Source organism: Dendrobium catenatum, unplaced genomic scaffold, assembly GCF_001605985.2.
Source record: "Dendrobium catenatum unplaced genomic scaffold, ASM160598v2 fragScaff_scaffold_1189, whole genome shotgun sequence".
Taxonomy (NCBI): domain Eukaryota; kingdom Viridiplantae; phylum Streptophyta; class Magnoliopsida; order Asparagales; family Orchidaceae; genus Dendrobium; species Dendrobium catenatum.
In genome coordinates this window covers 463,890-535,978 of record NW_021319651.1, presented here as the reverse complement: position 1 = coordinate 535,978, position 72,089 = coordinate 463,890, and the positions used below count along the sequence as shown (strand labels likewise).

The window sequence follows — 72,089 nt, the reverse complement described above, 5'->3', positions numbered from 1 at the left end:
TAACGGTCTTTCTGGCCCCGATCTCCTACTAACTACGATCTTTTAGACCCCTGACTCGTGCTGATTATGGGCCTTCCAACCAAATAAACATGTATATGTTGATTATTATAACTCCCATCATGTAGTTCTATATGACATATATTCGTAACATAAAGACAATGCCTTCTCCCTAAGAAGGGCCTCATTTGTAATCGACTGCAAATACTAGTGGTTTCATTCAAATTGGTTCAGGCCCCGTGGTTTTTCCTCCTTTTCAGGGGCTTCCACGCAAAAACTCTGGTGTCTCTTATGAACGCTACATCATCTATCTTATCTGCTTGTGTGTTGGATATTCGTACAATGTTAAGATGTTAAACTATATATTTCTCTACCATCGCAAATCCTCCAGGATGCAACAATACTAATTTTACGTGTTAGTGGAAGATGGTTTGCATTTTACCTTAAGTTATAGATTAAAGTTTCTTTTTTTTATATTTAGATTAATTAAGTCAAATTCATATATACATCATATAAGTAAAATTTGCATCTAAAATTTGTTGGTTGATAATCAAAGCTCTCAGCCTATTGATCAAAATGAGTTGTGATATATATATTAAAGTTTAAGTCAAATTTTTAATGAGATATAAATCTTAATGATGATTGATGTAGTAATTATCATTACTATGTAATAATTATTGCTGTCCTATCAACGCCGCTCAAAACAAAATTGCTCTGCGACTAATTGACAAATACAAGCACAGAGGAGGATATACATCCTCTGATTCGATTGAAAGTCATGTAACCTGTCGCATTTTTTATATTTGAGCTCATTTGCATGTGTTTGAAATTCTTTTGTTTTGTGAAAAAAGTTTGTAAGTATTTTGGAATATGTCTAGGGTTTTGGAATGGAATTCATTTTGGTAAAAAATCTAAAACTTTACTATTTGAGCGCCACAATATTGGATGTCTTAGCACCGCGGTGCTGCATTGATGTGCCAAATAGTGATATTACAACACTTCAATTTTTAAAATTTTGGGGTTTGAAGTAGCACTAGGCCGAATCCTTCTTTTAAATATAATATTAAATATGCTATTCCATTCATTTGAATGCCTTAGTTGCCAAGGTAATAGAGAGGAGAGGGTTTTTAGAGAGAGAAAGTTCTTTTTGAGCTGCTTCAGGTCTGTTTTGTCTAGGGGTGTCAAAATCGGGTTTCAGGTCAGGTTCGTGTCCAACAAGAAATTGACCTGGGTTAAAACGGGTCGACTCTAACCAGACAAGGATATGTAAACAGGTCGAAAATTTAAACCCGGACCCGACCCAGCAGGTTGTTGGGTTGACCCGACCCGACATGGGACGATAGATCTGCGGGATGCGGGTGGCTGAAAAGAGGCCAGCGGGCGTGAGCGGACGAGGCAAGCTGGCGCGAGCGGACGAGGCGAGCTGGCACCGAGGTGTGAGGGCCGGCGTGCATGGGCAGGTGCGCGGGCATCAGTATGCGCGAGTGGACAGCTTCGGCGGGCGCATGGGCAGCGGGTGGTACCACAGGCAGCTTCGGCAGGCGCGAGGGCAACCGCAGGCAAGGCGCGTGCAGTCGCGGACAAGTGTGCGGGCAGCCGAGGTAGGTGCGGGCAGTCCCGGCGGGCATGGGCAAGCATTTCTAATGGGTTCTCGGGTTGGCCCGCCAACCCTTCGGGTCTATCCGAACCCGACTCGTTTTTCAAACGGGTCGAATTCGGGAACTCGAACCCGATCTGTTTTAAAATAGGGTCGGGTCTAACCCGAAATTTCTGGGTTGGATTGTCGTGTCGTGTCAAATATTGACACCCCTAATTTTAGCTGTTGGGCTAGCTGGGAAAGTTGTTCGTCTTGAGGAAGGTTACGTTTTACCTATCTAAAATTTCAATAATATAATATTTTTGAGATTTTTTCGATAAAATTAATATTTTTGTTACGGAGAAATGATGATAAATTTTTATGTTTTGAAACTCTGAGTTTTTCTTAGTGGTGTTTCCGTTGTCTTACACTTAATGCATTTTGATAATTTTTAAAATTAGTCCAATTATGCTTTATTTATTGAAATGCATTGGATATGTATAATAATATTAAAAGAAACGTGGCATTCTAGAAATGAGAAGGGATTCTTTTGTGCCAGGGCTTGAGAGCTACGGATGTGAGATTTTATTATACCTAAGCCATCTGGTTACTGAGGTGAGATTCTTTTATGTCAGAGTCAGTGGGCTATCGAGGTTGGATCTTTTTATGCAGAAGCTAGTGGGCTGCCCTCCTTTGTGTTATGATGTTTTACTTTCAGTATATTATTACACCACAGCACTTTTAAATTTTTTTTTGCTTAAGTTATTGATTTATATTTTAGGCTACGATAGCTTATTGAGCCGTGTTAGCTCATTCCTGATTTTGCTTTATTTTCAGGCCAAGAAAAGGGTCTTAAGTGAGCTGAGAAACTTTGGATATCAAGCTCTGATATGTGCTATGGGTATACCTTTTGGTTTGGTTAGTTTTATTTTATAGGCCTAACTTTTATTTGGTTATATTATTTGTTGTCAAACGTTATTGTAGATGATTGTAAATTTATTTTTGGATAATATATAGAAATCATTGTTGAGAATTAATAGTTTTCGTTTTATATTATATTCAATAGTGTCTATGTGTATTACATAAATAGGAAATTTTTTTTCGGTGCTTCTCCAACTAGATCTTGGGGTCAATCTTGTCACAATTGGATATGAAATGACTTGTGTAGTATTGGGCCATATCAGGTCCGATTGTGACAGAGGATAGGTTGGCTAATTTTATAAAATTTGGTGAGAGGATTGGGGCCATACTTTATTTTAAGCCAAAAAAAAAAAATAATTATGCTTTGAATTATATATGTCAATAACTAGCTCTAAAGAAAAATTATAGTTATTTATCATCATTTGGCCTAATTATGTTTTAATACAACTATTAGGGCTGTAAACAAGCGGAACTCAAGTAAGCTCAGTTTTTGTTCATGAAATAATCTACGAAAAAAGATGTCCCAACTAAATGTAAAATGAAATGTTTATGCATTGTTCTTTTTAATATAAATTATGAATTGTAGCAAAATTATATATATATATATATTCCATGACTCGCTGGGTGGAGCCTTCTGTGCTAAAAAATCATCAAATATATGACCGATTGAATATATGACGATTGATCGAGTTTGAGTATATGTTTTTTTTTTTTTTTAATTTATTTCCTGCGATATTTTCGCCTTGTGAACTGCGTTTTAAATATAATATTTTCTGTGACAGATAATCCATCGATAAATTTATACTGACAAATTTATGTTAAAATTATTAACAGATTCATCCATCAATATTATCGACGGCTTAAGGATGCAATTAGCTTTAGATGATATTTTCACCGATAAATATTTTGTCGTAAAAAAATTATTAATAAGGTTTTATTTGAGACAATTTTCTTATTGCTTTCAAAGATATTTTTTCAGATAAAAATTTGAAGTTTAAAAAAAATTTTGTACTTAAAAAAGACTTTAAAAAACAGTAAAATAATCATCCCAAATGAAGATTAAAGTTTACCAAGATGCTTTGAGTTATTACGGACTGAAGTAAAAGGAAGAATTCAAAGGCAGATCATGACATTAGTTGACGTAGTCTCATTTTTAATCAGAAATGCAAGTAAATTTGACAAATGGAAAACAAGCGAAAAGTGGATGATGAGGTTTAGGCTTTGTTTGAGACGGCTTTCTTACTGCTTCTTAAAGCTGCTTTTTATTATAAAAATTTTAATTTTTATACTAAAAAGTAGCTTTAAGAAGCATGAAGAAAGCCGTCCCAAACGTTATTGCTTTCTAAAACGGAGTTTTAGTACAAAAATAAAAAAAATTGTACCCAAACGAAGCCTTAATCTCTCCTGTAAAGTAAGAAAGCAACTCGAAAAATTAGAATTTTTTTGTGCTAGGTACCACACAACAGAAAATGTTGAAGGATCAGACAATGAAACGTTGCTTTATCTATTGTAAAATAAATTATTTCATAGGCATAGATGATATGATAAATTTCATGCACAAATGATTTCATAAGCTTAATTACAGGTGAAGGTATTTATTTATCTTAGCTACAAAAAGAATCCTAAATCTCTTATTTTTTATAAATGGAATGATTAATTTCATTAAAATTTTCCAAAATATCAAAGTTATCAAGTATGAATGTTTCATATGCTTTCACCCACTCCATCACAAAAAATGTTTCGCCCTAGCTTCCGCTTCCGCTCTACTAGGGCTTTTTTGCCCTAGCATCGGCCGGTGATTCTGTGGCTGGTGATCTTCGCTTTCGTGGCGACGTTCCTTCAGGGAAGTTCCTGTTCATCTTATTTGTTTTCACTCTTGGTTTTCTTTGGTTTGTTTTGCCCGGCGCTTGCCGGCATGCCGCCGAAGTTTAGCGACCCTGTTTTTTTGGGGGTTTCTGCATCTTCTCGTTCTTTTTTGGATGTTCTTGCGGGTAGGCAAGATGATAACATTTTTCCGGAACATAGAGTTTCGTCTTTTCGTGGCATTCCCTCTCTTTGGATCTCGGAACAAGAAATCTCTGCGCTGGCCGCGCCTTTCCAGTTCTCTTTGGTCGGATTTTTTCCTTCTAAGCGCCCTTCTTTGGACTCTATTCGTCGGTTTTTCTTCAATCTCAAATTGAGTGATGATTTTCTGTTACGTTGCTTGATCCGTCTCATATCCTCATTAATCTCAAAAATGATCTTGATTATTGTCGGGTATTTTGCCATGGATCTTACTTAGTGTATAACTGATATATGAAACTCACTAAATGGCTTCCCTCTGTGGATATTGGGGTGGAGTCTCCGGTTGTACCCATCTGGGTGTCTTTCCCTCTGCTGCGCCCACATCTCTTCTCTCCCCTCATACTTCATGGCTTGGGTTTAATATTTGGAAAACCCCTCAAAATCAATACTGCTACTTCTATTGGGTCTAGGACTTCTCTTACTCGTGTGTTAGTGGAATTAGATGTTACTAAATCCTATCCCGATCGTGTTTGGGTAGGCCCTGAATCTTCTGGGTATATGCAAAATGTTGTTATGGAGGAATTTCCTTCCTTTTGTTCTTCTTGTAAAAAATTTGGGCATTTGTCGGGTAATTGCCGTCCTGTGGTTGATTTATCTGTGTCGTCTAAGGCTGCTAAGAAGGTTTTAAATGTTTCGAACCCTATTCTCCCTTCTTCTAATGTTGAGGTTGTTTCTGCTGATCCCATTCCTCCTTCATTGGATTCGGATACGCAGCCTGTGCTTCATTTGGTGGATTTGGAGATCCATCCAGCTAATTTAGTGGTTGAAAATGTGTATATTTAGGTGGATAATAATGTGGATTGTTCGGGTGGTAAGGTTGTTGCTGGTGATGGGGTTGTTTTGTCCCCTGATGCCTTACCCTTTCTTCCTCATGGTTCGATTTCAGGTACTTTAGATCCCTTGGTGAATTCCCATATAACCTGTTTTAGTGCTGATAATAATGGTGGTGTTGACCGTTTGGTGTCGGTGGTGTCTGCCCCGGCTGTTTTGGGTGAATTTTCTCTTAAGCCTCTTGTGGCTGCTACTCTCCCGTCTAATAATATGGGTGCGGGGGTTGATGTAGTGCCTGCCAACTCCAGTTCTCTTCCTGTCATGGATGACTGTTTAATTAACAACAATTTTGTGGATGTTCCTGTTACGTTAATTGATCCGCCAAGTTTAGTGTATCCTGTGGGAGACAATTCGGGATTGACTGCTCGTATGCAATTGGATTGGCTACATGACTATTCGATTGATTCAGACTCTATCAAATTGTCTGATAAGGAGGATCTAGGCAACTCTTTTGACCTGTTGCGTGATAAATCACTTGTTTCCACTGCCTCTCGTGGTCGGGCTCGTGGTAGAGGTAGACGTGGTCGGTAATGGCTTATTTTTGGTGGGTTGAATTTGATAACTGCTCTCTGGTCTGGTTGGGACCTTTTTCGATGCTCTCATTGTGCTATCGGTCTGGTGCTGTCTGTGGGCATCAGCTTGTGGGTTCTCTGTTTTATGTTTTCATGGTTTGTTGTTGGGCTATGATGTGGCTGGGGCTCGTGTTTCCATCTGTTGGCTTGTGGCAATCTTGGTTATGTTCTCATTAGGCTCGCAACTTCTCCAATTGGATGGTCCGAGTTTGTCTATTGGGATGCTGGTAGTCCCGGCCTTCTACTGAGCCCTCGGGGTTGTATCTCTCCTCTTGTTTTTGCTTTTGCTTTTGGGTTCTTGTAATCGCTTTTATTTATGGATGTATTGTTTTTTCTGGTTAAAAAAAAAGTATGAATGTTTCATGGGAGCAGACATTGATACTATCTTCATAGAGGAGTAATTGGAAATGTTTTGATCAACACAAAAATCTCTATTTGCCAGCATCCAAATACCATTCTAATCTATATTAATAACATATATTAAGGAATTTCCACTCTTTATTTCTATAGCCAGTTAACGTGATAACACAAGATATAACACACCACGACATTTTCTTAAAAACATAAAATAGCACAATAAAAGAAAAACACTCAGCCACACGTGTCTATAAATATCTTGCAAATAATACATGAGGAAATTGTAAACGCTATAATGATCATTGCAGGATTAGAAGTTTAGCTTATGCACAATTCGTACATAAGCATTTTTCTCCGTGGCAGGAACTATTCATTAGAGTAATACCATCCCTGTAATAATTACAATTAACTCTGCATATGTCTTCCATGCATCCAGGAAATGAAAATGAAAATCTAGAGCATCCACTTTCCAGCAAATTTCGTGCCATTTCTTCATCATCAAATAGAAGCAAAAGATATCAGCATAAACAAATATGCATGTCTACGGGAAATCGTAATTAACCTCAGATTTTTTGAAACTCTAATATTATGATTAGTATTTTTAATGAAATCCTAATCGTATAAACTAATTAGGAAGTAATTTTTGATGTAATGATAGTTATTAACAAACACTTATAAGTATAACCTGGTACTTTCTAGAAATCAAAACATTTTATGATGACATTTTTTTGTATCATTGAGATTAACATTTTTTATTGGAATTTATTAGTTTCCCAAAGATAAGGATAATCTATAAAATGCAGCGCATGTATGAAATATTACTGAGCTTTTTTTCTTTGTAATGAATCTAACAGAGAATATGCATTTCTATTCAAAATCCTTCTCTTGATGCATGATCTTATAAAATTGTTAGAGGGAAGGAAGGAGAGAAGGAGAGAGGGAGAGAGAGCAATCACCAGAGGTTGGGAGAAGCATGAATACAAGGACAAGCGTTGGAATCACTTTTCGAGAGAACTCCATTATTGCTAACTAAAGACTAAACATGAAGGCTTCCTCATAATTATCTTCCTCGTTAACTTTTATAGTCTATTTGAGTGCATTAACAAACATAAAACAAACCATCACTCAATTTGTCTCTTAGTTTGAAAGAATATGTTTGACTGAGTAAAGCATTTTCAAATTTAAACATTATAATGGGAAATATATTTATTAACTTTTATTTTTAAGATTTATTAATTAACTAGTAGATAAATTGACATACTAGCTATGTCATGCTTGACTAATTATTTGTTTAAAATTAACATATGAAAAAATATTCATAAAATAAATTATTATTAAAAAATATGGATAAAATTAGTTTGCAGAACGGACACCTAACGGTCCCAAAATTCCCACTTGTACCGATATGTGACAATTTTTTTAAGATTTTCATTAGCGCGCAAAACTTATGAAAAAATTGTGTAATCAAAATACTACGAGAAGAAGGTTTGTAATTTAGACTTATAATAACTCCAAGAAAAAAAATTACCTCGATCAAAATACAGGCTATTACAAACTACTCACTTTAAAAAAAATGTCGTTCCTGACATTTTCCTTAAAGATTCGAGCACAAAATCAATATAAAGCAAATTCATACAATCGATTCTCAAATCAAAATTAAATCAAAACTCATCAAAAATCACACATTTATGCAGTTCATTCTATCACATGTCATTCAATTATGTATGATATGATATGCATGCAATCATTTAAAATAAATTATTTTATTAAAAATAACTTTCAACTTGTATTGGTAAAAAAACTTTTATTGCATCACTTTTTATATGTTATAGATAATTATATTATGAATGTTTTGAGTATTTATTTGAAATTTTTCACTGGGTAATTTTGAAAATACAATAATTTTTGCATACTCAAAAATTTATTTACCTAGATCAAATTACGGGCTATTACAACCACCTCCAAGAAGGGGTTATAACACACAAAACCCCAACCCCCAACCGAAAGAACAATAGCACAATAAGGCCCAAACCAAAGCTCTCACAACAAAACCAACAATAAGGAAAAATCAACAAGCATCGAGAAAACACCCAAAAGGCAGAGAAACCCCACCCCACTAAAAAAAAACCTAGAAAAGGACTAAGCATTAAGAGAACGATTATGATGAGCTATAGATCTTAACGGAGTACCAACAGAGTACTTGAAGTTTTGCACATCCTTTTTACTTTTAGATTCCTTATTTTTTTTACCTGACACACTAGAAAATTCCTTATTGTCAACTTGCACAACATTCAAATTAACATCCTCCTGAAAGTCATGACAATTGCACACTTTAACTTCCCCAACATTCTTGTTAACAATAGATTGATCATTCAATAAGTCGTAATTGCATGTCAACAACATTGCTAACATAAAAAACATTCAAATTAAGCTTCTCCAAACTCAAAGAAATAAGTGCATCCTCAGATAAAGGAGAACAATAAATGTTAATAATATGCACCTTATTAGAAACATCCGAACAAGCAGACCCATCCACAGGTTCATAAAGATTACAACAATAAATTTCCTATTTTATAATATGATCCCCAACAACATCCAAACCAGCTACCAAGTTTAACGACACATCGGGTTCATCAATAACATGGACAAATACAAGAGAAACAACCATAACATTTCCATCATTCATAATATTCCCCCCCAATAGGAGAAGTAGTCGAGGAATAAGCGTCAACCAAGTGGGCTAGTCGAGAGGTTTCCTTAGCAACAATAATCACCAGTTTGGGGATGTTAATCGGTTCCTTAGCTAAATGAGGATGAAGACTAAAACATTCCTGCTTTAAGTGGCCCAACAATTTTTAATGTTCACAAAAGTAAGAAAATTCATCCATCACAACATCTTGAATATAGCCAAAATTTTTAGGTCCAATTCAAAAGCTTTCACGATATCATTTAGTGATATCCAATTCCATCAACACACGAGCAACCGAAGGACAAGATCCAGTCGAAGTAGCATTATCAGTTCGTAGGGGCGACCAAATAAAGAACCTAGCCCGTGTAAGATATGGGGAGAGAATAAATGAGGTCAAAGATTAGGAAATTATATCCAAGTAAGGATGATAGGGGAGTTCCTCAAAGATTGATAAAGTAGGAGATCATTTAATCAAATTCATAAAGCAATGGTTAACAAAATATGAGCGATGGGAAAAAATTCTATAATAATATGTGTAATTTTTAACTTTTATAAAACAATGTCTTGCATCTAAGAGAGTAAACGAAAAATTAGCGGTAAGCTTTAGGTTAAAGAAAAACTTTCGAATCGAGTCCAAAGAAGGCCTACGATTGGGAAATTTACCAACCAAAGAGAATTCAAAAGGGGCTGCAAGATCCCAAATCTCATCTTCAGAAATTTAGAGACGACAACCCTCAAAAAGTAGTAGATTTAAGGTTTGGGAAGGAAACCTAAGAGGAGCTCGATAGGGCATCAACAAACGATCTAGAAGTATTAACATTGAGGAAGCCATGATCCTTTAAGTGCACTTGATTAACCGCCATTCGAACAAATAAAAAAAAGGAACGATCAAGGAAAGGGAACATCACTATTTGAAAAAAATTAGGAAAAACCCAAAAAGAAGAGGAAGGCTATCATAAAAAGGAGGAGAGAACTTCCTAGAGGCCAAGGAGATCCACTCCGGAGAAGCACTAGTAGAGCAAGCGAGGAAGGCTTTGAGGAGGCGGCTAGGGCGAAGCCCTAGCAGATCGAGTGAGAGGATGACAATGTACGTGCTAAATAATATAATCATTATATGAGTAGCTACATCTTACTAGTTGCTTCTCTCTTGGTTTGATATATATATATATATATATATATATATATATATATATATTGCCTCGGTTGTCTACCGCTCCGTGGGTTGCTAGATTAGGCGGAATGCCCTGAAATTACTAGAAAGAAGATAAAGAAGGAAAATAGCACTAGACCTTTTTGTCTTTCTGATCGACCTGAAGTGTGGGCATCATCCATTCTCGAAGATTATCGCATTCGATTCAAGGAGATGAAAACTGTGCCTTGCTTAGAAGTCAAACTACAAACTACGGATATGCAGCCCGAAAACCCAGCTTTTCACAGCACACAATCTTAACGTCCATGAGAACCAACGACAAAAGTCAGAAATCATTCATCCTGGGATCCCGTCATGTTTTCAGCTCTGAAATTACCTTTTTACTATCCCGGTTCTATGTACCAGCCCCCTCGGTCAAATGATTGGAGAAGAGGTATATATGTATACTAGTATTTTAGTATAAATAAGTTTAAGATTATCATAATTACAGATGATCAGAATCACACTTATTAACCATATACTAATGTTAAAAGAGGAAGTAATGGAAAATTGACATGGAAAATTACAAAGATATTAATGAATCAAATTTTGTTTCATGCCAAGCAATACACATTATAAAAGTGATATTTATGCTGAGAAAATTAATGGAAATGTATTGAGAGTAAAAAAGGGCTATTCATCCTGTTGCGGGCTAGAATATGCGCGGCAAAAGAGTAAGAAATTTTCTTCTCAGCATTGTATGGATATCCAGCACAGAAACAGAAAAAAATGAAACACTAGAACTTTTTACGTTGAAAACCCTGGAAAAGGGAAGGTCCAGTTGAAATGATTCAACTAGTGTTTGATTAGATTATAAATGGCCGACGTCAATCGGCGGTCGTGCAGAAGTCCGACTTCGGTCAGCTGCCGGGTGGAAGTCTGGCGGTGGTCGAGGAGTCTGGTGGCAAGAGAGCTCAAGTTTTTGACGATATATCACATCCAATTTTTAATATTTTTAAAACTTATAATCAAGTACCACAAGTAATGAATAATTTATATCAAAAATATCTTAAAAATATTAAAAATATATGTGAGTGTGAATTGAGTAGTATGAATAGTATTTGTGGAGTGACCAAGAAGTCTCTAATTAGTAATAAGGCTAAATCAAGGGTCATCATTGAATCTATAATTTTTTTTGGGGTTTTTTGTTGTTCAAGATGAATCTCTCAGCACCATATTAGTCCAAATTAATGAGAAAAGTGAAAGAGATAATGTGCTTTATGATTTAAGCCGTTATTTAATTTCAATTGAAATGAATTATTCATCTATTAAGAGTATTTTTTTACTTAATTTTTGCAACAAAAAAGTTAAGACATCATATGCTTTCTCATAAGAAAAATTTAATCTCGAGTCCATTGCTTATATTATCTAATGGTTATTCTATGTTATTTTGTTGTTTGACATTTTGGTCTATTATTTTGCTCCTATATATTCAATATAACTTTGATAAATTTGTATACTATTAAGGGCTAAACTCTGGCCGGCTTCCTTGTCACACATCTTGTCCCTTTTGAGTCCCCTCTAAATGACGAAGTTTTATTTGGTTCGGTCGACCGAATGAGAGAAACATTCGGCAATGACCAAGAAGTCTCTATTTGAAAAATTCGGTACACCTCGGTACCGCTGGATTTTTGCCTGCGACCGAATGTTTCTCTCATTCGGTCGGAGGACATAATAATTGTTCCTAAATGACGATCTTTCTTATGAATAGATTATGAGTTTAGAATATCATAAAAATTCTACGTGAGATTTTGAAGGCGTTGCGTCTTCACAGAAAGGCAATGGACAACGAGAAGCTTATCCAAAAAAAATTGGTATTGAATAGGCATTCATAACTCCTAAAGAAGAGTTATTGTAGTATCTTTACAACTTCATTTTGTGGCATTGTTTAAAACATCACATGGAATAAATTATACAGCAAATGGTTTCTTACTTTCTTAAAGGTCACAAAGGACTCAAACTTCTTTAGAAGAAAGAATTAATTTTATTGTAGTCAAAACTGTTTGGTTTTTGTCTTATGTTGATTTAGGATAATGAAGTGGTTGACCCGAGGCAATCCTTTATTGACCACTCATTAGAAATCATTCATTGCCTAAATTAAGTTGACCGCCATTTCTCCTGCTTTAATCAATGATATTGTGTATCATCGGTTGTCGTTAGGGGTGTAACTGAGTCAAGCCGACTCGCGAGCTGATTCGAGCTCGTGAGTCGAGCCTATCGAGTATCGAGCTCGAGCAAAATTTCGAGCACGATGTATTATCGAGCTCGAGTTCGATACAAGCTTTGTTCGGCTCGAATGCTCATTGAGCCGGTTCGATTAAAAGGCGGAGTGGTGGATAATAGATTTGCGAAATTTGAATTTTGGTGCGCTTGCGGACTGTGGATTAAATTGGGGATGATGGACCAGGCGAAAATTGAACTGGGACTGGGACGGGGAGTAAATAAACATCCTATTTGAAATTTTGAAGGAGTGAAGAGCCGGTCTATTTATCTATCGCGGAGTATGGCGTATGTTTGAGGCTTCGAGCTAGGGCATGTCTTCTTGTTTACATCAATGGTCAATCTGTGAGAGGATTGAGCGTTCTTTTTGTTTTTTGTTTTTTGTTTTTTTTTTCATTAATCCTTATATTTAGGAGAACGATATGCAAGTGTTTTGTCAAGAAATATTATAAAAAAGCATTCAATTAAAAAATAATAAATAGTACATCAAAGTATTTTTTTGATGGTGAAAACTTCTTTAAAAAATATTCAATTCGAGCATTTTGTCGAGCCAGCACTCGAGTCGAGCTCGAGTTAATGAGTCGAATTCGAGCATGAAATTCAGGCTCACGAGTCGAGCTCGAGCTAGAGTTATTGACTTGAGTCGAGCTCGAGCTTGAGTTCGAGCCACTTGTATAATTAAGGCCATTTTTTAGGAAGGAGCGCATTTGTGTTGAAAATAAGGAAAAACAGCGTTTTAGGATATAAATTTAAAAAGCAGCGAATATGCCAAACGGTTTGGCGCATTCAAAGATTCATTTTGTGGCATTGTTTAAAACATCACATGGAATAAATTATACAGCAAATGGTTTCTTACTTTCTTAAAGGTCACAAAGGACTCAAACTTCTTTAGAAGAAGAATTAATTTTATTGTAGTCAAAACTGTTTGGTTTTTGTCTTATGTTGATTTAGGATAATGAAGTGGTTGACCCGAGGCAATCCTTTATTGACCACTCATTAGAAATCATTCATTGCCTAAATTAAGTTGACCGCCATTTCTCCTGCTTTAATCAATGATATTGTGTATCATCGGTTGTCGTTAGGGGTGTAACTGAGTCAAGCCGACTCGCGAGCTGATTCGAGCTCGCGAGTCGAGCCTATCGAGTATCGAGCTCGAGCAAAATTTCGAGCTCGATGTATTATCGAGCTCGAGTTCGATACAAGCTTTGTTCGGCTCGAATGCTCATCGAGCCGGTTCGATTAAAAGGCGGAGTGGTGGATAATAGATTTGCGAAATTTGAATTTTGGTGCGCTTGCGGACTGTGGATTAAATTGGGAACGATGTACCAGGCGAAAATTGAACTGGGACTGGGACGTGAGTAAATAAACATCCTATTTGAAATTTTGAAGGAGTGAAGAGCAGGTCTATTTATCTATCGCGGAGTATGGCGTATGTTTGAGGCTTCGAGATAGGGCATGTCTTCTTGTTTACATCAATGGTCAATCTGTGAGAGGATTGAGCGTTCTTTTTGTTTTTTTGTTTTTTTTTTTTCATTAATTCTTATATTTAGGAGAACGATATGCAAGTGTTTTGTCAAGAAATATTATACAAAAGCATTCAATTAAAAAATAATAAATAGTACATCAAAGTATTTTTTTTGATGGTGAAAGCTTCTTTAAAAAATATTCAATTCGAGCATTTTGTCGAGCCAGCACTCGAGTCGAGCTCGAGCTAATGAGTCGAATTGGAGCATGAAATTCAGGCTCACGAGTACTAGTCGAGCTCGAGCTCGAGTTCTTGACTTGAGTCGAGCTTGAGCTTGAGTTCGAGCCACTTGTATAATTAACGAGGCATGCTCGAAATACCTCTGGCTGGAGCTCGACTTGACTCTTTTACAGCCCTAGTTGTCATATGATTAAATGTCTTAAGAAGACATTCGTTGAAAATAAGTTGGCTGAAACCTTGTGGGCCTGCCAGACTATTTATAGGCCCACAACTCAGTCCATTCTTTTTGCCTTAATTTTCGTAGCTATGTAAAATGTTTCTCACTAAAGATTTCAATAAATATCTAATAATTTCTGATCAAAATGCCTAAAAAGAATGTGGTCTTAAAGAAAAGTATTTGCAGGCTCAGTAGAATCTCGAGTTATATAGATGGCATAAGCGCTCATGTCTAATTTAACAAAGAATACAAAGTGAATGAGATCACCCATTTCAACATTCATAGAAGATGGTTAATGATTTACAATCTAATTCTTTATATTGTCTTACTATATATTGTATATCACTTGTTAATCTTATGCCTAGTATTTCATTATTTTCTTCATCATTTATAGGTGGAATTTAATTGTGAAATTATTACTTGCATGATATTTCATATAATATGAATTTAACTACTTATCATTAATATTTTCTTAAATACCGCATATTGTTTCAGCAACGTCAGCATTCTTCTTTCATTTATTTCTTCATCTTTTAATTTTTAATGATCGCTTTGATTGTTTGAAATTTATCATGATAAACTTTTTTAGATTATTATTTTTTTACTTTAACATAATAATAATAATAATAAATAGTTACAGATAATAATTTAATGAGATATAACTCTCAATCATCATTAAACTGAAATTAGCATTACTATTTAATAATTGTTGTTGTCCTTACCACTCACTTTCAACGACGGAGTACGCAAGAACATTAAATGGCTTTCAAAAATAAAAAAATAAAAAATAAAAAATAAAAACAGCTCTACACGGCTTGTTGACAAATGCAAGCAAAGAGGAGAAAGATAGGTTGGCTAATTTTATAAAATTTGTTGAGGATTGGAGCCATATCTTTTAAGCCAAAAATCAGTCGAGTTTTGAATTATATATGTTAAAAGAATATTTTGAAAAAAATAAATTACAAGGATTTATAACTAGTTTTTTTTTTTTAAATGGGTGCAACACAAGTACTTTCTAGGAGGTATCCCATCCTAGTACTATTCTCATCCAAACAAACTTAATTGTGAAGTTTTGATGGGATCGAGTGCACTGGTGATGGTATGATAGCACCCAATTTATAACCAGCTAGTTAACTATTTTTTGACGCATTAGGTATTATTGGGGCTATAAACAATCCAAATTTGAGCTAATTTAGTGCTTGTTTGAGTTCGGCTCATTCGAAAATTTGTTCATCCGAGTTAGGCTCACGTTCAAAATTGGTCGTGAATACATAGCATGTTTGTGTTCCATTTGTTTTGAAACCATGTTTGGCTCATATTAATCACAATGATATTTCTTTTACAAAATATTCAGTCGTCCAAAAATCTATATTTACCAACATCTAGGAAGTAGTTATCCATATTAACCACATATTTGTTAATTTTTCTTCACCTTTTTTTTTGGACGCCAACAACTTGATATAATCAGACCAGAGAGAGAGAGAGAGAGAGAGAGAGAGAGAGAGAGAGAGAGAGAGAGGCTATATCACCAAAGGTTGGGAGAAGGACCTATAGAAGGACCAGCGTTGGAAATGTTTTGCGGGAGAACTCCATTTAGGGGTGAAACCGAGTTAAGCCGGCTCGCGAGCCGGCTCGAGCTCGACTCGATAACAGGCTCGACGAGCCTAGCTTATCGAGCTCAAACACAGTTTTGAGCTCGATAGCTTATCGAGCTCGAGCTCGAACAGGGCTCAGACTCGGCTCTTCGGCTCAACGAGCAGCTCGATTGGGTGACGTGAACGAGCTTGGGACGATGATGAACAAATGTGCTCGGGAGTCGGGATGACGACGGACATGTTATGGACAATGGATCTCGACGGCAGAGCCTTGGGACAATGCCGAACAAGCTCAGGCAAATGGATCTTCACGGCGCAACTCAGGACAATTACGAACGTATCTCCACTGCGAAGCTCGGGATGACGACGATTGGACGTGCTCAGGAATCTGATCACGACGGAAAAGCTTCGGGACGATGAAGAGTCAAGCTCGGGCAGACGGATCTTGTCGGCGGAGCTCGGGCGGATGTGTCTCGACGGCGGAGCTCAGGACGACGAAGAACGAACGCGACGGTGCGTTCGGGCTGACAGATCTCGTTGGCGAGCTCGGGCAGATGTGTCTCGACGGCGGAACTCGGGTAGACGGATCTCGTCGGCGACTGACCTCGGGACGAAAGCGGATCTGTCGACGACGGGGTTCGGCACAACAGCGAACACGATGACATTTTTAGCTCGAATTGAGCTCGACGAGCCGCTCGGCATGGGACGAGTCAAGTCCGAGCTCGGTTTTTGAGCTCGACTCGAGTTCGAGCTCGAGCTCGAGCTCGGTTTCTGGTAGTCGAGCTCGACTCGACTCGTTTGCACCCCTAACTCCATTGCAAACGGGAAGTCTTGCTGGCAACAGATGTCTTCCTCCTCAACCTTTATAGCCAATTTCAGTGCATTTACAAACTTTAAACAAACCATCACTGATTTGTCTATTATTTTAAGGGATTATATTTATATTTGACTGAGTAAAGTATTTCGAAATTTGAAATTTCTTAATTGATTAACAGATAAATAGAATTGCTGTATCATATTAAGCAATGCAAGTTTTTTTTTTTTCATTAATTGAAAACCAGCTTGTGATTTAAGACTGATTAAATTCATCTTATTAAATACATGAAATTCTTGACTTATTAATGATTGGGAGCATTGGCTACTAACTAAGAAGTATTAGTTCGCAGCTTGTGTATGTGATGTACGTGTGTGTGTGAGTTTACTTTAATGACTTGTTTGTAGTAGGAGAGCTTTGACTACTAACAAAAAAAATGAGTGAAAACTTAAATGATTTGTTTGTAGTATGCATGGGAAGCTATATACATCAACACTCTCTGGCTGTGATCGAGTACTTCGAATGTGTCAAATTGATGTGAACTCATATCGATTTTACTGAATAACATCACATTCATCCCCATTTGTTAAATGTACAAACAATGATTTTTAGTTGGGTTTTTAATTTATCCAACTATTTAAATAATTTTAGTCATTTTTTTGCCAATTCGAACAGTTTTGATCTGACATTATCAAAATTGTTTTGAAACAATAAAAAAAATCAAAGTAGTAGAAATTTATTAAGTTGAAATTTATTTAGAATTATCAATCGCACCCAAAATCATCTAGGCATATTATATTTATAATTTTTAACATTTGTGTTTTAATTTATTCTTGATTTTTTAAAGAATGTTTAATATGAAAAAATATGAAGAAAAGTAAACATTGAAACGTTTGTGATGAGGCTAAAATAGAATAACAACAAAAAAAAAGGCAAAAACGTTTGTAATGTGGGTGTTTGTGATGTTAACAAGGTTGATTGATTTGGTTTATCACGCCTGTGTCGGCTGGGCTTCGTTCCCGCTCGCGAAGGCTGGGCTCCCACGCTACACGCCGCTCCCGCTGGGGCATCTCGCCCGCGAAGGCTGGGCTCCGTTCCCGCTTGGGCATCTCGTCCGCGTCGGCTTGGGCAATCGAGGGTAAACCACTACACCTCCCACGCTTCACGCCGCTCTCGCTGGGGCATCTCGCCCGCGAAGGCTGGGCTCCGTTCCCGCTTGGGCATCTCGTCCGCGACGGCTTGGGCTTACCGCTCGCGACGGCTGGTCGCGCCGCCGACTCTCTTGCGACGGCTGAGCTTCGCCGCCACCTGGTCTACCGCCGCCTGGGTTCTTCAGGTTGCTGTCCAGGGAAGTTTGCCCTCTCATTTTTCTGCCTTTTCCTTTCATTATGGTGGTTAGTCGTGTTTGTGACCCCGGTTTCTTGGATGGGTCCTTTAAATCGCGCTCTTTTGTGGAAGCTTTATCTGGTTCTTCGATTTCAGTTGATTTTCCTGAGTTAAGAAAGGGTTTTTGTCGTGGTTTACCCTCGTTATGGATATCGGAGGAAGAAATTTTAGCTTTGTCTGTTCCTTTTCAATTTGCTCTGGTTGGTTTCTTTCCTACGCGGCGCCCTTCAATAGATGCTATCCGAAAATTTTTTTTCAGCTTGAAACTAAATGCTGAATTCTCTGTAACTGTTCTGGATCAATCTCATATTCTTATTAAGCTTTCTAATGATTTGGATTATAGTAGAGTGTTCAGCCATAGATCTTATATGGTTAATAACTGCTATTTGAAACTTACTAAATGGTCGCCGGATCTTGATGTTGGGGTTGAGTCTCCGGTTATTCCTATTTGGGTTGCCTTTCCCAGTCTGCGACCACACCTTTTTGCCCCTCGTATCCTTCATGCTTTGGCTTCGATGTTTGGCCGTCCTTTAAAAGTTGATAATTCTACATCTGTCGGATCTAGACCTTCTCTGGCGAGGGTCCTGGTGGAGATTGACATTACTAAGGACCTTCCTGATAAAATTTGGCTTGGTTCGGAGAACTCTGGGTATGTTCAACGAGTTTGCTTCGAGGAGGTGCCTGCTTATTGTGTTGTGTGTAAACGGCTTGGTCATTTCAAGGGGGATTGTGATAACTGTTCTGCTTCTTTTAATGTGAATAAATCTTGTGAGAATGTGGTAAAGCATGTTGATGAGGCGCAGGTTGCGAGCGATCTTCCCGATCTTGGGGATCGGCCGTTGCCTGTGTGCGGAAATTCGGAGATTTTGGAGTCTTTGGTCACTTCTAACCCATCCGTTTTGAATGTGGTTGATGTGGTTAATGCTGTGAATGATGTGCCTAGTAATCGTGTTGATAACTGTTCTGTCTTATCCCCCGATGCAGCTCCGTTTGTACCTCCGGTTGTGACTGATGTTAGTGACCATGGTTCTCCGGTGGTGGTGCCGGAGGTGGTTTTTGATGCAATGAATGTGGTGTTTTCTGATGGCTCGCCAGTTATGGGTGTTGTGAATTCTAATGGGGGTGTTCAAGGTTCAATAGATGCAGATGGTGGTTCTGATAGTGTTTTGCCTGTTGCGGTGGTGCCGGCTGAAATTGAGAAGGAAAGAGAGGAAGTTAATTTGATTACCAACAGTTTAGTTGTGGTCCCTGTAAGCGTGGTTGATTTCCAAGTGATGGCCAATTGTGTGGGTAATTCTTCTGGTTTGGATATTAGGAATCAGAATAATTGTTTGGTTGATTCGTCGGATGTGGAGTCGGATTCGCAGTCTGTTGAGTCCGACAATGATTTTACTCTTGTGCGTACTTCAAAGTTTGGCTCTCGCGGAAAATTTTGGGGGAAAGGTCGACGCAGGAGATGATTTTTCGTTTCGTATGTTTGTTGATTCTTGCTGGCGGAGTTACTTCTCGGGATTTGGCGGAGTTACTGTTTGATCTGCTGCTACGTGAGGCTTTGGGTTATGATGTGCTTGGGGCTCGCGTCCTGGTCCTTCTTTGCTGGTGGCATTCGCTTTCTGAAGGTTCCGTTCGGGACTCACTGGACGCTGAAAGCTTTGTCTTTCTTCTGAGCTCGCTTTTATTTTCTAATTCTCTCTGTTGTTTTTTTATCTGCTAGCTTTTCTTTTTATGCTGATGTAACCTTTATTTTTGTGTTATTAATATATTTCCTATTTATGAAAAAAAAAGGTTGATTGATTTGGTTGATTCTTCTTGTGGTTTGGATTCCCTTCCTGGTGACTCTGTTTTGGCTGATATTGTTGAATCGCCTAGTATCATTAATGATCAAAACATGCCTTTTATCGATGTTCCTATTACTCTTACTTCTATTGAAGCTTTGTTAGCTCAATTGGCTTTAAATTCATACGTCACATACGTTGACCATTCAGATTAGTTTGATGGATGTGTTTTGCCTTGCAAGGGTGATGGGGAAGAGTTGGGTAATATCGTCAATAAGTTTAATGAGATATATAATTTGTTTGTTGGACATATCTTTCATAAAGCCTTTTTTCATAGAGGAGAAAAAGGCGTGAGAGAAAATTTAAGAGGTAGTTTTTGGGTGTTTGGGTTCTCCTGTCTGCTCGGGTTGTTTCATTTGGTGACTTGGCTGTTTTGGGTTTGGTCTTTTCGGTCTCTTGCTATTGTTCCTCTTATGTAATTTCTTGGGGTTGTTTTGGTTTGTTTTGGCCTTATTTGGTGTGGTCTTTTGGGGTTGTAGCCTTCGTTCTTGTTGGGGTTGGTTGGGTCGATGTTGTTGTTTGTTTTTATTTTTGTGGGTCTATTTTTTAGGGTTTTTTAGCTGTGGGTGTTTGTTGTGTTGGTGCCTCTTGGGTTGTTGATTTGTTGGTGTTTGGGCTGCTTGTCTTCTTTTTCTTTGGCAGGTTGTCTTCGGAGGCTTTTTGCAGGTTTAGTGGTCATGTTCGTTTGGCTTCTTGTCTGGAGCTATAGATCTTCATGTTGCTTCTTTTGTTTTTTTTGTTTTCATTTGATTTGCTTGATTTTTTAATTTTTTTTTCATTGTAATAGGCAGAATTATCGGGTTGTAGGTTTTATTTCAATGGTTATTTTTTAGTGAGTTGAAAGTTTTTTAAGGACTTGTAATATCTATTTTGTATTTCACTTGGGTTCAAAATTGTTCGTGAATAGTATATTCGTGTTCAATTCGTTTTGAAATTATTTGGTCTTGTACACGTCGTGTTTAGCTTGAATTAGTTTTGATGGTTTTTTTACAGAAAAATTATTTAGTCATAAAAAAAGATCTATCAATTATAATAAGTTTTTCATTGTGTTCTAAGTTATTTATCTAACGGACAGCCTCTTTACCAGAACAGATAATCCCCGCATATATATTAGAATGAGAGTAAGGCTTCGTTTGGAACAGCTTTCTTGATAATTTTTAAAACAGCTTTTTAGTACAAAAAACTTTTAAATTGAAAAGCTGTTTTAGAAAGAAACAAGAAGGTCGTCCCAAATGAAACCTAAGTCAAGTTGTATAACTTAAGCCTTTACGGATCACATCACTCGTTCAATGTACTTCTCAAATGATCATTCCGCCATTGCTCATTTCAGTTTGATCAACACAAAAATTCCTATTTACCAACATCAGAAAACTATTATGATCCATATTAATCACATATATTTTAGAGTTTGATCTCATTATTTTCTTCAACTTCTGATAATCGCACAACAAATAACATAACTTTCTCTTTTGTGAATAACATAACAAAACACAAACAAATAGAAGCACTCCATTGCACATATATATATATTGTCTAGCAAACAACACACAAGGATACCACACAAGTAAGCACTATAATGATCATTGTTGGATCATTTGCTCGTCTTAAGCGCAATAGAAACAATAACAGTTATATTCGTCGACGCAGGAACCATCAATCTGCCCCAAATTTTTACAATCACTTGAGCACATGAGCTCGGTACATATCACATATGTAAAGTGGTAACGAAAACATTCATCTGGCCTCAAATTTCGTGTCGTTTCTACATCATCAAATAGAAGATATAGATATCAGCCTACACATATATGCATGTTTGAGGAGTTGAAACGACTCTAATTGACATCATATTTCTTGAAACTATAATAATATGACTAGTATTTTTTATGAAATTTCAATTGTACAAACTAGTTTGGTGCTAATTTTGAAGTAATATTATTATTCATATATAACAAGTACTTGTAAGTATATCATAGTTTCTAGAAATGAAAACATGCATAAAAAATGAGTGTTGTAAAAATCAAAGTTAGATATCTTTATTTAGCAGTGCGTGATAAATTATGAACAATTTTTCTAAAGGGAAAAAAAAAAGAGATTATGGGAAAAAACCTCCTCTTAAATAATAAATAAACATATCACACTCCTTTAAAATTTCATTGTGAATTCTTAATTTTGCTAACTTATGTACATAAAATAGTGCGATTATCAGCTATTAAAGCTATCTATAATCTATTAATTGCAGCGTTTTCTAAAGGGAAAAAAAAGAGAGAGATTATGGGAAAAAACCTCCTCTTAAATAATAAATATACATATCACACTCCTTTAAAATTTGAATGTGAATTCTTAATTTTGCTAACTTATGTACATAAAATAGTGCGATTATCAGCTATTAAAGCTATCTATAATCTATTAATTGCAGCGACAATTATGAAATATTATAGAGTAATAGAGAGAGAGAGAGAGAGAGAGAGAGAGAGAGAGAGAGAGAGAGAGAGAGAGACTAATCACCAAAGGTTGGGAGAAGGACCAATAGAAGGACGAGTGTTGGAATCACTTTTCTGGAGAACTCCATACTTAACTAAAGGCAATATGCTTGAAATTGCTAACAGGAAGGGTTGCTTACAACTCTCTTCCTCCTCAACTTTTATAGTTTATTTCAGTGCATTAAAAAAACTTATACAAATTTGTCCATATGTATATATAATAGATAAATAGAATTATAATATATGACAAACAAATTCTTTATTCATTTTTATTTGTGTAAGATTAACGTATGTTGATATTGAATTTGAATCAATTAAATGCAAATATGGCCATGAAACTACTGCGAAATGTCATTGTAGCGTATTACAATAACAGCGGGCGTCCATCGGTTTTGAAACTGTTGCTAGAAAATTTTTGGCGGGTAAAACCGTCAGAAATGTTTAATTTTGTGATGCAAAAGCCCTATTTTTTAATAGTGCAAGCCAATTAAATTAACAAAAATTTAATTGAGAAGAATGCAAATACACAGCAAATTCATTAGAGTATGACTCTTTTATGCCCATAGTGCCAAGCCTGTTTAATATTAAAAAGCATTCTAGCTTCTTTAGAATGTTTCAAATAATTTAAATTTTATGGGTATATATAAACCTTCCTATGAATTATGCTTCGTTCTACGTAATGGACACATGCACATTATTTAAGAAGGGGAAAATCAATAGATACAAATGTCAAAAAAACCGACAGGAAAGCCAAATAGTATAGTTCAACATTAAAAATTTCTCTAGCTTCTTCACAATCCTTCAAATAATTTTTTTATTTATTTCAAATTCAACCTCCAATATTTAATTTTAGTTAAGCTAAGACCTAAACTTAAAAAAAAATCAGAATAATAGGATAACATTTTATAAAACATCAAAGTTTACCATTATTATACTCGCCGGCATATCAACTTTGAATGTCATTTCGTGGGAGAGGTCGTCGACGCTAGTTTATGTTGTTTCTGCTGATTAGGCTTTGCTCTCTTATCGGGTTTCTGTTAAATTTTCATGGTTTGATGGGATGATTGCGATGCAATTAGGGTTATGATGTGGTTGGGGCTCGCGTCCCTGTGGTTCTGTTGTGGCAACCTTTGGTTTGACTTCTCGGTTTTTGGTCGCTAACCACCTTACTGGACGGTCCTGCGTGGCTTCAGGGACGCTGGTAGCTCTGGCCGTTTGCTGAGCCCGCTCCTTTGGCTGTAATTTTCCTGTTTTTTCTTGTTTTGTTTTCCTACTTTATTGTAACCTTTGCTTTTTTATTATTAATAGATTCTGCTTTTGATAAAAAAAAAAAAAAAAACTTTGAATGTCGTTTTTTTTTAATCATTTTTCATTATACAACAATAACAACAGCAACAACAAGCCTTTATCCAACTATGTGGGGTCAGCTACAAGAATCATTTTCCTCCATTGTGTCACATTAAGAATAAAATTCTCATCTAAATCTAATAAAGAAAGGCCATTTCTAATATTTTCTAACCAAGTCTTTTTAGGTCTATCTCTACATTTTTTAACATAAGTCAAATTTAATACATATATCTTCCTATCCGTGTCATCGGAAGGCTGTCATTTTATGTGACCAAACCATCTAAGGCGACTTCCTCTACCATTTTTCATTATAAAAAAATAAAGTAAAATATTTGTATTCATCGGTTAATATGGTATGTTGTATTGTTATTGCCATCAGTTATAAAAAAATATTTTATTATTCCCTTCTTAATTTGCATGTATCTCAATATGCAATATTAGATAGAAAATAGATTTGAAGAAACTTTTCATCGCCATTCAGTGCAATTAGAATGACAAAAAGAAAAAAAAATCTTCCTCAAATCTAGCTTATCTTAGCATTACATGAATGTTGAGTAGCAAAATAAGAGAATGAGAGTGGAAAAAATATATATAATGATTGACAAAAAGATATAAATATGATAGAAGACATTGTAGTGTTGTGAGAACTTTTATCTTCACAAGTATTATCATCTCTAAAACTTCATTTTATTAGCACAATTATTGAGACGATGCCACACTTTTTGAGGTAACAGTGCATTTCTGGAGTCACACTGCTTGAGGTAACAGTGCATTTCTCGAGTCAATGGCAAGCTTCTCTAAATAATATGATTTTCCCTTCTCTTTTTTTATGCAATTTAATTATTTTATTTAATTTAATATTTTTAGATTAAATTCATGTTTCGACTCTGTTCATGCATGTTTAATTAGAATTTTGATAATGTCCCAATATCTCTCCCGTATATGGGGAATCTATGGGGAGATGGGCTTGCCCATAACTCCAATAAAGAAGTGAGTAGAAGTGGTAAAAATAATTTTTATGTTTAAAATCCACGTAGACTAGGGGTGCTCCTATTCTCGTGTTCAAATATGACATTGAAATAGCGTACTATCTCAAAAGATAGAGACATTATTATACGATGAATTTAGATATGAAAATAGGGTTTTAGAAATTATAATTTTATATTTATTCTTTTTTAACCCCTACTCACAAAAAAAGTTTGCATTATTCTGACTTCTCCCAGCATAAGTGACTTCATTACCCCCCCCCCCCCACCCCCATTTGGAGAGCCTTATAATGCTTACAATGGAGATATGTTTTTTTGTTATTTATCTTCTTCCATTTTATCTTTTTGTGTGGTTTCTTGCATTTTGTTGTCAACATTGTGGCTTATAATACCAATGTAAGTTTAAAAAAAAAAAAAAATTCATTACAATTCAAGCTTCACAGGACAAAAAATAGGCTAAGCAACTTAACATATTTGGAATTCTAATATTACATAGAGTCATCCCTATAATTATAACTCGAGCAGAATAGTGTAATATGTGTTACAATAGACGTTGGAAAATAAAACTTTTTTAAGTTTATAATGTTTGTGTTTGGAATTTAAAAAATTTTGTGGTTACTCATATATACTTATATTCACTAGAGCAATCAGTAGCCATAGGTCACTTGAATTTTTTTTGTTCAACAACTATGTTAGATTCAAGTACTTTCGGATGAAGTAAATCTGAAAATATGAATTCCTTTGCATCTATATGATTTGAAGAAAAGTCAAGAATATTAAAAAAAAAAAAAACCAAGCTACATCTACCCCTCAGTCACAAAACCATTGCGAAATATATTTGTAGTGGTAACCAAATGCGGAGATCTTGCAATGGATATAGAACCATTGCAAGCAATTTTATGGATGTTTAAACCGCCACAAAAGCTAGTACGTATTAAGGGCTGCAAAAACTTTTTTTTTCTTGTAGTGAAAGAAAAGAAATGGGGTTTGGAAGATTGCAAGGCAAAATATGTTCGTATATATTTTATTTACTAGAATATCGTTATAAATTGTGTTGATTTTCTTAAAAATCTACATGATAGGATGATTGAAATACGTCAAAAAATTATTGATGAGGGGGAATAGTGGATGAGTCAATCGTTTGTGCTCAAGTTTTGGGAGAAGCATTTTCAATCATGGCCTGGTTATGATCCAAAACCTACAAAGAAAAAAAAAATGTTCGATTAAATAATTAGCCATCCAAGACAGGTGGAACTTGAAAATAGTTTGAAAGGCATAAGAGAGAAGTACAAAGAACAAATCAAAATAACTAAATGCCAACAAAAAAAACTATAGATTGGTTTAAAATGACAGTAGAAAAAATAGGCATGCAACCACCTAATAATGATGGTAATCAATCAGATTGTGCAAAATTGGGTTGACTTAGTAAAATTAACAATTTTTTTGACACATATTCTAAATTTTTTCTTGTAGGGTTAGACTTTTTGAATGAAGACAATGTTGATTAGCGTTCTGTGCATCTCAATAACTATTGTTTCTTTGTATAAGTTCTTTTAAAAGTTAATTTTAAGTGTTAATACTTTCTATTATTATGTCAATAACTTCTGATTTATTGTTGTGGTTTGCCACTAAATTTTTCAAAGCAGTTTTAAAATCGCTACATGTCCGCTGTAGTTGCTATGCACTGCAAAGACATTCCACAGCGATTTAAAACCGACAGGATAGATTTGACGAAGCGCTTGATGTAGCAGCAGTTATAACTGAAGCAAACCTACATATTTGTAGTGGTCTTAACCGCTGTGATAATCATAAAAAAAAAAAAAACTGATTACAGAATTGTGGCAGTTTTAAGCGCTACAAATTTGCTATGTTGTGACCTCACTTGGCGATTTGCTCCCAGAAGATCGGGCGAGCATAGAAAGATAGAAGAGGGGAATTAAGGATTCGGCTATCTTAAGAGTCACGGGCGGACTTTACTGACGGTTTAAACTGGTGCAAATTGTACATGTTTTACAGGTTAAAACCGGTGCAAAAAACGGATTTTAGCAGCGGTTTTGAAACCGCTCCAAAGAAACAATGCGAAAAGGCTGATTTTTGATAGTGCTCGTGGTGTTTGTGACTTATTCTGACATGTTTCAGGTTTCTGATAAGCTCTAATTTTATGGTGTTTGGTTGTCCATTTTGAGCCTCCTGAGTCAAGTACGAATGCTCTATATTTCAGACAATCAGAGTGTACTAAAACAACCCCCTGCCATAATTTTAGCTATTTTAAGTTGCTAAATATTGTCAGTTTTCTTGGATTTTGTTTTCCTTTGGTTATTTTTTATGCAGCATCCTTTAATTGTGAATGTTATTGAGCTGGACCATTAAGAGCAAGATTTGCTTAGAGCTTTGTTTTTAATCCTACCACTTTATTAAAGAGATGCTTACATGAAAGGTATGGGTAGGGCGTGTGAGCTTGGAACCGCCAGCTTATTCCTCTCATTGATGGTCGCGAGGTCTTAATACTTGGATCTTGGATATGTTGTTAAATGGCCCACTTTTATTAATGTTCATAGGGTTTATTTATTTATTTTAAATATTCATAGGGTTGATACCATACAGGTATCTGAAATTATCAGCCAAGTAATGGATTGACAAAAAAAAAGCAGGCAATGCTTTCTTAGCTCAGATGATCTCTTTGACGAACGGCACAACAGGCGGAAAGGAGCTGAAGGAATTTGAAATAGAAAAGACTTTTTCATTTATTTAATAGTTTGTACAGAAAAGTATATATAGACCCACTAGGAGTTATGTAAGTCGTTCCTGCGGTATGCTATATTTCCTGTTGAGCTGTTCTTGTGGGTTAACACCCCCTGCAAACTGATGAGTGGATAGGTGAGGTCAGTTTGTTGGATAGATGACGAAATTGATGAGTGGGTAAAAGCTTTGGTGAATATATCTGATGTTTGATTGTTGCTCGATATGTGATGGACTTGTATAGATTTGTTTTTGATGCATTTTGAATGAAGTGTCAGTCCACTTCGATGTGCTTTGTGCGAGCGTGAAAGACTGGATTGTTGGTTAATGCAATGGCGTATGTGTTATCATAGAAGAGTGTGGTGGGAGCTTGTTTAGGACAGCCTATCTCTTGAAGAAGTTGACGAGTCCAGATAATTTCAGCAGTGGCGGATGCAAGAGCGCGATATCCTACCTCTTTTCCGTTCGAACTTGTTCACTCTGATATTTGAGGACCATCCCCTACTACATCTTTACATGGTTTTTGATATTATGTTTCCTTTATAGATGATAACACAAAATTTTGTTGGGTTTATCCGTTATTTAAAAATTCTGATTTTTTTTCACAAGTTTCTTGAAGGTTCGATAGAAGTCCGGGCCTCAGGTGGTGGTCATGTAGAAGTCTCGGGCTTAGGTGGTGGTCTGGTATAAGTCTGGGCCTTAGGTGGTGATCCTGTGGAAGTTCAGGCCTCAGGTGGTGGTCTGGCAGAAGTTCGGGCCTCAAGTGGTGGTCCGGCAGAAGTTCGGGCCTCAGGTGGTGGTCCATCAGAAATTCGGGCCTCAGGTGGTGGTATGAAAAAAGTCTGGGCCTCAGATGGTGGTCCGACGGATCTGAGCTTCAAGTGGTGGTCTGGTAGAACTCCGGGCATCAGGGGGTTGTCTAACAGAACTTCAGGCGTTAGGTGGTGGACCGACGGAACTCAAGGTGTCAGGTGGTCGTTTGGCGGAACTCCGACGGTGATCGATAAGGCAAGGAGGCAAGAGTGATCTCTGATCTCTCTCTTTTCTCCTCAGGCTTAGAGCTCCCTTTTCAAAAGGAAGTAGAGATCTATTTATAGATTTTCTAGAGTGGCATGGCCCATAAATAGGGAGGAGGATCAAGGGTAAATGGGGAGTGGTTTGGATGGACGACTGATGTTTAATCCCTAGATCTTGGATTGTTATCTATACATTTAAAGGTCTTAATGATGTCAGAATTCCATGATATTAGGCTCGTTGGATTTGTCTTGTCGAGCCGCTCAATTCGACTATAAGCATGTCAAATTTGGAAACCGTTTGTTAATCCAAATTGTGATTCGAACCTTCCAACAATGTTTCAGGTCCATGATTTAATTTCGACCAATTTGAGCTTGGATTGAGTTGATTTTTTTGTCAATGTGTTCGTATTTACGAAACGTTCAATTCAACTGTAAGTTTGCTGAAATCGGAGTTCGGATGATCCCAAATTTAATTTTGGAAGGTTTCGACTTGATTTTTTCTTGAGATTCGTGTCCGATCAAGATAATTTTTTGAGGATGTATCAGTTATTTATAACCAGTATTTTGACACAATTGCCATTCTCAGATATATAAATAAGTCGAGTTTGGGCGAGCTCTTTAATTTAATTTCTAAGTGGAGGAGCAACTAGAAACATTTGATCAACATGAGAATCTTTGTTTACTTTCTCTTTATTTTCTCTTTTCACAACAACATGACATAATAACAAAATACATAACATAACATGATACTTTGTGAAAATTATTAAAAACACAAACAAAGAAATCATTGCATTGCACATACATAGAAATGCCTATCAAACAACTCACGAGGACATGATACAAGCAAACATTATATCAATCATTGTAGGATTACTTGTTAAAACATCCATTTGAACAGTAGCATAACGATGGTGATATACATTGACTAGTAAATCCACCACCATTAAATATAAATAAACATATGAAATTGCATGCGGCTTCGATGCATCCAACCAAAGGCGTATGAGCTTCCTCACATCCCGAACCTAACAAATTTCATGTCATTTCTTCATCATCAAAAAGAAGCAAAAGATAACATAAACATATATGCACGCCTATGGGAAATCTCAATTAATATTAGAAGTCTTCATCATCAAATAGAAGCAAAAATTTATATGGTGATGTTTATTTCCCAATGAAAATGATAATCTATAAAATACAGTGCAAGCATAAAATATTACTGAATTTATGACATTTATAAGGATAGAAGAATGAATCTAACAGAGAATGTGCATTTCTATTCAAAATCCTTCACTTGATGATCTTATAAAATTGTTGTTAATCTCATTATATTACTATTGATTCATCTATTGAATATTTCATGATTGAAAATTATACTAAAATAAAATAGTGTGAAAACATATACTTTCTATATATAACTTAAACAAAGGTTAATTGGGAGAGAGAGAGAGAGAGAGAGAGAGAGAGAGAGAGAGAGAGAGAGAGAGAGGGCTAATTACCAAAGGTTGGGAGAAGGACGAGTGTTGGAACACTTTTCGGGACAACTCCATTGCTCAGGAAGGTTTGCACAATACCATCTTCCTCCTTGAACTTCTATAGCCTCTTTCAGTGCATTAATAAACTTAAACAAACCATCACTTGATTAGTCTCTTAGTTTAAAGGGTTATATATATTTGACTTTGTAAATTAAGCATTTCTAAATTTAGATATTATGAAGGAAAATATTTATCTCTTAGTTCAAAGTATTATATATGACTCAGTAAAGTATTTCAAATTTATTAGACATTCTGATGGAAAATTCAAAGCAGGCTCGTTCAAACATTATGATCCTTTCTTCTTCTTCTTCTTTTTATTCAATTAGACAGGTAAGCTTGATAGTATAGTTTAATTTTGAAGAATAATTTTGGCTTCTTTAGAATCCTTCAAATAATATTTTTATTTTCTTTTATTTCAAATTCAATCTACAAGGTCAATTTTAGTGTACCTAACCATCTTTACATTGAGGAAAACATCAAAATTTTTTTTTACTATATTAAGACAGCTAATTTAACGAGATAAAGTAGAGAACATTAAAATTTGTGATATTTAATGAATTTTATGATATATAGAAGCTAGAAGAGTTTAAAAAAATATATATTTGTAATCATTAGATTGAAATTTCTTGACATAATCATAATGGATAAACCATTAGTAATAAATAATGTGATGATTTATATTTGATTCAATCAATGAAAAAAATAAATAATAAGTCATCTATTTCATCAAAATATATCTTATTTTCTTTCATTAGTCTTATCTAATTAAAAAAAAAATATTCATTACAACAAAGTGCTATAAAAGCCCGGCCAATGGTTCATTTCTAGAGAGATAACGAATGAGAATAATATTTCTTCAAAGTCCCCATGCTCAATTAGAGTATCAAGATGAAGACACTCCTTAATTAGAGCACAATATCTAGGAGGTTGAGAAGAAAGGTATCTACTACAAGAAAATTAGTGATTTATGGCGGATTTGCGGTGGGCTTTACAATGAAAAAATTTTTCGACAAAATTGTTTCAGATTTGTGGCGGAAATTTCGTCACAAATTGATGGAAATGAATCGCGATTTCATAATCCAATATACTTCTCTTACAATCATCCTCCATTTCTCATTAACATTTAAGCTATTTTAGACATAATTAGAAATATTTGATCAACATAAACACCAATATTTTTGAACATCTCAAAACTATTGCGATCCATATAAATCAAATATATTTGAGAATTTCTTCTCTTCATTTTCTACAACAACTTGACATAATCACATAACATTTAATATTTTAAGATATTTTCTAAAAAAACATTAAAAAAAATGCTCCATTGCAGATATATAGAAATGTCTAGCACACAATACGTAAGGATATCACACAATTAACAACAGATTTCTTGAAACTCTTAATATCCAGTCGCCTGAATTTTCTCACTTCCAACCCCTATTGAGCAGAATTTCTGATCTACTTGCGGGTTGGAAAATTAAGTTTCTTTCTTTTGCAGGGAGATTGCAATTTTTGAAATTTACAATTGCCAATACTATTGCTTATTGGATTAGAGGGGCGATTTTGCCTAAAGCCTGTCATGCTTTCATCTCTAAGCTTTGCTCTAATTTTTTGTTGCATGGGAATATTAAAGATAGGAAATTACATTTTATTACTTGGGGGTGTATTACCAAACCAAAAATTTATGGTGGTCTTGGTATTCTCTCCTTTGATGCTATATATTTCGGGGTCGCTTGTTCTTTCATTTGGAGATTTTTTTCAACTGAATTCCCTTGTGGGCTCCTGGTTTAGAGCCAAATATGAATCCCGGCCCCTTGGAAATCTCCACATCCTACTGCATCTAAATTTTGGAAATATATTTGTTCTGTGACTCTTAAGATTAAACTGATTATTGTGCAAATTGTTGGCCCACATTGCAATTTCTCCTTTAATTGGGATCCTTGGGTGGATGGGAATAGGCTTGTTGATTTATGTTTTGATGCCAAATTTAATCATAAAAATGTTGGGGATTTCATTGTTGATGGTCGTTGGGTATTATTGGAGTTCTCTCATCTACAATTATGTGCGGCTGTTTCTAATATTGTCATTTTGGAGCAACCTGCCATGGCATGGGACGGCTCCTTCAACCCAAAATTTAAGCAATTCACTGATCTTTATTTCTCTAATTTGGAGGAGGTTCCATGGCATAAGTTCATTTGGTTTAAAAAGCCTTCTCTCAAATTTGCTTGTTTTGACTGGATGGCTATGTTGGAAAAACTGAAATGTGTAGATAGATTTTTTGGATTGGGATTCAAATTCCGGATGTTTGCTCTTTGTGTAACATTTTTCCTGAATCACACCACCATCTCCTTTTTTAGTGTGATTTCTCTTTTTCGATTCTTTGTGCGGTGAATCCGATTTTTGAGAGGTTCTTGTTTAGGCCTAATCTCTCTCAGATTTTTGAAAATCTAGATTTTGAGTTTGCTGCTGCAAATTTAGAGAAAAACTTTTGTTTCTCTATCATTTCTTTTACTGTCTATCATCTATGAAGGGAGAGAGAAACAACAGACATTTCTCTAATTCTTTTTTGAACCCTATGGCTGTGGTGAATTTGATAAAAGCGACTATTCATGGCAAAGTTAATAGCTAGAAGAATGTGGAATTGCTTAAAGTTAAATTTTCTGAGTTATTTTGATGCCAGTCTTGTGTTGCCAGTTGTTGCTGCTGGGTTGGTGGATTTGATAGGGACGATGATGACCTGGGAGCATCCACTGGCTGGTTGTTTTGTTGGTTGTTCCCTGGATGACCCATGTGCAGATTGTGTTCTCTCGAATGCTCCTGTGGCAATCAGGAAAGTTTTGCTTCAATGTTCTTGCTGGGCGGTATTTTCTTTCTAGCCAGTCACGGATTCCTGATGTATTTTTGGATGCTTCCTATTCCTGAGTCCTCTGTTGTTTCTGTTTCTTTCTCCTGGACTCCGTTTTGTTTTTTCTGGAGTTCCTTTTTTCCTTTTCATAGGTTTTTAATTTTTACTTGTAACTTTTTTACATCTTAATACATGAGCTCTGGCTCCTAAATTTCCCAAATAAAAATTTCATTATTAATTTGGTGAGGATTGGGATCAAATTATATAAGATAAAAAAACTATTAAGTATTTAATTATATATGTCTATAACTTAGGCTTGGTTTAGGAAAATTTTATTATTATTTTTAAACTGTAGAAAAATCAATTAAGTATTTAATTATATATGTCAATTAAGTATGTAAATTTTTTGTTTAAACTGTAGTCATTATTTCTATTATGCCACTATTTTTTATAATTTTCAAAAACATTTTTACTAGGAAATTATTTTTTACAACATTTTCTTGAAAAAAATTATTTTCCCCATAACAGCTTTACAACCATTTTTATGAAATACTACAGCTGTCTCAAATGAACTCTTAGCCTAAGGAAAAATTATAGTTATTTATAACCAGTATTTTGATACATTAGTCATTCTCAGTGATGTAAGAAAGGCTTTGTTTGGGACAACTTTTTTGTTGCTTCCTAAAATAGTTTTTTAGTACAAAAAAAAATTGTACTAAAAAACTGTTTTAAGAAGCAATAAGAAAGCCATCCCAAATGAAGCATAAGTCTAGTTTGAGCGAGCTTGGTTTTTGTTTGTATTATGCCATTTAAAAATTTGTTTGACCGAGTTTGACTCATGTTCAAAATTTTTCATGAATAACATATTTATGTTCGATCATTTTAAATTCATTTGTTCATGTACGGATTGTATTTGGCTCAAATTATCTTCAATTCTATTTTACTGATAAATATTTAGTCATAAGAAATTCTACCAATAACAATTATATGGAGATAAAGTAAAAGGCCAAATTTGTTTGCTTGGAAAAAGATAGTGACACTCCCATCATACAGAGGCACAAGAAGCCCATAGTTACTAATCATTAACATTTAATTTAATTTCTAAGCAGAGGAGCAACTAGAATCATTTGATCAACACGAGCACCTTTGTTTACTTTCTCTTTATCTTTTTTCCAACAACATGACATTATCACAAAACACATAAAATAACATGATATTATTAAGAACACAAACAAGGAAAGCGTCCCATTGCACATACATAGAAATGTCTATCTCACAACACATCAGGACATCACACAAGCAAATGTTATAACGATCATTGTAGGATTATTTACTAAAACGGACACATTAAACATTGGCAATCATTTGACGTCATACAGTGACTACTAAAATGATCACTTCCAAATTCAACTCTACATCTGGCTTCACACAGATCTTTGGTGCATCCTCTTAAAAGTAGTTTAATTTCGACACATCCCGAACCTAACAAATTTCATGTCATTTCTTCATCATCAAAAAAGAAAAAGAAGCAAAAGATATAACATAAACAAATATGCACGCCTAAGGGAAATCCCAAATTAACATCAAAAGTCTTCATCATCAAATAGAAGTAAAAGTTTATATGGTGAAGTTTATTTCACATTGAAAATGATAATCTATAAAATACAGTGTAAGCATGAAATATTACTGTATTTATGACATTTCTAAGGATAGAAGAATGAATCTAATAGAGAATGTGCATTTTTATTCAAAATCCTTCACTTGATGATCTTATAAAATTGTTGTTAATCTCATTATATTACTATTGATTCATCCATTGAGTATTTCATGATTGAAAATTATACTAAAATAAAATAGTGTAAAAACATATACTTTCTATATATAACTTAAACAAAGGTTGAGAGAGAGAGAGAGAGAGAGAGAGAGAGAGAGAGAGGCTAATTACCAAAGGTTGGGAGAAGGACCAATAGAAGAAAGAGTGTTGGAATCACTTTTCGGGAGAACTCCATTGCTTACCAATGACAATGATGTCTGAAAACGCAAGCAGGGAGGTTTGCTCACAACCATCTTCCTGCTTGAACTTTTATAGCCTCTTTCAGTGCATTAATAAACTTAAACAAACCATCACTCGATTTGTCTCTTAGTTTAAAGGATTATATTTGACTTAATAAAGCATTTCAAATTTATTAGACATTCTGATGGGAAATACAAAGCAGGCTCGTTCAAACATTATGATCCTTTCTTCTTCTTCTTCTTTTATTCAATTAGACAGGTAAGCTAGATCGTGTAGTTTAATTTTGAAGAATAATTTTTGCTTCTTTAGAATCCATCAAATAATATTTTTATTTTCTTTTATTTCAAATTCAATCTATAAGGTCAATTTTAGTGTACCTAACGATCTTTACATTGAGGAAAAAGTCAAAAAAATTTTACTATATTAAGACATCTAATTTAACGAGATAAAGTAGATAACATTAAAATTTGTGGTATTTAATGAATTTTATAATATATAGAAGCTAGAAGAATTTAAAAATATATATATTTGTAATCATTAGATTGAAATTTCTGGACATAATCATAATGGATAAACCATTAGTAATAAATAATGTGATGATTTATATTTGATTCAATCAATTAGAAAAAAAAAATTAAAAATAAGTCATCTATTTCATCAAAATATATCTTATCTTCTCTCATTAGTCTTATCTCTTTTTTTTTTTAAACAAATTTTCATTACAACAAAGTGCTATAAAAGCCCGATGGTTCATTTCTAGAGAGAGAACGAATGAGAATATCATTTCTTCAAAGTCCTGATGCTCAATTAGAGTATTAATATGAAGATAATCTTTAGAGCACAATATCTAGGAGGTTGAGAAGAAATGTATATACTACAAGAAAATTAGTGATTTGTTGCGGATTTACGGCGGGCTTTACAATGGAAAAATTTTTCGACAAAATTGTTTCAAATTTGTGATGGATATTTCGTCACAAATTGTGACTGAAATGAATCACGATTTCATAATCCAATATGCTTCTCTTACAGCCATCCTCCATTGCTCATTAACATTTAAGCTACTTTAGACATAATTAGAAATTTTTGTTCAACATAAACGCCAATATTTTTTAACATCTCAAAACTATTACGATCCATGTAAATCAAATATATTTGAGAATTTCTTTTCTTCATTTTCTACAACAACTTGACATAATCACATAACATATAACATTTTAAAAACATTAAAAAAATACTCCACTGCAGATATATAGAAATGTCTAGCACACAATACGTAAGGATATCACACAATTAACAACAGATTTCTTGAAACTCTTAATATTATTGCTAGCACTTCTTATGAAATCCAAACGGTACAAACTAGTTAGGGGCTTTTTTTAAAAAAAATAAATCTGTCATTTAAGATGCAAATAATTTTCTATTCTTTGGTAAAATTAGTCTATTTGCATGAACATCTTGTGAATGTGAATAAAATAAGATAATTTTATAAGATTTTAAACTGCAGTAAACATGTGAATTTTTATTAGAATATACATTAATTCAAGAAATTTTTCATCACAAGTAATTATCATTTATATGTTGTCAAAAATCGCCTTCATCATACACAAATCTCAATTTACATTAAAATTGAAAACTTTTGAAATTAATTTTAGGATCATGTGAACTCCGATTTCAACAAACTTATAATAGAACATAACATTTTGACAAGATAAAACTAACAATACTAAAAAAGGCCCAATCTACATTCCAATGATCCTAAATCATGTACTTGCAGCTCAATTGAAAACTTCATGACACTAATTTGATGACCAAACAATCTTTAAATCTCGCATGCTTATATATAGTTCAATCATGCATCTTGACGAGACAATTACAAAGAGCTCAAGATCGTTTAATTCTGACATCATAAGGCACTAAAATGCTAAAAAAAAAAATTATGTTTGAGGCAATTAATATAGGATGTTCGATGAAGTGTTCTGAGTTTTTTTTTTTTTTTTTTTTTTTTTTTTTTACGAGACATGCCGCTCTAAAAAATCTAACAATTGACTCACACTCTTTACATGAGAGGGGAAGTGAGAGCTAGAACCATATCTGGAGATTCAAGGAGTTTGAAGTCTCTAAGGATATTGGAGCTCCACTTGACTAGCTACCACCAACGGACCTTCGATCAGTCTTTGTTGGAGCACCACATAAACGCAATTGTTAGAATACCACCTAACCTCCACCATTAACCACGCGACAAACACCATTGGACCATCACAAAGATGGTGTGCATGCCAAAGCCTTGATTTCTATCCATATCTTTATCTTCATAAAGCGTATTATGTCTTTGTTATAGTGGACAGAGACAATAGGCTCGAACATAACCCACAAAAGTAAATTCGTATGAATACATGAAAAGAAATCAATCATGTTAATTTTAAATATTTTTTAATAAAATTAGTATTTATTACGTCATCCGGTTCAACCCTGGTCTAACCATCGAACCGTAAGCATCTCCTTCTTCTGATTAATTATTCAATCATATTTTCACAATCTTGAATGATACTCTTCACATTCTAAAAGAATTACAATGATTATTTTATTATCAATACAATCAAATATTTTTCTCAATTTCATTCATCCATTAATCTCCAATTCTATTTTATAGCCGAATTTTTATAATAGTCATAGTAGAAAAAACTCTTTCAACTTATAATACATGCATTGATGTTGAATAATTTCTAAAATTTTAAATTTATCATTATAATATTTTGATTATAATATCTAAATATAATTTATTACTAAACAAAAATCAAAGCTATAAGGGGATGAATAAAAGAATAAATATGATTGACTATAATTCTATTTAATAAAAAAATAATAATGATAATATAAAATTAAAAAATAAAAATAATTATTTTTTTCTTGAGGAGGGGCTTGTTCCTCTCAATGATAGAAATAAACGTCATCATATTACATTTGATTGAATATTTTAAAGGAGTATGATGTGTATATTTTAAGAGGAAATTTTTTCCCATAATTTGATTTTTTTTCCTTTAAAAAATTAGTTTTGTGATTTATCAAGCAATGATATATGCATAGTATATTGATCATATCATCTTTTCAATAAATATAATTACTCATCGCCTCCGATGCGCTCTACTAGGGTTAGGATTTCTGGGGCGATTTTTGTCGTGCTGCTCTCCGGCTGTGTTTCATTTCTCCGGGAAGTATTATTTTCCTTCCTTTTGTTCCTTCAGCTCTTGATGGCTAGTAATCGTCTTCTTGATGGTTCTTTTTCTTGATGGTAAATCCTGTTTAAGTCGTTTCGAGAGGCGCTTTCCGGTAAGGTCTACCCTTTCCCTGAACTTAAAATCTCTTATCTTCGTGGGCTTCCCTCGTTATGGATTTCTTAGGCGAAAATCTTGTCACTTGTTGCTCCATTCGATTTTACGTTGGTGGGGAAGTTTTCGACCAATAGGTCGTCCCTTGAGGTGATTCGAATTTTTTTTAAAAAAAAATTTGAAACTCAATGGTGATTTCTCTATTACGGTTTTGAATCTGAAGAACGTTTGATCAAATTAGGGAATGACTTGGATTATTGTCGTATTTTTTCTCATCGTTCTTATTTCGTGAACAATTGTTATATGCGTTTGATTAAGTGGTCTCCATCTTTTAACGTGGATGTTGAATCTCCTATAATCCCTATTCTGTTGGCTTTTTCGAATTTGAAACCTCATCTCTTTTTGTCGAGAATTTTCAGGGCCTCAGCTCTATCTTCGGTCGCCCCCTTAAAATCGATCATGCCACTTTCTCTGGTTCTCGTCCCTCGGTTGTTCATTTTTTTGTGGAATTGGATGTCTCTAAGCAATATCCGGGTAAAATTTGGGTTAGTCCGATCAATTGGGTATGTTCAGTCAGTTACTTTGGAGGATTTGCATTTGTATTGCTTGCATTCTAAATCCTTAGATCATTCCAAATCGAAATGTTGTATCTTGCATCAGCATTTATCTCAATCCCATTTGCATAGGGACATTCCTTCTGCTACTGTGCCAAAGTTAGGGAATGATACTATTATTAATACGAGTTCTACTATAGCTGCCCTGTCTCTTGTGGCTTATCGTCTGCTAATTCGGATGTGATTATTTCTTCCACTGCTGTGCCATCTATGAATGTGGGAAATTGCTCCATTGTTGTGGTTGTGTTAGGTTGTGAACCTGTTTTGATTCCTCCTGAGGAGGTGGTTGCGTCTGTGGGAGATTTACCTACATTTATGTCTCCTCAGGCAGATCATGCTTTTGTCGGGGTCCAAACTGAACTTGTTTTATTTACTCTTGAGGAGGTGGTTGCGTCTGAGGGAGATTTAACTGCGTTTATGTCTCCTCAAGCAGATACTACTGTTGTCGGACTCGAACCTATTGTCCTGGCATCCTGTTTTTGTGCTAGTGATGTTGGTGGTGGTTTTAATTCTAAAGTTACTTTTTCTCGTGTGCCTACTGTGTTTGCCCCGTGTGTTTTGGCTGAGGCTATTGCACCTAGTGTGGTTGTTGAGAATTCTGGTTCCTTGATTTCTCCTTTTATACCGTCTGATAAATGCTTCCCTCACCCTCTTTTTATTTTATTATGGTTGCATCTGGTGGTGGTGTGGCCGTTAATCAGGCGGTTATTTTGGTGCAAGTGGATTTAGATTCTAACAATGACTTTGAGGGTAATGGTAATGTTGTTCATATACCTATATTTGTTTTGTCTAATGCTGAAATGCAAGACCATATGGCTCAGTCAGTTAAAAACTTGATTTTGTTTCAAAATGACTAACTTTATTTAGAGGATGCTCTTTCATCTCCTTTTAGCTGGGAAGAAGGGGACTATCTTGAATTTGAGAAAGGCCATTTTCCAGGTCATGATCAGGGTAAATTTAAATGCAGAGGTAGGAAGTAATTGGACTGTTTTTTTGTCAATTGCTTTAGTGGTTTTGGTGTTGAGTGAACTATGATGAGGAGGCCCTTGCTTCCCCTCTTTGGCTTGGCTGATTGGCAACGTGGGTGCCTCTTTTGTTGCTTGGTGGTCGGCTGTCTCACCTATGAATTGTCTGTGCTAGCCTCGTGGTCGGTGTTGGGGGCCTCCACTCTGTGCCCTCTCTTTCGGTTTTGTCCATTTGGTGTTTTTTTTTCTTGTTAATTTTTGTACCCTGTGTTTTTGTGGCTTTGACTTGTTGTATCTGAGCTGTTGGCCTATACCTGTCATTGTTATACTCTATTTTCTCCTTTATTTGAATAAAAATTTTTTTTGGTTAAAAAAAATAGTATAATGATCGTATAGTGATTTTCAAGGGTATTATTTGCAATGGTGTGGAGATTAGCCACCTTATGTATGCTGATGATCTTTTAATTTTTGGGGATGCTACTCCTGAAAATGTTTCTCGTCTTAAGGGTGTTCTAAATCAATTTGCTAAGGCTTCAAATCTTCATATCAAACCTTCTAAGAGCTCTATTATTTTTGCCAAGGATGCTTTTTTTACGGCTGTCATCTTTGATCTGTTAGAGATTCATCATACAAGCACCTTTTTTACTTTTCTTGGACTTCCTATTTCTCCCAGTCGCCTCACTTCCAACCCCTATTGAGTAGAATTTCTGATCTACTTGCGGGTTGGAAAGTTAAGTTTCTTTCTTTTGCAGGGAGATTGCAATTTTTAAAATTTACGATTGCCAATACTATTGCTTATTGATTAGAGGGGCGATTTTGCCTAAAGCCTGTCATGCTTTCATCTCTAAGCTTTGCTCTAAATTTTTGTTGCATGAGAATATTAAAGATAGGAAATTACATTTTATTGCTTGGGGGTGTATTACCAAACCAAAAATTTATGGTGGTCTTGGTATTCTTTCCTTTGATGCTATGTATTTCGGGGTCGCTTGTTCTTTTATTTGGAGATTTGTTTCAACTGAATTTCCTTGTGGGCTCCTGGTTTAGAGCCAAATATGAATCCCCTTGGAAATCTCCACATCCGACTGCATCTAAATTATGGAAATATATTTGTTCTGTGGCTCTTAAGATTAAACTGATTATTATGCAAATTGTTGGCCCACATTGCAATTTTTCCTTCAATTGGGATCCTTGGGTGGATGAGAATAGGCTTGTTGATTTATGTTTTGATGCCAGATTTATGTTTTGATGCCAGATTTAATCATAAAAATGTTGGGGATTTCATTGTTGATGGTTGTTGGGCATTATCGGAGTTCTCTCATCTGCAATTATGTGCGACTGTTTCTAATATTGCCATTTTGGAGCAACCTGCCTTGGCATGGGACAGCTCTTTCAATCCAAAATTTAAGTAATTCACTGATCTTTATTACTCTAATTTGGAGGAGGTTCCATGGCATAAGTTCATTTGGTTTAAAAAGGCTCTCTCAAATTTGCTTTTTTTTGTCTGGATGGCTCTGTTGGAAAAACTGAAATGTGCAGATAGACTTCTTCGGATTGGGATTCAAATTCAGGCTGTTTGCTCTTTGTATAACATTTTTCCTGAATCACGCCACCATCTCCTTTTTGAGTGTGATTTCTCTTTTTCGATTCTTTATGCGGTGAATCTGGTTTTTGAGAGGTTCTTGTTTAGGCCTAATCTCTCTCAGGTTTTTGAATTTCTGGATTCTGAGTTTGCTGCTGCAAATTTAGAGAAAAAATTTTGTTTCTCTATCATTATTTTTACTGTCTATCATCTATGGAGTGAGAGAAACAACATACATTTCTCTAATTCTTTTTTGAACCCTATGGTTGTGGTGAATTTGATAAAAGCGACTATTCATGGCAAAGTTAATAGCTAGAAGAATGTGGAGTTGCTTAAAGTTAAATTTTCTGAGTTATTTTGATGCCAGTCTTGTGTTGCTGGTTGTTGCTGTTGGGTTGGTGGATTTGATAGGGACGATGATGACCTGGGAGCATCCACTGGCTGGTTGTTTTGCTGGTTGTTCCCTGGATGGCCCATGTGCAGATTTTGTTCTCTCGACTGCTCCTGTGGCAACCAGGAAAGTTTTGCTTTAATGTTCTTGCTAGGCGGTATTTTCTTTCTAGCCAGTCACGAATTCCTAATGTATTTTTGGATGCTTCCTATTCCTGAGTCCTTTGTTGTTTCTGTTTCTTTCTCCTGGACTCCGTTTTGTTTTTTCTGGAGTTCCTTTTTACCTTTTCATAGGTTTTTAATTTTTACTTGTAACTTTTTTACATCTTAATACATGAGCTCTGGCTCCTAAATTTCCCAAAAAAAAATTTTCATTACATTTATATATGTCAATTAAGTATTTAATTTTTTTTTAAAACTGTAGTCATAATTTCTATTATGCCACTATTTTTTATAATTTTCAAAAACATTTTTACTAGGAAATTATTTTTTACAACATTTTCTTAAAAAAATTATTTTCCCCATAACAGCTTTACAACCATTTTTATGAAATACTGCAGCTATCTCAAACGAACTCTTAGCCTAAGGAAAAATTATAGTTATTTATAACTAGTATTTTGATGCATTAGTCATTCTCAGTGATGTAAGTAAAGCTTTATTTGAGACAACTTTTTTGTTGCTTCCTAAAGTAGTTTTTTAGTACAAAAAAAAATTGTACTAAAAAACTGATTTAAGAAGCAATAAGAAAGCTATCCCAAATGAAGCATAAGGGTTCGTTTGGGACGGCTTTTTTATTGTTTTATAAAACGGAGTTTTAGTACAAATTTTTTTATTTTTGTACTAAAACTCCGTTTTAGAAAGCAATAAAAAAGCAGTCCCAAACGAAGCCTAAGTCTAGTTTGAGCGAGCTTGGTTTTTGTTTGTATTATGCCATTTAAAAATTTGTTTTACCAAGTTTGACTCATGTTCAAAATTTTTCATGAATAACATATTTATGTTTGATCATTTTAAATTCATTTGTTCATGTATGGATTGTTTTTGGCTCAAAGTATCTTCAATTCTATTTTTGCTAATAAATATTTAGCCATAACAAATTCTGTCAATAATAAGCATATCGAGATAAAGTAAGAGGCCAAATTTGTTTGCTTGGAAAAAGATAGTGACACACCCATCATACAGAGGCACAAGAAGCCCATAGTTACTAATCATTAACATTAAATTTAATTTCTAAGTAGAGGAGCAACTAGAAACATTTGATCAACACGAGCACCTTTGTTTACTTTCTCTTTATCTTTTTTACAACAACATAACATAATCACACAACACATAAAATAACATGATATTTTGTGAAAATTATTAAGAACACAAACAAGGAAAGCATACCATTGCACATACATAGAAATGTCTATCTCACAACACACGAGGACATCACACAAGCAAATGTTATAACAATCATTGTAGGATTATTTATTAAAACGGACATACTAAACATTGGCAATCCTTTGATGTTATACAGCGACTATTAAAATTATCATTTCCAAATTCATCTGTACATTTGGCTTCACACAGATCTTCGGCGCATCCTATTAAAAGTAGTGTAATTTCGACACATCCCGAACCTAACAAATTTCATGTCATTTCTTCATCATCAAAAAGAAGCAAAAGATAACATAAACAAATATGCACGCCTAAGGGAAATCCCAAATTAAAATCAGAAGTCTTCATCATCAAATAGAAGTAAAAGTTTATATGATGAAGTTTATTTCACAATGAAAACGATAATTTATAAAATACAATGTAAGCATGAGATATTACTGAATTTATGACATTTATAAGAATAGAAGAATGAATCTAACAGAGAATGTGCGTTTCTATTCAAAATCCTTCACTTGATGATCTTATAAAATTGTTGTTAATCTCATTATATTACTATTGATTCATCTATTGAGTATTTCATGATTGAAAATTATACTAAAATAAAATAGTGTAAAAGCATATACTTTCTATATATAACTTAAACAAAGGTTGTGGGGGAGAGAGAGAGAGAGAGAGAGAGAGAGAGAGAGAGAGAGGCTAATTACCAAAGGTCGGGAGAAGGACCAATAGAAGGAAGAGTGTTGGAATCACTTTTCGGGAGAACTCCATTGCTTACCAAAGACAATGATGTCTGAAAATGCAAGCAGGAAGGTTTGCTCACAACCATCTTCCTGCTTGAACTTTTATAGCCTCTTTCAGTGCATTAATAAACTTAAACAAACCATCACTCGATTTGTCTCTTAGTTCAAAGGATTATATATGACTCGGTAAAGTATTTCAAATTTATTAGACATTCTGATGGAAAATATAAAGCAGGCTTGTTCAAACATTATGATCCTTTCTTCTTCTTTTTCTTCTTATTCAATTAGACAGGTAAGCGTGATAGTATAGTTTAATTTTGAAGAATAATTTTGGCTTCTTTAGAATCCATCAAATAATATTTTTATTTTCTTTTATTTCAAATTCAATCTATAAGGTCAATTTTAGTGTACCTAACGATCTTTACATTGAGGAAAAAATCAAAATTTTTTTAGTATATTAAGACTGCTAATTTAACGAGATAAAGTAGATAACATTAAAATTTGTGATATTTAATGAATTTTATGATATATAGAAGCTAGAAGAATTTAAATATATATATTTATTGTATATTTGAAATCATGAATATCCTAATTCTTATATAGTTTCCCAAAGAGGCTGACAATTTCATTATTAAAAAAAAAAAAAAACGTGTAAATCATTCAGCTATATGTGTTACATATCTGCATCTACGTGCCCTCTTCTAAAAGAGTTCTGCTGAATAATTCTTCTATCGTGTCCTTTAGGCGTGAGTCAATTGAACGATTTCAACAGAGGCTCTCTCATTTTTCTCCAATTCGTAAAACACATCCCTCTCAGCTAACCTCCTTGCTTCCCTCGCAGACGATCTTCTGCTCTTGCCTCCTCCAAACCGAAATCCTCTTCTACTACTCTACAAGCATACGGCTCTTCCCCCCAATCTCTCTTTCAGCTCACACTTTAGCTTTCCACTACCCAAATTCCTTCTCATTCACTCAACCAACTGCTCCATCGAGCTCCCAACAGTCATCTTCCTCTTTCAATCACCTGTACACCATCTCTTGTGCATACTCTAAGCTTCAGTTCCTAGTTGCTATTCTGAGTCCTTAGACCACAAATCAAATCCATTATAACGAACCTAGCTCCTAAACTCCACTCTTCCTTAACTACATCAGCCAAACTAGTCCTCCATTGTCCTGCTCCAGCCCGTTTTCCTAAGCTCCAACAACCACTCACCTTCCTACACATGAAGTTCCAATAACTCCTCAGATCCACTCTATCTCCTCTACTCAACTACACATTTTCTCCGTTCAAATCTCACCAAACAATAACTATTTCTCTTTATAATATTTGTTTTCCTCTCTCTCTCTCTCTCTCTCTCTCTCTCTCTCTCTCTCTCTCTCTCTCTCTAAATATATTTCTATATAAAAAATTAGAAAATATATATAACCAAAAAAAAAATTTTGCCTTGCCACAAATCTCTGCCGCCGTCGTCGCCTTGCGCGCTCATCAAGGTATATTGTTCGTCAAATTCTAAAATCTTAAATCCCGTTCTCAACATTTGCGACGGACCGGAGAACCACCTATATGCGCTCTCGTAGCACGGTAGGAGGGAGCCCGGTGCGACACATACGACGAGATGAGTAAGCCCTATACACGCTCTTGTAGCATTGTGGGGAGAGCCACTGGTGTTCTTTTGCTGGTACTTTTGAAGGCCTCATACACGCTCACGTAGCGTGGTGGGATGAAAGATGTACGGCCCGGTGTCTCCTGACACCTACCATACACGCTCGAGTAGCATGGTGTGATGACCCAGTTTTTCGTAGATGCCCCCCATGCGGGGAGACGTCGAGATACTGCCAAAATTTTAAGGATCAAAAGTCTAAATAAAATAATTTGATATTTCTCCAGCTCAAATAAAATAAATTTGAGATATTTCTACGACTCAAATTAAATAAATTTTGAAGATTTATTGAACTCAAATTAAATAAAATTTGAAGAATAATTAAGCTTGAATTGAATTATTAATATAAATATAAAATCAATCAAATAAATATCAAATTATTTTGTATAACAACATTTCTCTGCTATGCCTATTGGTCATTGTGGTATTTGGAAATCTCTGGCAATATTTTTATAAAGAGGAAGTGACAAACAAATTTGATCATAACATGTGAGATTGTATTTCCATCAGCTTTGATTTTTTAAAAAAAAAGGAAACCATTTCTTCACCTATGAGGTGTTAATCATATATGAAGGAAGTATCGATAAAGCAAAGTACAAGATAAATAATGCAAGGTTTCATTTAAGAAAAAAATTATGGGAAAGAAGAAATTATTAAAGAATGCATGCTACATTAATATAGTGAATTTCTTCTAATGCTTGATATTGATGGAGCGACCAAGGTTACTAACTTAGAAAAAATTTGAATCTCAAGCATATACAATGGCTAATAATAAAATAGATGGGAATATATTGAGAAGCAGGTTCTTGCTACTAGAAAGTATAAATAAAATTTCTAATGAAAAACTTCCATCTTGTATTTTATTTACTATTGGTCCAAATATCTATGATATATAGTATGACTCCAAGTTGTTCACAAAGACATTTGTTGAGAAATTTTTCAAAAATATTCAATTGAAGGGGTGATGTTTCGACGTTGAAATTGTCTATTTGTACAAGTGTCTAAATATTGTAATGATCGAAGTATTAGTCAATTGGACCAAAATACCTAGATTGAAAGTGTTGCTGACTAATATAGTTATTCACATACTTGAGAGATTATATTGATTCATTTAAGGTATGGATTTGGCGTGTAAAAAAAAATTATTACACATGATCTCTATCAACTTATACCTTAGTGGATTATCATATAGAGGAAAAATGATTATCTAATGTGAAGTACTAATCGCCTCAAAGTTACATGAAGAACAATTTTGATATGTTATTTGTTCAATCTCAAAGTTCTATTTTGAGAAGCATATAGTTATTTGGATAAGTGTACAATTACTCCAATAAGTGGGAGCCAAATTTGAGAAATTCAAAAACACCACCAGATCCGCACCACTTTTACAAGCAGCCAAAATGTGTTTGTAAGCCCCTAAAATGAAATTTTGTGCGCATCTCAACGACAATTACTTGCACAAGTAGTCATATTTGAGTTTCAAATGCCCCTTCTTACATTCAAAAACAATTTTCTAAATTTCAATATGATGCACCGAGCAGGGTGTCGACACCTCTAAAATGCGTGTAGTAGCCTTGGGAAGCAAACACTACCCTAAGAAGAGTGCTACCGCCTTGAGAAGCAAGTCACCATATCAAGAAGCATGATATTAAATTTTACAGGCTTAATGCACATGCTAATATATCCTTAATGATGGTTGTGTTGAATGTCTATATCAACCGGAGGGGACTTTACGCCTTTAAATTCCTCCAACTGCTTATGAATTGCAACTATTTTCAAATGGCTACAATCAATCCCCGATGACAGCCATGTTGAACATTTATTTCAGTCAGAGGGGATCAAATATTCAAAATACCCTCAAATTTCTCAATCGCAGGGGATCTCAAACATTTAAAATACCCCCAAATTTAAAAGTTAAATCATATTTGGAATAAAATCTCAATAAATTTTATAATATTCAAATGGAATTTATTATTTAAAACTTAAAGCAAAAATTCATCCATTATCCGTAAATGTTTGTCAAGGATGATAAATTTCAGAATAACTTTAACTCACAAAGAGCAAAATGTTTAATTGAATGTATAACTGTGATTCATTCTCAAATGATTTATCGCTAGGGGGGACGTGGCATGTTCCCTCTGACCGGATAGTTTTGCTGTAAAATAGCACCACTATATTACGATTACGGTCAAAGCTCGTAAGTTCTCCAATGGTTGAAAAACTCCTTGAGTAATGAATAATAGGGTACACTCAATAAGGCATAAAGTTTTCTATTAGCTAAGGTTGATTAAAATTTGTCTCCTTAAACAAGCATCCACCCCAAGTCTACAAGCTACCCTTAGACGAAGCAACCCATGGCTGTCAACAAGGATCCTTCTGTCAGGTTGGGTCGACTAACTCCTTGACTAAGTAAACTAGGAACCATGATGGCACGGGACAACGGAACCATGGGATCTTGATCGGGCTCATCATCATTCCCCCCGCCATCCACTTTAAGTATAAAAATAATAAATTTATAATTCTAAAAACTTCATATATTGCTACTATATGCTAGGTATTTTGTACATATATACTTAATGACTAGCTTTAATCGAAAGTGCTCTCTCATGATCGAGAGGGGTAATTAACCATAGGTGCTTGTGCCTATGGGAAACCTAGAACCAGATTATAAAGTCCTCACAAAATGAGGGCGAAATCTTTGGATAGTGCTTTATCCCAAACTTAATCTGCCTGCTGAAAATTTGACCCATAACATCGTTAAAACTCTCATACACAGGGGAGGCCGAGGTGCAAATTTTTGGAGCCCACAGATTTCTTTCAAGATACATTACTAAGGTTTCTCATATAACTTCTACCATTTCAATCTTCCTTTTCCCTTTTTGTTGTTGTCAAAAGGGAGAGTAATATTGTTTGTGTTTGGTGTTATTTTGTTTTTATGTTTTGTGTTTTAATATTTTTTTTGGTGTTTTGTGTTTGTGTATTTTTTTATGTGTTTTTGTTACTTGTGTAAAATTAAAAAAAAATTGTGTTCTTCAAGGAATTCCCTTAAATTCACATGTTTATTCTTTTAGGGGGAGCTAAGGAGAAATTTAGGGTATTCAATTTTACTCAAATAATAATTATTTTATCATCATCAAAAAGAGGGAGATTGTTGAGATAAGTGTAACTTAGTTCTTGATTGTTGATATTCTTACAACATGTATATTTTTTATGATTCTAAATATTATTGCTTTGATTATTATTTCTTCTAATATATTTTGGTTACATTATTTCGTTGTTTGTGTGTACTAACATTTTAGGGTAATCATACTCCAGATTGTTAAAGATTTCAAATCAGATCAGTTTCGGATTTATTATAAATGAAGTCTTTATTTTTTATTTTATAGTGTCTGAGAGAGTGTGATTGAAATTGAGTAACTGTGCACACACACACCAAGGAAGAGTTTAAAATTTATAATTTTTAAATTGATCGTATTGTACAAAGTAATTTTGTATGGGACAATTTGTTCAGTTATTTTTCCTTGCGAGCAGTCAAACGATCAGAAAGTAAACATTTTTTTAAGTATGAATCATACTGTACGACATACCATTCATATGTACGCCATCCAGGGTATGATTTGGATGGGTCCCTTTTCATCCCAATGAATTTAAAGTTTTTCTAAACGATCCGTACTATATAATGTCGTCATTGTATGTACAACATCAAGCATACAAATTGGCCGGGTCCCTTTTCGTCCTGACGATCTTAAAAATTTTTGTAACTGATCATACCGTACGATGTCGTTATCATACGTACGCCACCCAGGGTATAAAATTATGGGGTCCCTCTTCATCCTAGCAAAGATTAAAAATTTTATAATTGTTCGTACGTTATGAACTAGTTTCGTACTGGACAATCATCGTGTAAGAAATTATTTTATATTGATTCACATAAGGTTCGTACTCAATTTTTTGAATTATTCGTACGTACGAACATTCAATTGTACGGTACGATCGTGTACACTCAAAATAAAAAATTCAATTTATGATGTACGTATCCGCCATAAATGCCGGCAGATAAAACTCCATAATGTACGCCGTAACTAAAGCTACAGCTTGTTACCGATGCGTTATCCGCCGGTAATTTCAGCGGATATAAAACGCCGGAAATGATACAGATATTCGTTGTATCGTCGTTTTCGGCAAATTACCGACATCAAATCTGTTAGAAACCTATAGCAATGACAAAAAAAAATGCATTCCCAGACAATAATCGGATTTCCACACCTGCAAATATATACAAATACCGAGCAATATTATTTTCTATCGTGATGCTTAACATCTTCACAGCAACAGATAACTCTAAGTGAGTGGTGCACCCTTTACATATTGGTTGTTGGGCAGCATGCAACAAATCATAAAAATTCTGTGCCTCCTTATTTAGTAACTCTTATGTATTGTGTTCATATTGTATTCTAGTTGCAAGAACTAATTCCTCAAGATTTGATCAGATATTTTCAGCCTCAGCTACATTAGTACTTGTAGAAGGATCGTATTGAGAATCAAAATGTGGCTCGTACTCACCATGAGAAGTCCAATACCAATGTCGTGGCATGAATCCTCTGCGATACAGATCAACAGTTACATCATCTAGTCTTAGGTGCACTAGATTTTTATGTTTAGAACATGGACATTAAAACATTCCATCTGATATGAAGCTGGGTAGTTGTTTCGCTTACTAAATGAAAATATTCACCCCATTAATGAATTCTTCTGTTAATGTCTTTCGTCCTTACGCCAATTGGTTATACATCCAACTTCTTTGATTTCTAATATCCATAACCTACATATAAGTGCAGATAAGTAATAAATTATAATAATTTATGTGACATTCATATATTAACTATCCCTTCTCTCTACCTCTCTCTCTCTCCCCCCTTCTTCTATCTCATTCCCTCTCTCCCTTTCTTAATCTTATATTCTCGTCATATAGACCTAGTGAGAGGGACTTAAAGGTAAACTCGAATTATGGAGGTCAACTTTAGAGTATAAAGGTTTTCTCTTGAGTAGAACTAAAAATGAATATATAGAGATATTAACAGTAGAATTCAAGTGATGATGAAATTGATGGGGATATTAATAGTAGAATTCAAGTTGGATGGTTGAAGTGGAGGAATGCATCGGGCTTGTTGTGCGGTAGAAAAGCCTCCCTCAAAGTTAAGGGAAAATTCTATAAGATGGTGGTGAGACCTGCAATGCTTTATGGTGCCGAATGTTGGCTATTAAAAGGGAAGCATAATACTAAGTTAAGTGTTGCAGAGATGAGGATGCTTAGGTGGATGAGTGGCTTGATCCTTAGAAATAGTATATGAAATGAGCATATATGTACGAAAAGGTTGGAATAGCTTTAGTGTTAGATAATATTAGAGAGAAAATCTTTAGACTCTAAGGTTAACCTCCATAATTCAAGTTTACCTTCAACTCCATATCTAATCTTATCAATAAGAAGAATATCATCAGCAAAAAGCATACACCAATGTATATCCTTTTATAAATGTCTAGTGAGAATATCTACGACTAAAGTAAAAAGATATGGACTTAAGGCTTATCCTTGATGTAATCCAACCGAAATAGGAAATTACTTGGTCAAACCACTTTATGTTTTAACACAAGTAATAGCTCATGCATACATATTTTTAATGATTTGAATATAAGTGCTATTAACTCTTTTTTTTTACAAGAACTCTCAATAGACTCCTCTTGGAACTTTATCATATGCTTTCTCTAAATCACTAAATATCATATGTAGATCCTCCTTATTCTCTCTATATTTCTCCATCAAACCTCTTAATAAATGTATGACTTCCATAATAGACCTACCTGACATGAATCCAAATTGATTTTGAGAAACATTCGTGATTTGTTTATCAACAAAAAAAATCATCTTAAGCAAAAGCAAACACCAAGGCACATCCTCTAGCAAATGTCTAATAACAAATTACATGAAGAAAAATCTTACAATCGACGAAATCGGGAGGCGGAGAACTTCGGAAACTCACAGTAGATTTTTGCCAAACCAGTCTTCTTTCACTGGTGACAAAGGTGGCGATTGTCAGTGACGTCGCGTGAATGTCCAGAAGCCTCGGCGACGGCGACCTAGGGTGGGGTGATGCTGGGGCAACGAGAGAAGAGCGGAGATGCGAGAAATGGTGGAAGCAAATGAGCAGCTAGACGGGCTCGGGTTCGGAAATAGGGCTTTACCGGCGGAATTTCTGGCATATTGTAAGCCGGAACTTTTTCTGGCATCTTTTGTGCCGGTTACAAGTCGTTGAGTTTAAATAGACGTCGTTTTATCCGCCAGTAAATGCGCCGGGCTATTTCCGTCATAAAATCTGCCGCTCATGATGAAATGCTTGTATTTTTCGACGTTAACCTCGGCGTATTGGGCGTCGGAAAACTACCGATGACCGTTTTGCCGGAAATAACGCCATTGTTTTTCAGTCGCAAAATGCGCCGGTACGAACGCCGTACTTTCCGACGACAAAAAATCCACCTGAACGTCCGACGGTAATCGCGTGTTTTCCCGTAGTGAAAGAAAAATTAACCATCAAGAATAAGAGGATTGAGCCTCCTTGTACTAAGAATCCTAATCTTGCTCCTGATACAAAAGTAATTAAGACAAAGGCAACTACAACTAAAGCAAGCGAGCCTGCTCCTAATGTTGATATTGTTCATAATATTGATGAATAAAAAATAATAGAACGGCGATCAGCACCAGAAATATTAGAATATTCTAGTCGACTATTAATAAATGAAGAACAACAGAATTTCATCGACACATGTCTGAAATAGTTCAGTGAAAAGTGATTACCGAGCATTATAATTCACAAATAAGTTATTATACCGAACACTACCGAGCAGAAATGCATTGTACCGAGTAGAGATGATCTATACCAAGTTGTACCTAGTGTAGAAAATACTAGGTACAGCTTGGTAATGATACGCTTGTGATGATTATGATGCGGTAATGAGCTTGTATCGAGCAATTATAGCTTATACCGAGGAGTACCGAGCAGTAACATCTCATATCGAGTTGTACCGAGTGTAAGAAACATACTCGGAAATGTTCGGAATATTTCGTTCATCGGTACTTGTATGAAAAGAAAGCTTTTTCTGTACGCTAGTTGACCAATGCGGCAAAGAGCCGGGATAGTTTTGCTAATCATAAACCTTGGTGAGGATTGGGATCATATTATTTAAGAAAAAAAATCAATTAAGTTTTTAATTATATATGTCAATAACTTAGGTGGTTTAGGATAATTTTATTATTGCTTTATTTTAAGATAGTAATAATAATTTCTATCATGCCGTTATTTTTTACTAGGGGTGTCAATATTTGACCCGACCCGAAAACCCGACCCGAAAATTTCGGGTTAGGGTCAACCTGAACCCGAAACGGGTCGGGTTCGGGTTCAGCATTTCGACCCGTTTCAAAAATCGGGTCGGGTTCAGGTTAACCCTTTGACTCAAAATTGACCCGAAAGTGACCCGATTTTGGCCCGAAAACCCGATTTTGACCCGGCAACCCGAGATTGACCCGTTTTTGACCCAAAAAGAGGAGTTTGACCCGTTTTTGACCCGAAAATTAGCCATCTTTCTTGTTGGAAATGGGTCATTTGGGTCGGGTCGGGTTGACCCGGACCCGAAGTGGGTCGGGTTCGGGTCAGGAAAACCGACCCGTTTTCAAAAACGGGTCGGGTTCGGGTTGACCCGAATAGTGCCGGGTCAGTTTCGAGTTCGACCCGAACCCGACCCGTGACCCGAAATTCTTAGTACAATTTTTTTAAAATTGTTTTTTTAAAAAAATTGTACTAAGAAGTCATTTTTTACAACAGTTTTTAAAAAAATTATTTTCTCCATAGCAGCTTTACAACTACTTTTACAAAAGGCTGTAACTGTCTCAAACGAACACTTTGCCTAAGAAAAAATTATAGTTATTTATAACCAATATTTTGACACATCAGCCATTCTAAGGGATGTAAATAAGTGGAGTTTGAGCGAGCTCGATTTTTATTTGTAGTATACTCATTTAAAATTTTGTTCTTCCGAGGTTGGCTTGTGTTCAAAATTATTCATGAATAACATATTTATGTTTGATCATTTCGAATTCATTTGTTCATGTATAAATTGTATTTGGCTCAAATTAGCTTCAATGCTATTTTGACTGGTAAAGATTTAGCCATAAGAAATTCTGCCAATAATTAGTATATGGAGATGAACTAAAAGAACAAATTTGTTTGCTTGGAAAACGATGGTGACACTCCCATCATACACATGCACAAGAAGCCCATAGTTGTTAATCATTAACATTTAATTTAATTTCTAAGTAAATGAGAAACTAGAAACATTTTATCAACATGAGCAGCTTTGTTTACTTCCTCTTTATTGTTTTACAACAACATGACATAATCACAAAACACATAACATAATATAATATTTTGTGAAAATTATTAAGAACACAAACAAGAAAAACATTTCATTGCACATACATAGAAATGTCTATCACACAACACATGATCAGGACATCACACAAGCAAACGTTATAACGATCATTGTAGGATTAGTTATTAAGTCGCACACCATAATAAACACTTGCATGTTATTGGAGTTATACATTCACTAGAAGCAAATTTATCCTTAAATTTATCTCGACATTTGGCTTCACAATAATCTGAGCTGCATCCCAAAAGAAATAGATCTTGATAACTACAATCCCCTTCCGGCAAATTTCCTGTCATTTCTTCATCATCAAATAGAAGCAAAAGATATCAACATAAACAAATATGCATGTCTAAGAAAAATCCTAATTAACAACTGAATTCTTCATCATCAAATAGAAGCAAAAGTTTATATGATGGCGTTTATTTCCCAATGAAAAGGATTATCTATCAAATACAGCGCAAATATGAAATATTACTGAACTTTTGATATTTAGAAGGATAGAAGAATGAATCTCACAGAGAATGTGCATTTCTATTCAAAATCCTTCACTTGATGGTCTTAAAAAATTGTTGTTAATCTCATTATATTACTATTGATTCATCTAATGAATATTTCATGATTGAAAAATATACTTAAATAAAACAGTGTAAAAACATATACTTTTTATATAAAAGAATAGCTCAATTGGCTTTAAATTCGAACGACACCTGTGTTGATCATTCTGATTGGCTTGATGGATATGTTTCGTGTTACAGTGGTGTTGGGGAATAGTTTGGTAGTGTCATTGATGAGTTTAATGAGATGTATAATTTGTCTTTTGGAAATATCGTTCATAAAGCCTTCTATTGTTGAGGGGAAAAAGGCATGTGAAAAAAATTTAAGAGGTAGTTTTTGGGTGTTTGGGTTCTCCTGTCTACTTGGGTTCTTCATTTGGTGGCTATGATGTTTTGGGTTTGGTCTTTTTTGTCTATTGTTGTTGGTTCTCTCTTATCTGTTCTTGGGTTTGTTTTGATTAGTTTGGGCTTTGGTTTGTGTGGTCTTTTGATTGGTTGGGTGGGTGATGTTGATTTTTTTGATTGTTTGTCACCTTGGTCTTTTCGACTTTTCTGGTTCTTGTGAGTATTTTTAGGGTCTTTTGGCTGCGGGTGTTTGTTCTATTGGTGGCTGTTGGGCGTTGTTGATTTGTTGGTGCTTGGGTTGCTTGTCTTCTCTTCCTTTTGTAGGTTGTCTTTGGAGGATTTTTTACAGGTTTGATGGTTGTTATTCGTTTGGCTTCTAATCTGAAGCTGAGGATCTTCATGCTGATTCTTTTAGCTTTTTTTCATTTGATTTGCTTGCTTTTTTATTTTATTTTCCTTGCTTTTCATTTTAATAGGAAGAACCATTATCTTGTGGGTTTTATTTCAACGATTTTATTTTTAGTGATTTGAAGGTTCTTTAAAGTTTGATAATCTCTATTTTTAATTAATGCGTAGGCATCTCCTTGAATTTTCTATTAAAAAAATTACATGATTATCTGCTCCTATCCGGAAGAGTGAAATCGCTCCCCAAAGAAATTTGTACTAATAAATCAATGTAGGGTTCACATCGCTAGTGTCGCAATCACATTTCCCAAACAAAAGCACATCACACTCTGTCACTTTTATTGAACCATCCGAACAAAATTGGTTATAAATTTATTTTATTTGTTTTTTCGTGTAAAATAAAAAAATTTAAAAATAGATACAACTTTCTGAATTTATATAACAAATACTAAACATATGATAAGTAATTGAAGTGGGTGTGAAATTAATAATTATTATTTATTACATATTGGTTTAAGAAGGTGATATGTTTACATATCTAGAATTTATTATATCAAAAAAACTAAGTTATAGATGATAGCAATCTAAAAGAGAAATTTAAAATTTTCTTATACTTTTACTCTTTAACAAATGGATCTCCCTCTTTATTCTAATTGGTTATGACTAAAATAGATCCGAAAAATTCATTTTTGATATAATTGTTTAATTGTGAAAAGCTGTCAAAAACAAAAAAATATTGACAAAAACTAGAAAAAAAAAAAAGAGTTACACCATAACTAGCATTTCGTTATGTCTTCCCCAGTAGTCATGAAACCCCCGCATAATGTCGTTGCAGCATATTACAATCATAGCAGCTGTGCAATGATTTTAAAAACATTGCAAAACAATTTGTGATGGGTAAAATAGGAAAAATTACTAGGTGCGGAGTGTGCACCGTCCGCACAAGGCATTGGAGGGTGCTCGGTACCGCTCGGCCAATACTTGTTGTGGATGGTTCTCTCCGTCCACACTCCGCACCTAATAATCTCTCATAAAATAGACATGAAAGTTCAAATTTTGTGCTACTATAATCCTATTTTTGGATAGTGATATATAACAAATGTTGGGAGAGAGAGAGAGAGAGAGAGAGAGAGAGAGAGAGAGAGAGAGAGAGAGAGAGAGGGCTAATTAATTACCAAAGGTTGGGATAAAGAACAATAGAAGGACGAGTGTTGGAATCACTTTACGGGAGAACTCCATTGTTTAGAAATGACAACGATGTTTGAAAACGCAAAGCAGGAAGGTTTGCTCACGACCATCTTCCTCATTACCTTTTATAGCCTCTTTCAGTGCATTAATAAACTTAAACATAAACCATTGTTCGATTTGTCTCTTAGTTTAAAGGAATATTATATTTGACTTAGTAAAGCATTTCTAATTTTTTTGCTATATTAAGACAGCTAAATTAACGAGATAAAGTAGGTTAACGTTAAATTTGTCTTATTTATAAATTGTTATGTATTCATATATTTACACATAAATAATAAATTTGTTTATATTTTTATTTATATAACATTAAAACACAAATCATATTAAAACTATTACTAATATTAACTTACATAAAATAAAATATATTTTCATATATATATTATCATTTGTTTCTCTTTAATTTCTCCTTCTTAAATAATGAGCATGCGTGTTTATATGCTCGTATATTTTATACTTGTAATTATATTTTATTTGAAGAAATACCCTTGAAGTAGCATGGCTTTTTAAGTTTAAAATCCTTTAAACTCCTATCACTTGGTTGTGGAATACGTGGTATAGTATTTGTAAGTATTTAAATATTTTTGTTACAGCACCTACCCCGGAGAACCTTTGAACTCTTTTTTATTTTGTCTGCAAGGATCTTAATTCTCTGGAACACTATGCTTTATTTTTATTTTTTGCTTTTTGTTATTTTCAATATGATGTCCTTTTAACTGGCGTTTTATTCAAATTTATTAAGCCGTTTCTTTTTTATTTAATATTATATTTACTAAATGAATTTTGAGATATTTTGAATTTTTTTTTTAGGAATGTAAAAGCTAGGATGTCCCTTCTCATTAAATAATTTTAAGTTATTTTTTATTTTTACTTGATACTTGCTACTACATGAGACATTCAAGCTTAAAATTGAGAGAACAATGTTTATCTATTAAATTTTCTAAAGGTATAAAAAAAAAATTCGCCACAACAGCTTCATTCCATAGCCATAGGGCCGGTATCCAATTTTCCACAACTACTAATATGTGATAGTCAACTCAATATAGGGTCATCATCAAGCCCAACAGTAAAAGTTGAAGATGATTAACATGAAAATCCCTTGGCAAAAACAATAAGAAAGACATCTTCAATATGGTAGAAATTTACTATAGTTAAACTAAGTGATGATACACTTCGCTCTTAATTCTATATACACTGAACAGATAACACAGATGCACATCAATGTGCACAAATTGCTTGTATGAACTGTACAATGAATATGTAGAAGATTGCATAAGCACATATATTGAGAAGGTTTCAAGTGAAGCAGGTGACAGAGCACTATTCATTTATTCTGTATTACATTTGTATTTTATAACTCTTCCCGCTTAAGTCATTTTGTATAAATACTGTGTACTTCATTCACATAATAAGATTTTCATTTCTCTGTTTTCCCTTCTCCTGTCCGCTGGCTGTCTTCTTCCTCCTTCCTGTCAAGAATCGCTGTGCCTCTTACATGGTATCTAGAGCCTAATGGGGGATCAAGATTCAACTGCTTCCCTCCCTCCCTCCTCCTCTCTTGCCGGCAACACCGGCACCGACATTTCTATCCCTGCATCTCTCAAGTTTCTCATCTCTCACATCAAGAACTTGATACCTCATCCCCTGACCTCTGAAAATTATGCGATCTGGCGAATTCAAATCCTTCAGCAGTTCACTGCAACAGGGTACGTCGGTCATCTCACCGGTGCTTCTCCTTCCCCGTCTGCCGCCAACAGTTCCGCTCATGCCACCTGGATTCTGGTGGACAGCTCTCTCTTGTCTGCTCTGTTTTCGACCATTTCGCAATCTCTTCTTCCATATGTCATCACGGCGACATCTGCGCACGAAGTTTGGACGACATTGGAGCGTCGCCTACAACCCTCGAGCCGGTCTCGCGTGATGCAGCTCAAGAACGAGCTTCATCATGTTCAAATGAAGGACCTAACGATGCAACAATATCTTTCTCAGATCAAGAACATCGTCGACAATATAGCGGCATCCGGGTCTAAGGTTGATCCGGAGGATATCATTTTGCACACTTTGAACGGTCTTCCGTCTAGCTACAACTCGTTCAAAACCTCCATTCGTACTTCTCCGATTCCGGCAGACCTGGATAATCTTTATTCGCTCTTGTGCAATGAAGAAATCCACATAAATCAAGATATGGCTAAAGATCAACTTGTCCCTGCCCCCGCTCTCTATGCGGCCCCCAGCAATCAATCGCGTGGTCGTAACTTCAAACGTCCCAACAAGATCAAGAACAACAACTACTCATCTACGAATACCACACCGTTCAACACCAATACCATCTCTAGCGGAAATGTGCGACCAGTTTGCCAAATTTGCGGTAAAACTGGACACATTGCCATTAACTGTTGGCATCGCTGCGATCTAAAGTATGTTCCGACCACCACACACAATCCACGGGCAATGCTAGCTCAACCGTCGTCTTACCCAACCCAGGACTGGATCTTGGACACGGGCGCGTCATCGCACTTGACTCCAGACAGCTCAAATATTCAGAATGCATCCGTCTATACCGGTCCTGATTCGATCTCCGTCGCCAATGGCTCTTCCGCTCCCATTCAACACTCCGGTCACGGGTTGCTTCCGCTCCCTGACACCGCGCGTAAGCTTTATCTACGTAATCTCTTACACGTACCTGCCCTCACTCACAATCTCCTTTCGGTTTCCAAACTAACATCTGATAATTCCATCTACATTACTTTCCACGCTAACGGCTTTGATATGAAAGATTCTCAAGATCATCGACTGCTTCTCCATGGTCGTCTTAGCAACGGGATCTATCGGATTCACACTGCACCGGACGGACAACCGACCGCATTTCAAGCTCGAGTTGATTCTACTTCGCTTTGGCATGCCAGGCTTGGACATCCGAACAATCGGATCCTCCAATCTCTCGCTCGTCATATACCTGCCTCTCTTAATTGTTCTTCTTTTAAGTTTTGTAACTCCTGTAATAAGGCAAAGAGCCATAGGCTTTCTTTTAATAAAAGCAATTCGGTTACCAAGTTTCCGTTTGAACTCATTCATGCCGACGTATGGGGGCCGACACCTTGTCCCTCAACTAACGGATCTCGTTATTACGTTATCTTTATAGATGACCACTCGCGTCATTCATGGATCTATTTCATGCATAACAAAAGCGAAACTTTTTCCAAATTTAAACTGTTTTGCGCTCTTGTTCAAAACCAATTTGGAAAAAGGCCGAAAGCTTTTCAATCAGACGGCGGTGGTGAATTCATTAACCAATCTTTTACTTCGTTTTTGCAAGAACAAGGCATAGTTCAACGGATCAGCTGTCCGCATACGCCTGAACAGAACGGGATCGCCGAACGTAAACACCGTCATGTTCTTGAATTGACTCGCACCTTATTACAAGAATCAAGTGTTCCTGATCTGTTCTGGAGTGAAGCTGTCTCCACGGCAATCCACCTAATCAATCGTCTTCCCTCCAAACACACCGCTCACACCTCTCCTCATCAACTCATCTATAACACAACACCTTCCTATAATCATTTTCGCATTTTCGGATGTTTGTGTTATCCCTGGTTACAGCCTTATACGTCCACCAAATTCTCTCCTCGTTCAACTGAATGTGTCTTTCTTGGGTATTCGGCTGTTCACAAAGGTTACCTATGCTATAACTTGCTCAATCATAAAATGCACATATCTCGCCATGTCGTTTTTCATGAGGATATCTTTCCTTTCAGCAAATCTTCTTCGGCATCCTCTCATACTTCAACTCGCACTACATCACTCCCTCAGCCACTCATTCTTGTTCCGGCTTCCACGGTCACTCATCATAACACTTCTAGCCCGGCTTCAGACCAGCCATCTCCATCTACATCTGACCATTCTCCCAACATTTCTCGCTCAGAACCCTCTCCCACTCCGCTCCAGCCATCTGCACCTTCTTCTCACACGGTTCTCTCAGATCACATTCCGCATCCAATGCAAACCAGATCGAAATCTGGAATTCATAAACCGAATCCCATTTACTCTCTTCTTGCAGATCCGATCGATGACCAATCTCCTCTTACTTACAAGCAAGCTGTCAAACATACACACTGGCGACAGGCTATGGCTGAGGAACTACAAGCATTACAAAATCAACATACTTGGTCGCTTGTGTCACCTCCACCCAACAAACCGGTCTTAGGATGTAAATGGACATTCAAGACCAAACTGCTTCCCTCCGGTAAAGTGGATCGGTACAAGGCTAGACTCGTGGCACTTGGTAATCATCAACAATTCGGAGAGAACTACACCGAGACGTTCAGCCCGGTCGCCAAAATGCCGACCATTCGATTGCTATTAACACTTGCTCTCAATCGTCAATGGGAAATTCTACAACTGGATGTCTCCAATGCGTTTCTGCATGGGGATCTATTGGAGGACATATACATGAAGCAACCTCAGGGATTCATCGATCCAAATCAACCAACGGCCGTGTGCAAGCTCCACAAATCGCTCTATGGTCTAAAGCAAGCGTCACGGCAATGGTTTCAAAAGCTAACAGACTTTCTACAACATCGAGGATTTCGGTTTAGCCTCTCTGATCCTTCACTTCTTCTATACATTAAAAATAGCGTCCAAATTTATTTCCTTATATACGTCGATGATATTATTGTTACAGGTAATAACAATGACGCTGTTCAATGCTTGCTTAAAGATCTTCACTCAGCCTTTGCCCTTAAACAGCTCGGGACGATCAATCTTTTCCTTGGTATTCAAGTACAACAACATCCTCAAGGTTTATTCCTTTCTCAGGCCCACTACGCGGCCAAGCTCCTCAACACAGCCGGCCTAACCGACTGCAAAACCGCTCTCTCTCCCATGCCACCGAGTTCCAAACATTCAAATCGCAACACTCAGCTCTTCTCCGATCCTTCCCTCTACCGTCGTCTCGCAGGGTCGCTGCAGTACCTATCTATTACACGTCCGGATATTGCTTTCGCCACAAATCGAGTTTGCCAGCATATGCAAAGTCCAACCGTTCAAGATTACCAGGACATCAAACGCATTCTTCGTTATGTGAAGGGAACCATCTCCTTCGGTCTTCCCATTCTCAAAGGCGAACTTCACCTGCACTCCTATACTGATGCGGATTGGGCGTCCGACATCACAGATCGCAAGTCTGTCACAGGCTTCTGCAACTTCCTCGGACCCACTTTGATCTCATGGTCTGTCAAGAAGCAAGTCACCGTCGCCAAATCCTCCACCGAAGCAGAGTACAGGGCTCTATCCGCTGACATCTCCGAAGTTCTATGGCTACGTCGTCTGGCAGAGGAACTTCAGCTCAAACAGAAATCACCTACTCCTGTACATTGCGATAACATTTCTGCTATTGCCATAGCTAAAAATCCAGTCTTTCATGCTCGAACGAAGCATGTTGAAATCGACTACCAATTCATTAGGCAACACATAGCAGCTGGAAACGTTCAGATTCATCACATACCGTCGCAAGCTCAAATTGCAGACATTCTTACCAAACCTCTCTCGAACAACCGGTTTCAGGAGTTACGTAGCAAGTTAACCATTCAATCGGCGAATGCTTAACTTGAGGGAGGCTGACAGAGCACTATTCATTTATTCTGTATTACATTTGTACTTTATAACTTTTCCCGCTTAAGTCATTTTGTATAAATACTGTGTACTTCATTCACATAATAAGATTTTCATTTCTCTGTTTTCCCTTCTCCTGTCCGCTGGCTGTCTTCTTCCTCCTTCCTGTCAAGAATCGCTGTGCCTCTTACAGCAGGAGGGTCTAATAGTTTCCTTATTTCTTCTACTGCCCAAGGAAGGCCAATATAAGGGAAGAAGAAATATGAAACTTAAACTAGAATATATTACACCATTCACACCGTGAAATCTGAGATAAATGTGTACTTAGATGATGATTTTTTTTTAAGGAGAAGAATGCAATGGTTCAATTCGATTATTTAAAATGATGGAAGGCAAACAACCTAAAATATTGTATCATATCTAGGATAACCTCTAATATTCTTTCAATTCCAATAACATTTGTATCCTCAACAACCACGTTTAGTTTATATGATAGAGTGATTGTCTGATTGATCAATGCAGATCATTTTTGGGGAGAGAGATAATACAATATTTAGTATTTGATAGTGATTGATACCGTAATTTCTATGGGATAAAAAGAAAAACAAAGGTTTACAATTTTAAACACTTTAATGTTTTCCATGTAATTTAAAATTACTCTATATATCTATTATATTTTGCAGAGTAAGGAAGAAACGAAGACGTTCGTTTTACTATGAAAAATACTCCTCTTAATTAGCGGTTTAAATGTTAATCTTCACTTATGTTTTGCTACATATAAATCAAACACAAATCAAACTTGAACATCCTTCATTTTAAATGAACCAAAAGATCGAACATAAATGAAAAAGCTCGAATCAAATTCGAACAAGCTCTTGATGAATGAGCTCAAACATGAGCAAACACATACTCAGCTCGGATGAGTTCATTTACAACCTTAGAGAGAAGTTAGAAGATGTTGATATCATTGAAAAAAATCTTGGATTATTAGAATCAAAATATGATATTATCACTATCATCATCAAATAGATTAAGTATCTATGAGACAAAATAATATAGCAATTCTTTGGTTTATTGCAAACCCATGAAGAAAAGAAGATCATGAATAAAGTGATTATCAAATAACCCAATATGGATCTCCAATAAACCAACCAACCAAAAAAGATGAAAGTTTCAATAACAATAATAGAAGCAAATGTAGATGAGGTCGTAGATAAGGATGAATCGTGCTTTAGCACTCGAGAAAAGGATTTCACTAATTATGAATGAGGAGAAAGTTTAACATGAAAATGTAATTAAGGATATTCAAATTTGAGTTATGATAAATCACAGGTTAAATGCTACAACTTGTTGACCTCGATTTCATATATTCTTTCCTTCGATTGTGCCCGATTGACTTGATCGATCAACATTGAGTCTAATTTTATTTGAATCGTCGTTAGTTCAGGCTCGATCTTTTTGAATTGCTCAAGTTGAACTCAATCTAGCCCAAATTGAGTCAAGTTGGGTTTGATTTGGACCTGACTTCAGCTTATGGGTTCATCCCAATTTCAAATAGAAATCAATTAACTTTCTAAATTGATTCAAGTTTAACATCAGATCAGGAAACATATATTGGTTTTTGTTAGAATAAAAATCTCAAATGCGTTTTACTCCCCGATTTTCATAGTTCTTTTATTGGTTGGTTACTTATCATAACATAAATCAATGATCATTAATTTGAACATAGAACCTCTCTAGGAATGAAAAGAAATAAAATGATCATTAATTTCATATTTTTTGTTCATATTCATTCATTTTAGGTACATATACACACATATATTTATAAAGAAAATGTATAATTGTAGTTCATCGAAATTTTAAAGAGAATATTCTTAGTTTTAAATCATCTATTGTTGTAAATGCATGTTCTTTTTTAATTTCTTTATCTAATATCCTGCTTTAAGGGATGGAAGGTTGTAATGTGTTTTTGGAGAGATTGATGGGTCTTAATCACTCATGCTATGAAATGGTTCTCTACTTCAATGTTCATATAAATGATGGCTAAAATATAAATTTGATATATGTAATTAGATATACTATGGTCATTTGTAAGTTTGTATTTAATGAGCAATGGTAACTAGAGGTATTTTCATCTTGTGAAGCGTGTTTTAAATCAACATAATACATTTATGCTTTGGTTACATTTTTTATCCCTATTATTCTAAGGCATGGTAATTCTCTTATGTCGACAAAAGCTAATTGTGATTCTCTTTTTTTATTTAGATGATTGAAGGTTACTCGTGGCAAATTGAATAGTATTCAAATATGTTTAAAATGACCATTGGAGCATGTTTGCAATCTCTTTTTTTTGTTTGTTTGTTCATTATAGAGACTTTAATGATTCCCTTTGTTCATATATGTTATACTTCTAAAAAAATAAAGATTTGAGGTAGTATTTTGGCATGATATAGGGTAGGTTTAAATAGGATTCATGAATTCCATTAGGAATATTATCTTGTTAATATGAAAGATTCTCATTCATTTTATGTTGTATCGATTGTTCGTCATGGGAAAGTGATACTATAGCTTATGAGCGGTATTTGGTGAAGTGAATATATTATAGTTCGACCCGTTTCAAATTTTGGGTTTGGTTCGGGTTGACCCAGAAACCCACAAATGACCCATTTCTAACCCGTTTTACTATAGTTGCTTCCGATCAAATTGACATAACTTCTGATCCGATCTGAAGTGAACATCGTCCGTGGAGTGAAGTCAAACATCAAAGTTGTCGAAGGAGCGAAGTCCAACTGTAACAAAGGAGCCGAAGAAGCGACTCATGCAATCTCCACACCTCCTTCACAACGTGTGAGCTTCCGCCTCCCGTCGTTTCTTCCAATTAAAATGTCGAAACTTTCGATCTAGTCTGAAGGGAACGTCGTCCGTGGAGTGAAGTCGAATTGCAACGTCGTCAAAGGAGTGAAGTCCAACTGCAACAAAGGAGCCGAAGAAGCGACACGGGCAATCTCCACACCTCCTTCACAGCGAGTTAGCTACCATCTCCTGTCATTGCTTCTGATCAAAATGACATAACTTCCGATCCGATCTGAAGGGAACGTCATCCGTGGAGTGAAGTCGAACAGCAACGTCGTCGGGACAGCGAAGTCGAACTGCAACGAAGGAGGGAACAGGCGGGACAACAAAGTCGAACAACAACTTGGTGGGTTTGGTTCGGGTCAACCCGAACCCGAAGCGGGTCGGGTTCGGGTTCGAAAAATTGACCTGTTTGTAAAAACGGGTCGGTACTAGTCGGGTGAAATAGTGCCGAATCAGGATCGAAGCCGACCCGTGATCCAAAATTGCACCCCTACCTGCCTCACTCCTCTCAGCCGCAAATTGATTGGGCTTCCTTTATATTAAATTTTCAATTCTGTTGTGAATTTGTCCTTTTGACTCGCCTTCTTCTCCTCCTCCTTCACCTTCTACTCCCGTTGGCTTCGCATGACGAGTTTTTAAAGAGTCGGTAAAATGAGCTTCTTTATACTTCAGACAACGCTTGCTCTTTTTCAACTTGCGAGATGACATAGGAAATGTTGTAGGACCTACTAGCGAAAGCGAACGATTTCTTTCCCTGTTTGGCAATTTCGTCGCCCTACCCATCTTCACTGAGGAGGAAACCGAGTCGGCTCTCGAGTTAGAAAACCTTACTTTAAAATTTCTTCAAGCAAAACTTCTGGTCAATCTCGTCAGCGAGGAGGGAGCAGGAACGAGAGGGCAGTGAACTCAATCTTTCTGATCTCGATGATGAGATCCGGCTTGTGATCCTCTTATTCTCTTCTTCGTCGGCTGGTGAACAGTGCCGCTGGCAAACCCCTTGCATTGAACAAGAGGCGTTTCGCCTCCTCCACCCATGATGATGAATGCATTCTCCTATGACACCACTTTTTTTCTACTTTTCATCCCTGGTTTCTCCATTTATTTTCTTGCCATCCATTTTCGAGTATAATTTTTCGTCTCTTCTATTTGCGTTCAGAATTAGGGGTTTGGCTTTTTGTTTCCACCATTTTGATTTCCTTAACATCTTTTACTTTGTCTATATGAGATGGCGAAGTCGGAGAGGATACCTTAATTCGGAATCGCTACCTGCACTATCCTTTCGACACTTTGGATAGTGCCTCCGTAATTGTGGAATCACATTATTTTGTTGCAATCAATATTATTTTTCAGGTAATTAGAAGCTTCATGAGGTTGGTTAATTACTTAAAAGGAAATTTTATACCAATGATTAATCGTTCTAATTAAAATTGGCCGGTTATGGTAGTGAAAGGAGCTCAGGCGGTGGCGATGAGCTCAAGACACCCTTTGCGATGACAAAGGAAGACACTTGCTCAAGGATTGTTTCATTCAAGGGATTGTTGATTTCATATTCGGTAATGGAAGGTCTATCATCTACCTGGTAAGTTCTAAGCCTCCAAATATTTTATTTTTTTAATATTTTTAAGATGCAGTTGAAATGATATTTGAACCAATTATTTTTCCTTCGTATTTCATTAAGTGGAAATTTTGAAATTTAGCTATTTTTAAGTTTATACAGTTATGATATACTGAGCATCAAAAATACATTATTAGTATTATTAACAAGGTGATATCGTCTTTGAAAAAAGGGTATTTTTAACGTAATTATTCATCGAGTTTTCTCATAATTTTAATTTTAATTTTAAGAAGTGCTATATTTTAAAAATTTGAACCATTTTGACGATTTTTGAGGCGTACAATTTTTATTGTACATGAAAAAAAAGGAAATAAATATATCAAACACTCAATGATTCCAAATATACCTGAAATTGACTATTTAGTTCTGAATGAACTTTATGACTCTGCATTTTAATCTTTGAGATTTGGCAAATATTCTGCACGAGTTTATTAATTTCTGAGACAGTTCATCCGATTTAATCTTAAATTTCGTTTGATATTGATTTGATTGTAGTGAGGCTACGGAACCTCATCTTAGAAAGAGTCATCTTTGCAAATCTGTATCTGACTCATGCCATGGATTTGCACTTGTTGGATTTTAATCCAAAGCCTTCAGCTAATTAAGAGAAGTGCTTTTGAGAGCTGTTTTCTTTGTAGTTATTAAAAGAAAACCTGTCGTAGGCCTCAAATCCCTGCAAATTAAGGACAGGTGAGACGCATTTGGATTTGGACAATTTGCTCCATTTTATCAAACATTGTTTAGAAGATCGTGTTTAGACTTCAAATTAGGAGATTTTGAGTCGGAGGTTTTGTATATATTATGTTCGTTCAATATTCTTGATGTTCTACGACAATCAAGTAGTTTTTTAGTAAAAAACTAAATCTTTTGTACTAAAAAATAGCTTTAAGAAGTTGTAAGAAAGCCGTCCCAAACGAAGCCTAAATTGACATCTTTGAATAATATTACATTATATTATAATTTCTAATAATTCTGTTTTTTCTTTCTGAGAATTGGTCTTTTTTTTTTAACCACCAAATTTATTGAACTAGAAAAATTACAAAAAGGACCCTAGAAAGGGCCACATCAGAGGCTTACAATCAAAAAAGCAAAACCAAATAAAAGATTCGAGTAATAACAACGGACTCAGACCAGCATCGGGTTGCCAGGGCGTGGCCATCCATTGGTAAAAAACAAAATCCAAGGGCCCACCAGGTTGCCAACCAACCCTGATCATCCTCAACGCTTGCAGCCTCGCTGCTTCCTCATCGTACAAATCGAACCAATTAACCGGCCAACCCACCAATCAAAAATGCAAAACATTGCAGCAACCGAGACCACACTAAATAGCAGATAAAACTGAAACATTGCAGCAACCAACAATCAACGACCACGCCTGTCCCTCCCACGAGATCTGCCACGAGAAGCAGCAGTCACCAGTGGTATATCACGCAGCAAATTGAAAGAATTACCAGGATCTCCATCTCCCATAGATTCAACAGAATCAGAAACAAAGTCAGATTCAAAACCAGAACTATAGTCATGAAGCCAATCCAGGTGGACCCTAAGGTCCACACCCGAGTTATCCTTCACATTATAGTGTATACATTTAAGATCCATAAAAGTCACTGGAACATCCACAAAATTCTTAAGCACAACTCTATCATTACGAATAATGGGACTAGAGTTACCAGAAACAGCCACCCGACACACCTCGTCTTCCAAATTAACAACAACAGGTGACTGAGTTAGGACAACCAACTCCTCATAATTTAAAGACTAACCGGCCAAAACAGCCGGGGCCGAACTAACGGACAGCAAAGGAAGCTCACGGGGAGGGACCTCAACGCTATGACAAACACAGTTAGAAATGAAATTCAAACCAACTGGAGTAAAAGGTTGAGCGTCGGGGGAAAGAACAGTAGCAAAATCAACACCATTAGCATAAGCATGTCCAGCCACCTCAGTTACCGCATCCATTTCCACATATCCTAAACCGTCCAAAATAGGGGAATCACAAACAGACACAGGTCTCAGCACCTTATTAGAGCAGAGAGGAGAAAGAGTAGCACAACCAATACCACCTAAACTATCAATGTCATTATTCACAGCTAAATTGCCACTATCCGAACTCAACAACACTGGAACAACAGGAGGAACAGCTGCAGGTAAGTCACATTCCATAGAAACAGGAATTACCTCACCCACAGGCGGCACAACCACACGAGACTGAAGGGAAGGGCACTCAAGCTTTGAGTGACCCAGAGACTTGCAATGTGAACATTAATAAGCAGGAAAGGGATCCATAATAACCGATTGTATATAGCCTAAGCTCTCGGAACCCAACCAGATTTTGTTAGGATACACCTTGGTAACATCCAATTCCACCAACACACGAGCTATCGAAGGACGCCGACCAGAGGAGGTAGCCTAATCAATTTTTAATGGTTTACCAAACATGGAGCCAAGACCAAAAAGAATTCTCGGAGCAAAGAGATGTGGCCGAATGTTAGGAAAGGAAACCCATATAGGAATAGAAGGGGATTCAACATCAATGTCAAATGTGGGAGACCATTTGAAAATCTTCATAAAACAATTATTCACGAAATACGAGCGATGGGCAAAAACACGATAGTAATCCAAATCGTTTTCCAACTGAATCAGAATATGCTTAGAGTTAAGAACAGTGCCAGAGAAGACACCATTAAGCTTGAGATTAAAAAAAATATATATTCGAATAGCTTCCAAAGACGGACGATGAGCCGGAAATTTACCTACCAGCGCAAACTCAAAAGAGGAGGCAAGGTCCAGCACTTCCTTATCGGAAATCCACAGTGAAGAAAGGCCCCGAAAAGACGAAACCTTAAGATCAGGGAAAGAGGATTTCGAAGCAGACGATCCCGCTAGGGCATCACGGAAAGACCAAGAAGAGGACGAACCAGATAAAAAACCCAGATCCAAAAGCCTTTTACCCTCCATAACTAACAAAAACACCGAGCAAAACAAGAAGAAGAAGAAGAAATCTTCCCTAAAACGATCGGAGAGCCTCGCAGCGAAGGGAGGAAAGGCGCCAAACTCCGAAAAAGCATAATTTGCTATTGAACAGGTTCAGATTTTAACTGATTGGAATAAGGGGCTGAACTAGTTGAGCTGAAAAAGTACGCTTACATGAATCAGAACCTCATAAACGGCAAATGCTTCCACTATAGCATTTAGATTGTACATTGTGTCCTGATGTATAATACAAGAGTTAATTACAGGTTAGGACAATTATATTATCTCGAATTCGATTTTTTTATTTGATGAAATAGATTGATATTGATTCATTGCTAATTGAAATTGAGTCACATAAAATATCTAGACAAGTATGGTTAAATAGAAATAGAAACGATTATTAATTGATATTGTTTGTAAATTTTCTTATAAATTTTAGAATTTTTATTTTTTATTCAGGTAAATTTTGCGCACATTCAAATAAATATTAGTGATTATAATTATTTATTATAATTTTTTTCATCTTAACAATGATAATATAATTAAAATTTTTATAATATTAATTCTTATTTTTAAATTTTTATTCACGTGCATTTTTACTAGAAACATATAAAAAAATTAAATATATATCTTTTTTTATGTAGATATCGTTAGTGCCAATAAAAACAACAATAAATTATAATCCAAATTATTTTTTTTATAATATATGTTTTTTTTTTTTCTTTTGCAACTTGCACTCTGTGTATGTGCAATAAAACTAATATAAACAACATAAGAAAAACTTTCAAAACTTATATTAAATGTGAATAAATTTAAAATTATGGAAACTATTATTTTTTGTTTTTGTTTTTTTGCTTTCTAATAATAATTTATATTTTTGCATGATAATTATACCATGATTATTTCATCTAGAAAATATTTAAATTTAAAATTGTAAGTATAAATTAGCTATTAAATTTATATGTATAAATTATATTAAAATATATAGTTATAAATACATAAATTTATTTTAATTTAAAATTTGATAACTGTTAAATTTTTTTTAAAATAAATAATTATAACTCTAAATGAAATTATAAATTATATTATAATTATATTTATATTAAAATTAATTAAACTTTCTCTCACCTGACTTTCACTTTCTTTCCATTTCGCCTCCCCCGCCTCTCTCTCTCCCACGTCTCTCTCTTCGGCCTATTTCTCTCTCTTTATTTTGTATGGAAATAGCCAAATGTTTTGATTTTTTTCAGAAATGTATAATACGCCAATTAATTAAGCGATTCTGCTCCTTTTTTATTTTTTTAAAACAACGGTCCTTCACATAATTGTAATATGCTCCTTTCTAAAAAAAGATGCCTTTGTAATTTATCAAGCAATGCTATATCATAGTTTAATGATGATATAAGTGATTTTCATTATACTTAATGAAAGCTTCAAGAAACAGAAGCCATGACAGGTACAGGCCAAGATACAAGATGGAATTAAAGAAGAAGAAATGTATATTGATGTTAAAGTAAGAGTACAGACGCCCTATATATAGACTTAGATAATAGTCTAAAATAAAAGACCAATGAGGTAATTACACGTGTAAAGTAACCATTATAATATTTAAGCTATGTACTCTAACACTTAACAATTGTTATCCTATGAGCGACGGAGTGCTGAAGGACATTTGCATGCTCCACGACATTAAAAGAAAGCCTAGATAATTTGGCTAAGTAATTAGCTAGCTTCAATGCTATTTTTACTGACTTAGGTTTCGTTTGGGACGGCTTTCTTATTACTTCTCAAAGCAACTTTTTAGTATAAAAATTTTCTTTTTTTACTAAAAAGTCGCTTTAGGAAGCAGAAAAAAAGCTGTCCCAAACGAAACCTTAGTCATAAGAAGTTCTATCAATAATAAGTTTATCGAGATAAAGTAAAAGGCCAAATTTATTTACTTGGAAAAAGATGGTGACACTTCACAAGAAGCCCAATTGCTAATCATTAACATTTAATTTAATTTCTAAGTAGAGGAGCAACTAGAATCATTTGATCATCACCAACAACTTTTTTTACTTTCTCTTTATTTTTTTTAGAACAACATGACATAATCACAAAACACATTACATAATATGATATTTTGTGAAAATTATTAAGAACACAAACAAGGAAAGCATTTCATTGCACACACATAGAAATATCCATCACACAACACATGAGAACATCACATAAACAAACATTATAACAATCGTTGTAGGATAAGTTATTAAGACTTAACTACAGCTTACACATCGGCATAACCATGTCTTTATACAATGACTAGAAGTATAATATAAATCACCAAATATATCTTTACATTTGGCTTCGCACAGATCTTCGGCGCATCCAAACATAATTATTGTATCATGGTTACAGCCCAAATCTTGTGAATTTCCTGTCAT

The 72,089-nt window shown here is 35.4% G+C and overlaps 1 protein-coding gene across 1 annotated transcript in view; it reads right to left on the bottom strand.

Annotated features, from left to right (window-relative positions):
* Positions 1 to 71,817: 71,817 nt before the first annotated feature.
* Positions 71,818 to 72,089, bottom strand: part of LOC110107176 (60S ribosomal protein L30) — a 20,345-nt gene continuing 20,073 nt past the window's right edge. The window contains exon 6 of the mRNA XM_020837362.2: positions 71,818 to 72,082. The gene's annotated coding sequence lies outside the window, so the exon portion shown is untranslated. The remainder of the gene's footprint in view (positions 72,083 to 72,089) is intronic.